The following is a 72,089-nucleotide window of genomic DNA, read 5'->3' on the forward strand; positions in this document are numbered from 1 at the left end:
ATGACCCATAGAGTAAGGAAGGGTAAAAGTGCCATTCAATGATTTATCGATGCAGATTCCGAGTGAATTGACTACATTGGCATGGATGGGTGACTACTATGACAACTTGAATCTAACGTAAACTTTGGTTGCTTACGAAGCATAGTTGCTGAGTTGTGTGCAAATGTTATTTTAGGGTGGTTTTGATGTAATTTTTCGTTATACGGCAAATACGATATCAACAGGAGGATATTACTTGTTGCAAATTTGTAGCAGCGTTTTACATCACTCACAAATCTGTTTTGAAAATACGGTGAAAAGAATTTACAAAATATATTTCGCTTTTCCATAATTTAATCAAACCCCGTCAAGCGCCTAGCGGGGCAAAAGTGCGATTCACGGACAAGGCAAAAAATGTATAGCTAATTATATACAACTTTAGGCACTATATTACAGATACTATCAATGCAAGATCTGCAGAAAATTGTGTGCTCTTCAGATGTTGATCGAAGGAAAACAATGTTTTTCCGCTGATGAAACAAAATAATAACGTTTGGAAAAGTTTCGATCGGACGCAGGCTGCAGTACATCAGCGCAAAATAGGAAAGGTGCAAATTGAGAATATTCCTTACCGAAACATACCGCAGATTGAAGGTAATATGGTTTTGTTAGCTACTGCTGTGCTAATTTCATGGATTCGAGTTTCGCACTTTTATTTCAGGTGATTTATAGTTCAATGTGAAGACATTGAGTTACTGCATCACTATAAAATATATTATGTTGTTGTCCTTCTTTATATCTCAAGAAAATTGCTGACAACCTCAAACATCGCACTTATGCCCCGCCCTATTCTATATAATATGTAAATATTTGCGATGTTAAATCGTTGTTGACCGCATGAGTTCTAAATCTTCGTGTCCGTCTTTCACTACCTTTGGGCGTCCGTCTTTCCCGACTTGGATACTATTTTTTCAAACTTCAATAACTTTTTATTGAATACCGTTCTAATTCAAACATAAAACAGTCTCAAACTTCGAACACTTAGAATAAAATGGTTGTTAGTTTCGCCAATATAATAAAATATTATGCTTATTGTATACCGCCGTGTTCGTTAGAAAGTCCTCTATCCGGTGGTATACAATAAACACAATATTTTATCATATTGGCAATACTAATCAGCATTTTATTTTAAGTGTTCGAAGTTTGAGACTGTTTTAAGTTTGAATCAGAACGGTATTCAAAAATTCACAAGGCTTCTAATGGATACTCAGTAAAGAATCAAACTAACGCAATGTCGTCGATATAGCTTCAATGTGTTGTTTTTTAACGATTTACCAGTTATTTTCTTCACACACAAAATTACATCGTTTAGCGTATCAACGCATTTTTTCTTTGGTTTATTTATAAATTTCACAGCGGCGCTGCTGTTCATTCAGTCTATAGAAACATTTCCCATCATTAGTTTGCTTCAAAAAATTATTGCTTATGAAATATGACAAGTATCCGTCTTAACCGCCCTTCCCCTACTGTTTTTTATTTGATTTTTTTGTTATTCTTTTACCCGTTTACCTTTTCTCTTCTTTTCCCATTTTTTCGTTCTTTATTTTTGGCACTTTTTATCTACTTTCCTTCTCGTTTTTCGTCTTCGTCTGTTTCCCATTTTCCGATTATGGGTGCCCCATTTATTCTGTTTTTGGCTTTACTTTTTCTTTTCCGCTGCGGTTTTCCTATTTATCTTCAGATTTTTGTCTTTTTCTTTTTTCTCGTTTTCCTTCTTTTGTTTTTCCATTTCAGTTTGCCCTTACCCAGCCCACTGTGGTTCAAAGGTTACCCAATATTTGCGATCCACAAGGGCTTGGGAGGAGAAGTGGGTTCAAATCTGGTTATAATTGGCTCCGATTACAGCTTGATTCGATCCGATTTTTACTTTCTGTTCCCGTTTCATACGCCCGTTATTTTTTGCTTTTCTTTTTCCCCTCTTCCGCATCGTTTTAACTTCTTTCTGGTTTTTCCTTCTTTCCGGTTCTTTCATTGTTCCTTTTCTCTTCCCGTCCCGTTTTCTCCCTTTTCCTGATCCCGGAAGTTCCTTTGCCCCGTTTTTCGTCTATTTTCTTTAGTTTTCCCTCGTTTTCGTCCTGTTCCTGTTCGCGTCTGTGTCCTGTTTTTGTAATTTTCTGTCCAGTTTTGACTTTTTTTGCTTTTTAACTTCTGTCTGTTCCGTCTACCTCTTCTGTTCTGCTTTTCCTCCCTTTCTGTCACGTTCCGATTTCTTCTCCGATCCGTTATTTTCTTGCTTTTTTTTCTTTTTCTGCCTAGTTTTTCCACTTTTTGTGTTCTCTTTGTTCATTTTTCCGTATATTTCCGTATTCTTTATCTCCTTTTCTATCCGTTTTTCTCCTTTTCCAACCAGTTTAGTCTCATTTTCTCCGTTTTCTTTTCCGTCATTTTTTTTCTTTTCTCATCCGTTCATCCTCATCCTGTCCGGTCTCGTCATGTTGCGTTCCCCCTCTTTTTGCTTCTCTCGTTTTCTTGCTTTCCACTTGTTTTATGTCCTAATTTCTTTCCCATTCTGTCACGTTTTTTCTTACTTTCGTGCCAGTTTTTGTTCTATTTCTCTCTCGAGTGTTTCCTTTTTCCTTCGTGCCCTGTTCCGTTTTTTCTCCTCCTGTCCTCGATATGAGAGATTTGAATGCTACAACTTAACACTTCGTTTTTTGTAGTATTTCAAACGTTTTGTTCTGCTATTTTTAATATCTGACCTTCTGGCATCTTTGCATCATCTCTTTCCAGTTATCATCTTTTTGGCGTTTTTGGTTTGATGGCGTCGTCATTTGACAGTTTTGTTTGACATTTCTTGTCGTTGTTTTGCTGTCTTTTTATTGTCTCTTCATTGCCCTTCCTCCATCTATCTATTGTCTTATTGTCTTCGTTTTGCCTTGGTTTTTGTGTTGGCATTCAGCACTGTTGTTGGCGTTTTTTCTGCGTTTTTTGTCATCTTTCGTCGTTTTGCGTGCCTGTCTATACTTACATCATATTTTTATCGTTTTCTCACTGTCTCTTCACTGCCTGTTCGTAATCTTTTTGTCGTTTCTAGGGTGTCTTTTCTTTGTTCTCTCGTCGTCTTTTCGTCATCTTATCGCTGCCTCTTCGCCGTCCATTCCCTTTGTCCACTCTCTGTCGTATTTTGGTTGTCTTTTTATGGGCTTCGTGCTATCTTTCCATAGTATTTTCGCCGTTTTGCTACATCCGTTTTTGGCATTTTTGTCGCGCCTTCTTGTCTGTTTTAACGTCGTTTCGTCATCATTTCTCCGGTTTTTGTCATCTTTTCGCCATATTTCGTCCTGTTTGTTGTCAAGAAAGACGTAAAAGACGTGCGGAAAACAGAAAAATTGTAAATTTTCGACATTATCGTAGTTTAGCAGAATTTCGCAAATTTAGCAGCCAATCATAAATCATCATTCCGTTAGGGACAGTTTCTGCAGGGTCACATGAGTCAAATTTTCCGTTAACTATTGAGCTGACTATCACAGCTTAATTTTCCCATAATCTTCTTATAAAGGCACACAAAAAAATGAATAAAAAAACGACATTCTTTTGTCCGCTTTATTTCCGAAGAACCAATATTTTGCAAACTAAGTGTTTGCAATCTCTAGCGAATCTCCCTTTTTTCGATCTCAATTGAATATTTATTCAAAATTAAGTGCTGACCATAAGCTGCCAATTAGCACCTCCGGTGGTGCTTGCTTGGACCCTAATTTCAATACCGTTTCCCTTCATCTCAAACGAGCAGAAGATGCAGTTTCCTAATGATACACATTTAACCTTCTTCCCAGAGTCCTGTTGCTGTTCGTGCGAATCGCACAAACGCACAAGAAATCATTTACCCTAATGATCTTTTCCTTTTGTCGTTGGTTGTCCCTTTAATTTCGGAGACGTTTTTTCTATCTTCTTTTTTATAAAAAAAAAAAAGCAATGACGTAAAAAGACCCGGATCGTATCGGATTTCCTAGCCAGAAGTTCAAGCGATGATAATAGTAATGAGTTATTTGCCGGTGGCCTTTAACAACTGCACACGACGTGCACGTAAAAAAGAGGGCTTTTTCCAAAAAAAAAAAAGAACCCAAAATAGCGAAACCAACCAACCCGAAGGTCATCGTGAGAAAGTTTTTTTTTTTAAATTACCCCAATTTGAAAATTGAACCCTGCAGGCAGCGCGCAGCGCTGCAGAGAAATGATAAATGCACACACTTCACCCCGTCGTCGACGGATCAGACGAGGGCTGAGGGTTGAGCAATTGGTAAGAAGGATTCGTCATACGGCTGTTTTTTTTTTCATCCCCGACCGGAAGGAAGGATGACGCGCAACCCAGTAAGCTGTGCAGTTGTGAAAATTTCGCATTTTTTAGAGTGAGAAAAGTAACCCAAAAAAAAGGAAGGAAGCGTTCCTCGTGACGATTTCCCCCTTTGAACAATTTTTTATATGTTTAGTTTAAAATTTCCGTTTTACGGTCCGGTTTGGGTGCGCTATCTTCCACAGGACTGCATTTTTATCGGCTTTTTCTTTTTTTTTCACTCCGAGGGGAGAAAAGAGAGGTGCCACGACGATGGCCCGCCGCTGCGGGGTATTTATTTTTTCACCAAAGTTTATTTGTGCGGGTTTTTTTATTTTCTCTGTCAGTTTAAAATCCGACGAAAATTTAAAGAACTATGAAGGGTTACCTACCTATGCCGGCTGCTGCCGGCAGTGTGAGAGAATCGATCGATTTTGCAAAATGCGATTTCAAGAGATTGATGATGATATTGGATAGAAGAACGGCGGTCGTCGCCAACAAATCGAACGACGGCGGATTTGAAAAATGATGTTGCAAATAATCCTTTTGCCGTAACGGTTTGCACAGCTGGAGCTCACGGCACAGCAGTTGGAGGGATGAACTGAAGAAAACTGAATCTTGAAAGAGTGGTGCTTTATACCTTCAACGGATTTTCAATAGTGGCCTCCTCCCAAGCCCTTGTGGATCGCAAGTACAGGTCGGACTCGATTATATACAATTTTAGACTCGATTATATATTTGCTCCGATTTTGTTAAAGCTCGCTCTATTTTTTCTTTTTTTGAAAATAATGAGACCCGTAATTTCTTATTTGGCGCCTAGGGTGGCCCTTTCTGAATTGGGGTGGCTCCAAAAAATGCGATTATTACCTACTTTCCTTCATAATTTTTGAACCACTGGACCGATTTAAAGCGGTGACGCAGCAAATTCAAAAATTTTAATGGGCTTTCTAGAAAAAAAAATATTGAGGTAGGAAGGTAGGTCAAAATCACGTTTTTTGAGACCACTCTAAACCAGAAAGGGCCACCCTAGGCGCCAAATAAAATAATTACGAGTCTTAGGGTGACGGATCCATATTTCGCCACTTTTATCCAAAAAATTTACATAAAACGAAACAGAACAAGGTTCTATAAGTTCAGATATTTGATAACATGAAAATGTTATACTTCGGACATTTCTTTTACTGATTCAATGATCATATTCATACTAAATTGTGTATTTTTCTCGTTATATTGATTATTTAAATGTGTATTCTGTGCCCAAATTTCGCCACTTTAGAAAAACCCGATTCAAATAGATTTTAATGTCAAATTTATAAATGAATTCTCTATATTTCTAATAAATCCAGTTGTTAAATAGATTTTGCTTCGTTTTCAAGTGATTGTTCATGAAACGTTTTTGAAAACCAATAAAATACCAATAAAACCACAAATAAATCAATGAAAAGCAACAAAATAGGAGAAATATTTTTACATCTATACCTATAAAGAAGGATTTCTGTCTGTCTGTCTGTATGTTCCTTATAGAATCGAAAACTACTGAACCAATCGGCATGAAAGTATGCATCTAGAGGTTTTTTGGGGCCAGGAAAGGTTTTAGTGATGGTTAGAAACCCCTCCCCCCACTAAGAGGGGGGGCTCCCATACAAATGAAACACAAATTTCTGCATAACTCGACAACTAATCAAGCAAATAGAACAAAATTTGGCATGTGGGTGTTTTCGGTGACAAGAATTTATTCTATGGTAAATTGAGTCCCCTCCCCTCTTTATAAGGGGAATTATAACTCCTCTCCTCTTTAAAAGAGGGGGCTTCCATACAAATTTCCTCACAACTCGAGAACTAATCAAGCAAATGAAACCAAATTTGGCATGTGAAAGTTTTCGAGGGCAAGAAAATTTTCTATGTTGAATTGGGACCCCTCCTCACTTTAAGAGGAGGGGCTCCTGTACAAATGAAATACCAATTTCCTTATAACTCGAGAACTAATCAAGCAAATAGAACCAAATTTGGCATGTGGGTGTTTTCGGTGACAAGAATTTATTCTATGGTAAATTGAGACCCCTCCCTCTTTATAAGGGGAATTGTAACTCCTCTCCCCTTTAAGAGGGACGGCTTCCATACAAATTTCCTCATAACTCGAGAACTAATCAAGCAAATGGAACCAAATTTGGCATGTGAAGGTTTTCGAGGGCAGGAAAATTTTCTACGGTGAATTAGGACCCCTCCCCACTCTAAGAGGGGGGGCTCCTGTACAAATGAAATACCAATTTCCTCATAACTCGAGAACTAATCAAGCAAATGGAACCAAATTTGGCATGTAGGTGTTTTTGGAGGCAAGAATTTTTTCTATGATGAATAAGAACCTCTCCCCACTTTAGGAGGGGGAGCTCCTATACAAATGAAATACAAATTTCCTCCTAACTCGAGAACTAATCAAGCAAATAGAACAACATTTGGCATGTGCGTGTTTTTTTTGGTGACAAGAATTTATTCTATGGTGAATTGAGACCCCTCCCCTCTTTATAAGAGGAATTATAACTCCTCTCCCCTTTAAGAGGGGGGCTTCCACACAAATTTCCTCATAACTCGAGAACTAATCAAGCAAATGCAACCAAATTTGGCATGTGAAGGTTTTCGAGAGCAAGAAAATTTTCTATGGTGAATTAGGACCCCTCCCCACTTTAAGAGGAGGGGCTCCTGTACAAATGAAATACAAATTTCCTCATAACTCGAGAACTAATCCAGCAAATGGAACCAAATTTGGCGTGTAGGTGTTTTTGGAGGCAAGAATTTTTTCTTGTGATGAATTAGGACCTCTTCCCACATTAGGAGGGGGGCTCCAATACAAATGAAATACAAATTTCCCCATAACTCGAGAACTAATCAAGCAAATAGAACCAAATTCGGCATGTGGAGGTTTTTGGAGGCAAAAATATTTTCTACGGTGAATTAGGATCCTTCCACACTTCAAGAGGGGGGGCTTCTACACAAATGAAATACAAATTTCCTCATAATTCGAGAACTAATCAAGCAAATGGAACCATATTTGGCATGTGGGTGTTTTTGGAGGCAACCATTTTTCCCATGATGAATTAGGTCTTTTTACCTTTTTAGGAGGGGGGGGGGCTCCCATTCAAACGAAATACAAATTTGCTCATAACTTTAGAACTAATCAAGCAAATGGAACCAAATTTAGCATGTAGGAGATTTTTGAGTCTTGAATTTATTTTATGATAGTTAGAGACCTCTCACCCCTGTGGTAGGGGGATATGGACTCTCATACAAATAAAACAGAAATTTTTGCGAAACTCAAAAACTAATCCAACTCGAGAAATTCGAGACTCTTCCATAAAACATTAATCAATAACAAGACCACAAAAACTATCTATAGTAACACTAGATCATTCAGGACGAGCCGGTCGCGAGTGTTGCCGGTGACCCGCCGTCGGAAGCGCCGCCCACTGGGGGGCTTGCAAAACTCGAGAAGTGACAAAGATCATCCGAGATTCATGATTTATGTACAACACAGGTTAATTTGTGGCAATACGAAGTTTGTCGGGTCAGCTAGTATTGAATAAAATTCACTCATAAAGCAACTTAATTTTCTCTGTCTTCAGTAAATATATGCGAATCGAAATTCCGGTCAAATAGCAATTGTATCATGTAGGCCTTAGGAAATTCTAAGTAAAGCGACGGCATTTTATTCAAGCAATTGAAAAGAATTCAAAATATTTTCTTCTGTATTAACCTCTCTAAGGTCTACATCATTTACAGCATCGCAAAATCCACTAAAAAGGTCGTAACTTTTATATCTTTCAATATTTTTTCACCAAATCTGGGGGATTTCCCGAATATCTTTTGCATTTTCATAAAATCTATAGATAATGGCCATATAGCTTATGACCCCGGCGTTAGTCCGGAGTTCCCTGGGGTGTCGTGACATGGGTTTTTTTAGATGCAGATGCCAAATATTTGAAATTTGTTTGAAATCTGTTTGAAAATATTTGAAATTTTTGTAACCATATCATCGACTGTGGACATATCAGTTACTTTGCCGTAGTTACGAGTAAAAGGGACATTTCAGCGTCAGTAAAATATGTCGTGTCGCATATCAAAAAACGTCACAAAATTTGACAAAATAGCTGGCGACCATCTCATGTCTCTCAGAAGCCATGTGACTGGTTCCGGCCCCGGGAGGGTTTCTTTTTTGATTCAAGCACGGAACGGATTTCGAAGGAACTTGTCCAAGACCTGGCTTCTGAGAGACATGAGTTGATTGGCAATCGCTATTTTGTCAAGTGGTGATGTTTTTGACGTAGAACTACGTCTTTGTTTACTATACTGGGACTGGGTAGCACTTTGTGTAAACGAAAATAGAATTGTAACGTTTGAATGAAAGATTTCAAATGCTAATAACTACTAGACTACTGAACGAAACTGAACAATTTATATGTCGTTGGATAGATAAAATGACCACCAGTTTTATAGGGGAGTGAGAGAGCAATTTTAAGGGGGGCGTAAGAGGAGGGGCTCCTATACAAATTAAACACAAATTTCCTCAATACTCGAAAACTAATCAAGCAAATGCAACCAAATTTGGAATGGGGTTTCAGAAGGCAAGATTTTTTTCTATAGCGAATTGAGACCCCTCCCCTCTTTCGGAGGGGGGGGCTCCCATACAAATGATATACAAATTTCCTCATAACACGAGAACTAACCAAGCAACAGGAATCAAAATTTGCATGTGGGGTTTTTTGGAGGTAAGATGTACTGAGACCCCTTCTTCTTCTAAGAAGGGGGGCTCCCATACAAATTAAATTCAAATTTTTTCATAACTCGAGAACTAAACAAGCAATTGGCTCCAAATCCAATGGCGTGTGGGGATTTTTGGAGGCATGAATTTATTTATTTTATGATAGTTTGAGACCCCTTACCCCTGTGGTAGGAGGATAAGGACTCTCATACAAATAAAACAGAAATTGGTCATTCATTACCATTTCAACCTTTATGATGCACACAAGTGATTTTTAAAAGAAATATCTATGTCTCAAAGGTTGCAGGCGTTGTATTTATGAACCCCCGTCCACGTATTTTCAAAGCCACTATTGCATTAAATCAGTGCACAGTGGTTTGATTGCTCGGATTCGTGAACTTTTTTAATAACTCTTTTCATAGTGCTTTTTTCAATATGGCGTCTTCGGTAGAATTTCGGTATATCAATAGACGCAACAACTGGTGCTTAGTATTAGTTCGGAACTCAAACACAGGTGGCGCTGCAAAATTTAACTTTCTAATTTGATGATATAGAGCTATAGTATGTTCTAGAAAGTTTTAGATAATCTTAATATGAAACTTTTTGCTGAAAACATTATTCCTCTAAGTATCACAGTTTTTGAGATATTAGGCATCTTTTCTGACGGACCCCCACAAATCGGGTTTTTCACTGTAGCTTCAAAACTATGTGATTTAGGGAAAAATAGTGTTCTACAAACATTTGCATCTATTAAAATCACACAAATCAGTGGGGAGGGGTCCTTATTCACCATAGAAAATATTTTTGTCTCCAAAAACACCAACGTGTCAAATTTGGTTCCATTTGCTTGATTAACTCTCGAGGTATGAGGAAATTTGTATTTCATTTGTATAGGAGCCCCCCCCTTCTGAAGTGAGGAGGGGTCCCAATTCATCATAGAAAAAAATTTTGTCTCTAAAAACACCCAAGTGCCAAATTTTGTTCCATTTGCTTGATTAGTTCTCGAGTTATGAGGAAATTTGTATTTCGTTTGTATAGGATCCCCCCCTCCTAAAACGGGGAGGGGTCCCAATTTATCATAGAAAAAATTTTTGTCTCCAAAAACACCCACATGCCAAATTTGGTTCCATTTGCTTAATTACTTCTCGAGTTATGAGGAAAATTGTGTTTTTTTGGTACAGGAGCCCCCCCTCTTAAAGTGGGGAGGGGTCCTAATTTACTATAGAAAATATTCTTGCCCTCGAAAACCTTTACATGCCAAATTTGGTTCCATTTGCTTAATTAGTTCTCGAGTTATGAGGAAATTTGTATTTCATTTGTATGGAAGCCCCCCCTCTTAAAGGGGAGACTAGTCATAATTCCCCTTCTGAAGAGAGGAGGGGTCTCAATTTACCATAGAATAAATTCTTGTCACCAAAAATACCCACATGCCAAATTTTGTTCCATTTGCTTGATTAGTTCTCGAGTTATGCAGAAATTTGTGTTTCATTTGTATGGGAGCCCCCCCCCTCCCTCTTAGTGGGGGGAGGGGTCTCTAACCATCACTAAAACCTTTCCTGGCCCCAAAAGCCTCTACATGCAAATTTTCACGCCGATTGGATCGTTAATTTTTGATTCTATAAGGAACATCCCGACAGACAGACAGACAGAAATCCATTTTTATATATAAGATTTAAAGGTTTGACTAGATTCATTAACTTCCAAGCTTGGACCTTATCAGTGGTAATCCGGATTAGATATCGTCGTTTGGAAATTTATTGTACAAGCTCACCCCACTGTCACAAATGTCATTCCCATACATTTTTCGTGTAGCCAACATCTCATCTAGCCCATAACAAATTTTGCCTCGGACTAAATGTATTTGTGAGTAGCCCGCTCTAACTTCAGCCTCGAATGAATGTGTATTGGTAAACGCTCGAACAAAGTTACTTTTTTGCTTTTTTCTTTTTGTGTCGGACGTATAGGAAGCGTAAAAAGATGTTAGCCGCTTCTTTACCCTTCAGTTTCATACACTCAAAAAAATCAGCACGTCAAGTTTACGTGAAAACATAGGTATTTCTCATCCATCACACTTTTCATGTAACATTCACGTGAATTGTTGATAACTCGCACTCATACTAACCAGTTTACGTGCAATCCTGGTAAATTTTATCAATTTTCCCATTAACTAGTACATGAAATTCACGTAAGTTGCTGTACAGAACTTTACATGATTTTTCACGTGGATGCGACTGTCGCGCTTTTCGTTCTTTTCTTTCGGGAGCAAATTTCAAGTGCGACTTACGTCGGCTAATATATCCAACAGACTCGATTTTTCTTTCGTTTCGCTCCGATTCAAATATCTCTCATTCTCTCACCGATCAATCGATCGCCTTTGCGATGTCGCTTTCGCTTTGTCTCAGTCTGACTCAGGGCGCATACATTCGAACCGTGCTGTCGACCTAATTTCAGATTTCGAGTAGTCTAATTGTACACTCTAATTTGTGGTTATCCATATTGCACTTTATTATACCGACTTTTTACCAATCCATGTCATATCTGCTACAGCGACGTGTCGATTTTTTTGAGTGTACGCCTGTACAAGCTTCACTCTCGATCGTGTTTTTGCTTACTACAAAGTAAAGCAAATCCTAGGTGTTGCATTCCGATTTGGAAAGTTGATCTTCTGTATGTATGTATATTGCTCAGCACAACTATTTGGATCTGAATACACCGTCTTTCGCACCGACCGTAGCCCGGCAAACAGTATTAAGGTGAAATTAGTGATCATTAAGATATCATCATTTTATATTTATCCAGCTTTTTACGAGCCATAATGGCGGACGTGTTCGTAATATTTGAGCAGCATTTTTGACATTTCCCCAATACATCGCTCGTTTTCTTTCCGTACATTCCTTTAGTTTCACCGTGAACGCGCGGAAAGAAAACGTGCGCTGTATTGGGGAAATGTCAAAAATGCTGTTCAAATATTACGAACACGTCCGCCATTATGGCTCGTAAAAAGCTGGATAGCATCAGCACAGCAATACGTTTTGTTCCGAGTGATGAGATTGTAGCTGAAGCGTTCAACGTTACTGGTGCTGAAGTTGCTGAAGCCAAATTTTGCCAACGGCAACAGTGCTATTGCCCGGGACCTGTTGGCATCCCTGCTGTGCTGTTGAAGAAATGCTGTGAGGTTTTGAAATCGCCAATAGCTTCATTATTCAATCTCTCCATGCAATGTTAGCATTTTCCTCATATTTGGAAGTCCTCCTTTATGTTTCCTGTGTTCAAGAAAGGTGACAAACGGAATGTGGCACACTACCGAGGAATTACTTCGCTGTGCGCTTGCTCAACAGTTTTCGGGCAACTGTTTCATGTTAAGAACTACATATCTATGCCACAGCATGGTTTTTTTCCTGGAAGATTTGTTTCAACTAACCTGCTGGATTTCACCTCTCTATGCTTGCGCGCAATGGACCAGCGTTTTCAAGTTGATGCAGTCTACACTGACTTGAAGGCTGCATTTGATCGCGTGCACCATGCAATTCTGCTGACTAAGCTTGATAAACTGAGTGTTTCTGCTGGTTTAAAGCCTGGCTCGATTCTTATCTACGAGACCTCAGGGTGGCAATAAAACTTGGTGCGCCTCTATCTTGTTGGTTCCAAAATAATTCGGGAGTACTTCAGGGTAGTACGTTAGAACCACTACTGTTTTCTTTGTTTATAAACGATATATCCCGACTATTACCGTCCGGCAGTAGATTGCTTTATGCGGATGATGCCAAAATCTATGATCGTTCGCAACTCCGACGAGTGTCTGAGACTTCAAGAACTGATTGACCGCTTTTCTGAATGGTGCGCTTGCAACTGCATGACTATAAGCATCCCAAAATGTACCGTCATCAGTTTCTCCCGGGAAAAACATACATTGGTATACGACTACCACATCAATGATCAAGTCTTGCAAAGTGGTGATAAAGTTACTGATCTGGGAGTTATTTTGGATGAGCAACTAACGTTTAGACAACACTACGAGATGATCATCAGCAAAGCAACTCGACAACTGCGATGGTACTGCGCTGTGTGGGACCCCCACTATGACTACTGGTCTCAACGAATTGAAAGAATTCAGAAACGCTTCGTCAGGAAAATTTGCCTTGGAGGAATCCCGAAAGTCTACCATCTTACGAAAACCTATGTAGTTTAATTGGCATTACCTCACTTAAACAACAGCGGAAAGATATCATCGCTAGTTACTTACTTAATTGGCCTAACGTCTTATGACAAGGCCTGCGCAGTATAATTTCTCCATCTGTTTCGGTCCATGGCAACTGATCTCCAGTTCCGCGGGCACCCAGTGCTCGCCAGATCTCGCTCCACCTGGTCTTGCCACCTCGCTCGCTGTGCCCCTCTTCGTCTTGTTCCTACCGGATTTGATGCGAAAACCATTTTTGCAGGATAGTTGTCCGGCATTCTAGCAACATGTCCTGCCCAACGTATCCGTCCAGCTTTAACCACTTTCTGAATACTTGGTTCGCCGTAGAGACGCGAGAGCTCGTGGTTCATTCTTCGCCTCCATACACCGTTCTCTTGCACTCCGCCAAAGATGGTTCTTAGCACCCGCCGTTCGAAAACTCCGAGTGCTCGTAGGTCTTCTTCTAGCAGTGTCCACGTTTCGTGCCCGTAGAGGACAACCGGTCTAATTAGCGTTTTGTACAATGTGCACTTTGTACGGGGGCTCAGATTGTTCGACCGCAAGTGTTTGTGGAGTCCGTAGTAGGTCCGACTTCCGCTGATAATACGTCTTTTAATCTCACGGCTGGTATTGTTGTCCTCTGTTGCCAGCGAGCCAAGGTATACGAACTCGTCGACTACCTCGAACTCATCCCCGTCGATTACCACGGTGCTGCCCAAGCGAGCCCTGTCGCGCTCGGTCCCGCCCGCCAGCATATACTTCGTTTTAGACGTATTTATCTGCAATCCAATCTTCTCTGCTTCGCGTTTCAGTCTGGTGTACTGATCTTCCACCGCCTCAAGTGTTCTGCCGACAGCATCCACGTCGTCAGCAAAGCAGATAAATTGACTGGATTTATTGAAAATCGTGCCCCGCATTTCGATCGCCGCTCGCCTTATAACACCTTCAAGCGCAATGTTGAATAGCAGGCAGGAAAGACCATCTCCTTGTCGAAGTCCCCCTTGTCGAATGTGATATATACAGGTGTGGCAAAGTTGGTTAAGTGGTGTTAGTGCAGTGAAGAAATTTCATCATGGTGTATGTGAAATCGTAAATCGACCAATCACGATGAAGCGTGACGTCAAACTCCAAAAACAAACCCCATTGTCCGACGCGGTTTGTTTTTGTAGTTTGACGTCGTTTTCTGATTTTTCGCTACTAATACCATCAAATGTTTTCATCTGCCACACCTTTTTAAACCTCATTGCTCAATTGTCACATACCATATTATTCACGCTCTTTTTTTCTATTATCTAAGGCTTTGTCACTAGCCGAAAGTTTTATTATTTTCTAACAAAACTGAAAACAAATTCTGAATTGACGGAACCTGTTCACCAGTAGCAGCAGCTGCAGCATAACTGATGAACTATCGTATTGCCAAGACACTGTTCCGGTTCTGGAAAGAGGAATTATGGGTTTGAAATTAACTGAAACCTCCAATGGTGAAAACGTAGTTCAATACTTTCAAGAGAAATTGTATGTTCATAATTAATTTTTCTTTATTAAAAACAACAGAAAAGACAGCTTTTTCAATAATTTTCGAAGATTTTCTCAGTGATTTAAGTGAAGCAACGATGTGTTTCAATGTTATTTGCTTTGACAACACTCTTCTGAGTCGGACCGTGCGTACTGCTATGTTTACCTCTTTTGTTCTCCCACCATCCTTATGAACAGCGAGTGAGACGTCAAACTCGCAGTTTCCCATAAGAACACCAGAGAATAAAAGAGACGACGAATACCGTTTGCCGAACGGGGCGGTGAGTGTATGCCCCGATAAACAATTTAGACAGATGGCATTTTACGCATCTATGCCGATTACGCATCAGATGCCGATTAGTAGGTCGCGGATAGGAACGCAAACTTACTGAATAGGGGGAAAAGTTCGAGGGATTTTTTAACGGGACGTAAAAAAATTCAGATTTCAGGATTGCTTAAAATAGCACCTTGCGGGTGAAAATGGGTTCGGTCTGTTCAAAATTAGTTCCGCCGTTCCAACTTTTAAAGCGAAAAATCAAAAGTTTAGCTCAACAATAGTGTCTTCCAATGGTAACAGCTTGAAGAACTAAAGATAGCAAGAAGATTGGTATGCTGATATTTCCCACTTAGTCAACCCATTGCTTGTAATAAGGTAAAACAATCAGTGACCCGCTTAGACTGCTCAAAACTGGTTCTTTACCCTATCAGCAAATGTGAAATGTTTAAAATGTTCTGTTGAAATTCGAGTAATTCGGGGTCAAAATTAGGGTACTTTTATAATCAAAGTTCTACAGTTCCTAAACAAGCAAACATAAACGTATACTATATTCAGCATAGTTGTGTATTTTTACTATTTGTACAACTTTGTAATACATGAAAAAGTCAAACAACAATTACAAAAAGAGCTACCCTAAAAAAACTGATTTTACAAATTCATATACAATAAATCAGATTTTTCTATGTTCGCTGAAGAGATAGAAGGTTACTGTCTTCAGCAAAATTCCTTGTAATAATATGCTCTAAAACTTTGCATAACACATCAATGTGTTTTACTGAAACTGAAGAAAAATAATTTTTTGACATAGGACTACGTCTTACGGCAAGGTTTGATATCTCGACCAACATGTCAAAAGGCCCAATGTGCAAATGAGAGATTTTCTTTGCGTCTCCTCTCTTGTGCTTATTACGGCAGCATAAATGCATTTCAACACAATTTTTCTCAAGGATTAGCTAGCCAATAACGCCAGCGACCGTTTCATGCCAAATAGACGCATTCAAGTGCATTTATGCCACCCTAATAATCGCAAGAAAGGAGACGCAAAGAGAATCTCTCATTTGTACATTGGACCTTTTGAAAGATTTTGAACGCTAATAGCTCTGCCAATTATGAATGGATTTTCATGGTTTAGATACCGATCGATTTATAAAAGGTGTAGCAATTATGTGATTTTTATTATAATTTTCTTTTTCAATCACTAATTAGTGAAAATTAACGAAAAGTTTCAAGGTCAAAAATGCCCATACATTTTCTTCGTGATTGCCTTGCTCCACAGGCAGGGACGACAGTTAAATACACCAACTGTTTACTGTGATTTCGATAACTTTAGTTGTAGAAACAAAAGCAACAAAACCACCTCGTTCCAACAGGTCGTAGATTCTTTACGACGTTCAGACTTAAACTAATTTCATACCTGTGCTTGGGAAGTACGCCAGAAAGAGTGATAAAGTCCTCTCGTCTTAACAAAATTCCATAGGACCGCGATAAACCTAGTCCAATTTGATGTCCTGACAGTGAACAGTTATAAAAAAGTGAGCAACCAACCATATCCTTCACCCGATTGTATCCACATAGCATATACTGCAAGAATTTATTCCAATCGGATGTCTTGTATGTAAAAGGGGTTGACGGAATATTCATACATGTGACGTGATGCAGCAATTTCAAAGTGAGGAAGAATTAGCGACTGTCTGATCCGAAAACAGATTTTGGGTGTTTAATTTGGTGCTTTACCATTGCATGCAGTTCTTTAGATATTTTCAAATGTATTGCTCTCAAGTAGGGTTGGGAGTACCGACAGGATTTTTGAGAACCGGTATTTCGGTACTGGAAGGATCAGTACTTGTTCTTTGAAAAATCTGCTAATACTTTTATTTGAGGTCCAATTCTTAACCCTCTAACGGGTAAGACCGTCTGTAGACGACCTTCGCTTTTGAGGCTCCAGAGCCACATACGTAATTTGTCTTGAATTGACAATATGAGAAATATGTTCAGAACAGATTTCCTGACATGTTGATACAATTATTACATCATTCTGACCATGCGTTCAAAAGTTATCACCTTTCAAAAACAAGAATTTCGAAAAATTCCGAAAAAAATTATGGTGCGAATATTCCCTTTTTTACTTTTGAAGAAAAAGGACATCTAGAACAAATGGTTCGATCTCAAATTTTTCCTATGAGTAATTTACATGCTTTTTTTTAATTTTGTGATATATTTGAACTGAAAAAATATTTGGGTAAAGCGTTAGGCATGAAAAACTAAAAAGAGAAATTGGACTATTTCATACCCAGCGGTCCTCCAGATAAATATTTTCCCGTGAAAATCAACACTCGAGCTTCTTTTGAGTGTACTTTCATGATAAAGTAATCATTTGCTTGATCGTATCGTTCTTACGATGTTGCCCGTTAGAGGGTAAACGATGCTCGCGGAGGACATGGAAACGAAGACACACTTGCGAACGATATTTGACGAAGCAAAAGCTGGAAGCGAAGAGCGGCGGAGGTACACTAGAATCTCTTTTTACGACCATTCATTTTAAGTGATTTCTTTTGTAAAAAATCACGAGAAATCGTTTGAAGATGGTCTCAACGCGCGGAAATGACGGGAAGTAGCCTATTTTGCCCCATTCACCCCTATTCTTTAATAGTTTTGAAAGAATCATGTACAAACTCTCTCTCTAAAGAGATTCTCTGTGAGATTCTATGGTAAGGAAAAGAAGAAGAATGTTAGGAAAAAGGTATATGAACAATTTTATTTTAATACAACCTACCCTAAAAGTCCGTTTTACCCCATTTTACTCAAAGTTTTTGTACTACAGGCAAAATGCCAATTCGATAGTTTTACCAGAGATTTTCAAGGAGGCATGCCTGTTGGGAAGGTTAAAAAGTCAAAAGTCGAACGACGATTAAGCTTTTCACAAAAATGTTCTAAGGGAATGTTTTGCCTTGTTTTACCCTACAACTTGTACTGAAATCTGAGAAAGTATTGATAGGAAAACGAGCAACGGTAACAGTGCTCCGATTTCGTTCAAATTTGGTGTGTTTGTTCCTAGTCGAAAAATCTTAGACCCATACTTGTTTATTGGACGCTTAGGGTGCCCTTTTCAGAATTAAGGTGGCTACAAAAATCAACATATTTGCCATTCCTTGTTTCTTCAAAGTTTGAACGTTTTTGTGGTCCGGAATGCTTTAAGCTACAGTCGAATATATTTTTCAACTACGAACAAACATAGTAAATTTGAACGAAATCGGAGCACTTTTGCAGTTGCTCGTTTTCCTATCAATACTTTCTCAGATTTCAGTTTCGGTCGGTTCTGCCGCCCACTGTGCGATGATTCTTGCTTCACGTTCAGTTTGCGAAGCGCCTTTTTTTTCCATGATGTTGACACCGCAGTTTGATCGTCGATTATATTCCCGTACATCACCCCAGCTCGCAAGCCACCATGGAGAAACGCTCATCTCCATTAATTGAAATATGCAAACTGTAATGCTCTACGCGCTTTTTAAAGATCGCGTCGCCATGCTATGCTCCAAGTTGTAGTAATTTTTGAGCCTAGCCAATCCAACTTATTGAGCCCAGCCACAGCGGACGGCGAATCACAGGGCCCGGGGCAAACGATGGGTTCGATCTGGGTTATAATTGGGTTGGGTCATTCCGGGAAACCCCCCGCTTGGGTAAAGAGGAACGTTTTACAAACTATAATAGGCGTTGCTTCAATGACTGTAAAAACGTGCTTTCTGAGACTTCACCGTTCTTCCGATCGGCAGACTTCGCATGTCAAGAAGCTCCGTAGGACGGTACGGATTATAGAAGCTCCGTACGACGGTACGGATTAGAAAATGAACCTCGAGCTTAGACAAATTTTCTGACAACGGAGTTAATGGACGAGAATGTAGGCACTTTTAACTTGTTTATCTTTGAAGACCAGACCGCGGTCTCCCAGAGGCCACCGAAATGCGACCCTCTAGGTGAAACAAACCTCCACCGGATCTCTTTCGCAGTACGTTAAATCGCAGATTTGATTTTTGGTCTACTTCTTGTAGCTTCAGTAAATGATAAATGTTGCTAGAAACGTCGGAAGTGGCACGTTGTCCGAGAGCGATGAAATGCGAGTAGAACACTAGTGTTCGTGCGAAAAGGATTTTGCTAAACTTATTTTCCCACAATTCAGGAGAACTTCTGATGCAGAATGGTGTCAGCAGGAATTACGGACTTCCATGGTTCAGTGGTAACCGATGGGACAGCAGCCAGACAGTTGGTAGACAAAATGGTTACATGTCTTTTATCGTTAGAAATGGTGATATGGCTAAGATCGCTGTCAACGCTGTCCGGAACATTATATGGGTTCAAAAGGGTGTAAGATCACCGCGATTAGGCTTAATTAATCGTCTTTTGTGATAGTTAGAGAGCATAACTTTACAACATGCTCAACAGCAGTGTGATCAAAAAACTTCTCAGCGGACTAAATAAATTTTTAATGACAGTAGCTAGCATATAGAGACGGAAATAATAGGTTTCCCATGGGTGCTCCTTTGATTTGGTCATAGAAGTTGCATGTAAGAGAATTTTCAAGTACTTACCAATTCAGTTATTCCAATCGTCCTTTTAGCGTTGCTTGAGAATAAATTTTTCCGATTGTCCTTATTTTTATTGGAATGTTCTGTGCTCTTCACTAATCAACTCTCTAGTCAACCTTGTGTGAACTCATCACTGCGACTAGTATTGTTGATCTACTGTGGTACGCTCGAACCTTTTCTTTGGCATAGCTTAAAGTTCCTTCCTTCGTAAGACAGTTTGGTAATGTTTTCCGATAGTGCTTCTAAGTACTGCCGTCATCCTTTATAATATTATCAACACGTTTCCTCATGTCCGCAAGAGTCTGTCATCTTCAAACACCAATCTAAATTTTAGATTCTAAAAAAGAGAAAGCTGGGTCAATGTGAATCATCACTGTGTCAGTCCAGTTGTTTTGTTTTTTTTTGTTTGAATGATTTTTATTCCCATTTTTCTGTATTTCTGCTGTATCATTTTACTCGTCAATATGTACGTACGTAAATGGTAAGTTTCGGTTCACTCTTGCTTGCTTACTTAACCCAACAATATGGGACAACACCACAATGCGGCGAATGTCGTCAGTTTTCTTTTGTTTTTCTTTCGTTCTTCTTCTTCCGGTTTTGTTTTGCTAAAACTAACTCTGTTTGTTTGTGTTGTGAGTGTGTGGGTGTGGATTTTTTTTACGAAAGTTGTGTTTTGCACCACCGTCCGTCGTTTGGTTTTTCGTTTTTAATAACTTCTCTTTTTCAGTGTCATTCTTGTTCCTTTCTTTTTTTGGTTTGGTTTGGTTTTTCTCTAAACATTGCTCATCCATTGCTTTGTGTTGTGTTGTAATATGTATGTACGTGTCAGTATGTGAGTGTGAGTGTGTGTGTTTCAACTTTTTTTTCGGGATGCAAAACAAGGGTGAAACATACTTTGTTTAGAATTGTTCTTTTAGGAATCTGCTTTGGTTTTTTGCTTGCGATTGTGTCCCGTCCCGTCCTGTGTGCCTTCCGTTCTGATGGGATTGCTTCGGGAAGGAGCAACACAACACAACACTGTTTTTGATTGGAGGGAGGCTTGGAGCTGTAAGGTTAGAGTTGTCTTAGTTATTGTTAGTTAGGTTAGCTAGTTAGGAATTCTGCTGCTGGATGAAATTGGTTTCTTCTTACTTCGAACTTGGCTGCAACAACAACATGCTCTTAATTAATTAGATCGGATTATTCGATAAAATTTACCGCTTTTTAGTAGAGTTTATGAATGTGTGTGTGTGTTTGTTTGTTGTAATCGTAATATTATAATTTTTTTTGTTCAAATTGACTTTTATGCATAAGTGAAAGTGTAGTTGCAAGATAGATATTTCAAACTCAATTTTATGGTTAAAATTAGTTTTTCTTTGTGTGTGGAAAACATCACCTTAATATGAGCGTTTTTTTTTTGTTGGTCGCTAAACTTCCTACTGGTTCAAACTATTAAAATTGCGCAACTTTTTTACCGTTTTTTTTCTTCTTCTGTATCTATCAAACTTTTAGAACAAATCTAGGTTGCTTTGATCACAAATGTTTGCCAATTTGAGTCCAATAAAGTTCTTGATAAAAGACTGCCATTTAATTACTGAACAGTCAGTCAGAGACAGTGTTGCCTACCGTTTTTTTTTTTTTGAATGCATTTTTTCCTACACAACACTTTGAATACGTTTAGATGATATTGGTTTTTTTTTGTTTTGATTTCGAAAAGTGATAAAGAGAAAAACTACTAGAAAAGTCGAAACTTATGCGTAAGGGCTCTTACTAGAAAAACGTTAATTTTTTTACCTTCTCCCACGGCTTTTCTTCCTCCTTATTTTCTTTTTTGTTTTCGTCGGAATATACAATTGATATATACTTTTTTTTGTTTTGCACTAGTCTACTTCAAATTGGTATTTGGATTTTTTTTTTCATTAATGTAATTACGCACAGATAAGTGTCACGGTCACACGAACGAGAGCATTACCTGGAAGTCTTCTTTTATGTAAAGTTTGTTGTCTACTACCCTAACAAAACAAAGAAACACACTTTTTCTTTCGGTTTCACGCCGTGAAAACCGGCCGTGAAAATGCTGGCGAAAAAATCCTGCCTGCTTCGATCGATTGCGTGCGTGTCGGTTGTCAACCGACGTGACAGCCACTGACAGTGACAGTGCAGTGCGATCAACTGTGGGGGCACCCGTTTTCGTTCTACCAACATTCTCACAACTTTCCGGTAAAAATTTATAACTCTCTTCTCATCTTCTCCGTTTCGTCTATAATGCAAAATTGAATCACCATTTTAAGTAAGCCACTTCGAATTTTTCTTTTCCTAATTTCCACCAGTCGGAAACCGACCGTCACCACTGGTAACGCTTCGAACGGCCCTCTGCAGGCCGCCAGTGGGGCCACCTGTCCGTCCGTCGGAAGTGTTGCCAGAGCTCTATTTCGTTGTTTTTTGTTTTCGAGGTTCCGTCGTCTCTCACTGTGTCACACACACACACAGACCCGAATGTTAGAAACCAGAAAAGAAAAATCAAAAGCACCTTCTAGTTTTTCGTTTCAGTTAGTTTAGTTAGGTTTTTTTTTCTTAGGTTTTGTCATTTAATCGCGTTGTTTTTTTGTTTTTTCTTTAACTATTCTCTGGCTATTGATAATTGCGTTGATAGGGTAAATTGTAGATGAATTTTAATCGTAAGTAAACAACTTTTTATGTTTTGCTTGTTTGTTAGAGTTAATATTTTTTTCGAATTACGACCTGTGCGAACGAAGAAGCTGTCTGTCCGCGCTGCGTGGGAAGAAAGGAAAAAAAAACACGAGAAAGTCAATTTGGAACAAGTGACTTTCTCCATTTTGGTCACGTCACGGGACAGCCAACTTCCGGGTGCATTTTAAGTGACTTGCAGCGTATGGGTAGAGTGTGTTTTATGTGTGGTGGATAATATTATAACTTTTTTTTAATAATAACTTCAACGATCAGCTTGCTTCTTATTTCAAAAATATGCATTCGACTTTGAACTGCTACAGTATTTTAAGAAACTGGACTAATGAACGTTTTTTTATTTATTTTATAAGTGGATGTCTGAGTGAGTGTGTGTGTGGTTGCTTATTTTACTTGTTTTTTTTCACCTTAATGTCAATGTTTATTTCGATACGAATGTCAATATTTGAAGTAAAGATTAATATCACAGTAAATATTTCAATTTATTATCGACATTTACACATACACAAACACATGGTTCCAATCGCGTCAATCAAACTCTCACACACACGCCATTTTCATTCGTTCTGATGGTGTGTTTGTTGCCTGTCAGTGGTAGACGAAAAAAGGACATTTTTCCTTAGTCTTTTTTTAAAATTCAACTAATTCTACTAAAACTCCGCACAACTAACTGTTTTATCTTCACTACACTGTCTGTCTACTAAAAAGTATACTCTTTTTTTTGCTACCTCCTTCGGTTTGGTGTTGTATCGGTTACTGTTTCTGTCTTTCTGCTAAATACTATGAAATCCTAAACAAAATGTCTGACCTAAAATGGAATCTGCACAAACGCCTTCGGCGTTTGTTTAAATACAAAACAAAACGAAAGCCGTAAAGTTTTCTACTGTGCTAACACTAACACTCGTCCTACTGCAACTGCTTTGAAATCCGCAAACATAACCAAAAACCTGTTGTAAACACTATTTCCTACTTCTACTGATACCGAAACTTTCCTGGCTGGCAGCGCTGCTGCTGCTGCTGCTACTGCAGCTGCAGCTGCTACCATGGCAACGATCATCAACCTGTCACTCACTCAACTTTCACACACACATCCGTCGTCGTCGTCGTATCACCGAAAACGAAAAACAAAAAAACAACACCAAAACGGTGAATCAAATTGATTGCTTCACCATCTTGTTCTTCTACTAATTACTACTACTACTACTACTACCACCTACTAAGTAAAGTACTACTACTGGTAAGGTACGATATAATTTGCTGTTGTGGTTGTTGTTGTTGTTGTCTATGTGTTTCAGTCGAGTTGTTTCGTTTTTTTTTTTTTGCTTCTTTCATTTAATCTACCGGTCCCGGGTCCCGGGTGGGGGGATAACCGGACCGGCCATTTCGCATTTTTAAATTTGAATAATTACTGAAATATTATCTTTACTTGAAATATGTTACACACACACCACTTGCTTTGCTCGGCTCGGCTCGGCTCGGCTCTTAACTGCCTTAAGTGTATGAACAATGATCGTGTGAAAAAATGTGTGTGATGCGATGCCTTGGACTAAACTTGGTTTCTCGTTTTTTTCTCGATTAGGCGAAATTGTATAGGTTATGTTCGTATGTGAATTATGTATATGTTTGTAATAGTTGATAACGCTGCTGTTTTTTTGTTTCTTGTGATTGAATAGAACGAACTTTTTTGAGTAAATTATTTTTCTTTTCTTTTCTCAAGCCTGCAGGATTAGGATTTGGATTGCACCATACAACAAGTAGGCTGTGTTGCTGCCGCTTGTGGATGTCACCTTCGGTGACGTTTTGAGCACGTTTTTCACTATCAGTAGGGTTACAGTTTTGCGTTCTGCAGATTTTGGGATAAGCAAAAACCTCAAAGTCTTAATAAAGTGTTTAATTTCACGACGTCAAAGATTTTGTAAATTGAAAAAACGGACATTGATACAATTTCGTAGATAATTTTGGGGCTTTTTAACGCGCCATAAAAAAATCAAAAGAAATTTAAAAACATGAAAAGAAGTGGACCAAGGAGGCCACCCAGCGGTACGCCAGATTTTCTTTTATAGATTCGATTCATCCGTTTCTAGCTTAACCTTCATACAACCCAGCTGCCATCGGCCAGGAAGTAGGAATCCTTCTTGAGATGGAAGATACAACGCTTGGATTTTTCGTCATCCAGGAATTCAGAGACCCAGAAATCTGTAAATTCGGAAATCTAGCAATGAAATAATCCAAAAATATAAGATAAGAAAATCAGAAACTCAGAAATTTAGGAATTCAGAGACCGCGGATCTAGAATTCTAGGGTTCCAAAAATCTAGAAATCCAAAAGTCCACGGATTAGAATTCTAGAAATTCAGGAATCCAGTCATGTAGAAATTCAAAAATTCAGAAATCTAGAGATCTAGAAGCCTTGCCATGGAGTAATATAGAAATTAAGAGATCCGGAATTCCAAGAATCCTGAGAACTAGAAACCCAGAAATCAAGAATTCCGATAATAAAGAAATCCAGGAATTTTGGGATTCAGAAATCCAGGAATCCAGAAATCTAGAAATCCAGAAATTTGAAAAACCAGTCATGCAGCAATGTAGAAATTCAGAGAAATAAAATTCTGAAAACCAGAAAGCAAGCAATCAAGAGATCCAGTCAGAAAGAAAACCAAATATTTTGGAATGTGGTAATCCAGAAAATCCGAAATACTGCCATGCAAACATTTAGAAATTCAGGAATCCAGAGAACCAGGGATCTAGAATTTCGGAAGTCCCAAAATTCATAAAACCACGGAATCTAGTCATACAGAAATACAGAAATCTAGAGTTCTAGAAATCCAACCGTGAAGTAATCCAAAAATTAAGGAATTTGGAACTCTCTGTTTCATGGAAATCAACATGCATTCTAACACGGTAAATCTCCAGAAACCGCATTGCACTGCGTAGTAACGTTAAGCGAGAAATCGTTCAAATATCAAGAGACGGTCTTTTGTGCTTTCCTTGATATTAAGGGCGCTTTCGATAACACGCCCTTCGCTTTAATTATTGCGGCTGCAGTATAATCATGTGTGGCTGACCACACTATTAATGAGCTAGATTCAAGGAATGCTTTTGAACAGGAAGAGCAAGAGACGTCGCTCACGATTTTGGCGATGAATGGAAGTCAAGAAGTAGTTCTCTGCTTCTTGCTTTGGTCACTGCTGGCCGACGCATTGCTTCACAAATTATCGCAGCTTGGTTATAGGACTATTGCTTACGCCACTAAAGAAAAGTTTGACGCAGTGCAGCTAGGAGCGATAACCACCACGATGCTATGATGTTTACAAGAGTGGCTTAATGTAAACCCCTCAAAAATATTCACAATTAAACAATGAACTACGCACAATCAGGGGACTTCTAACTGGACACAATCCTGCTCTTTATAATTTGAAGAATATTGGATGCTACCGACAGCTGCCGCTTTTGTAAATCTGAACTTCCGACGGATCTCATTTTGAACCAATTGTTTATGTTACTGGCCGAAAGGAGAATACCATCCACTTTCGTTCGAGAAATCGATCCTTCGGAATACAGGGTGCAAATTTTCTGGGAAAATCGCTGCACGAAAGAAGTAGAACTTGCAGATTTGGAGCAGCTGCGTCGTTCTCAGGAATCACGAAAGTATTTTGATTAAAGCAGAGGAGAGTTTGGTGCGAAAAATGTTAGACTGAATACTGGGTAGTTTGTGGCAGTGGGACTCCAACGCACAATTTCTCGGTTGGAACCCGTGTGCTTTACGTATTCAAACTATACCACGTCCATGTATTAATTAGTCTCAGATCTAGTTTTATCCCTACCAGTCCAAGCATTCCATCTTTCGCACACATACGCTCCCCCGGTGACGGTTATTATTTGTAATATGACTGCCCTTTGCTTCTACCACCGAGAAGACGATTATCGACTGCATTGTTGTAGGAGCTAACAGTCTGGTGCCTACCGTCGGGACACACTGGTGTTAAACCACACCGGGTGTGTTTTTCGTGTTACTGTTACTGACTTTTTCGCGATTTTGATTAAAGCAAAGAAATTGTGGGTTGGAGTCCCACTGCCACAAACTACCCAATATTTTTAGCCGCAGATCGAAATTTTCCCAGTATTCAGTCTAACCATTTTTGCACCAAACGCTCCTCTGCTTTAATCAAAATAGAGTTTACCTTTGACCGCGAAAAAGTCAGTAACAGTAAAAACGAAAAATCATGAAAGTAGTACCTTGACGGACGATCGTTAAGGTAACCGGAAGCTGTACTTTCACCAAAACCTGAACAGCGCCTCAGGCAATTTTGTCGGCGCAAAAAACACGATAAGGGCGCTTACCCTAACACGGAACGACCACCGGATGAATGATAGAATGGAGTTATCTGCTCTATTTTGTATATCTTGTATATACAAGATATACAAGAAAGATGACAAGCTGAGAGGTGAGAAATATTGACCGATTACTCTCCTGAACAGGGTTTTACCGATCCTTTTTTTCTATCGCAGTTACACCACCGCACATTCAAATACATTCCGTCCGTTTAGTGGTGGAATACGAATGCTATGCATAATACAACCAGCGGTAGGCGCAGTCATACCTCCGATTGTACAGCAGAACGAATGCATTCTGATCATGTTTTTTTACATTTTTGTTTCGGTGAAGTTTCCTATACCGTTTGTAGACGGCAAGCTTCGCAAGCGGCAGATTTACTGGATTCAAAAAACGTACGTATTCGCGCAGTCACAGTCAACTTGCGATCCCGTTTCAAGTCCTACTCCTGAATGTCACCTACAAACAGTTTTCTCAAGCCACCTTCCATGGGCTGTTACTACTAGTCGATAGGTTTACGAAATGCTATCAAACCGACTGTGTGAAAAGTCGGTCTACAACCGTCAAGCAAACCTTCCAGCAGTGCCACGAAGTCCTAAATCCCACGCATCACCAACCAATCGACTTTAAAAGGCCGCACATGATAGTGTAAACCGACAAAAGGTTTAGAAGATTATGGACGAACAATGGTTTTCCGGGGAAACTAATCGGACTAATTTTGGGCGCAATGGATGGGATTCAATTCTGTGTGAAACATAGGGGAGACTGTCGGATTCATTCGAATCACGCAGGAGACGGCGATAAGAAAATAGTCTTTCCTGCATGTTTTTCAATATTGCGCTAGAAGATGTTACAAGGATGTACGGCGATCCGGATGCACGGCACAATTTTAAAAACATTCAGTTAAAATATTTGTTTTACCAATGACGATTTAGATCAGGAAGGATTGAAGATAAATACGTCTAAAACTAGAAACTTCTTCACTTTACGAATAAAGTAATAAAGGCACTACTGAAAAAGTTTACCGCCCATAGTAAGGCCAGAGGTTTGTTTAAAGAAATGTTTGATGTTGATTCGTTCGAAGTTTCTGGCTACATTAATGCTAACTAAGCAAGCTAAACCTACTAAGCATGCTTCCAATGGTTATTACTAGCAGCAGGCTTGCCAAGTATCTCCAAATATAGTACAGATCTGACCAAAATCTATCATAATATGCATAAAGCTACCGACGAGCTCCCAATTGGGGATGCGTACATTTGCCGTCTTCTTGCATCGGCTAATGTCTTATACGGGGTAAAATTTCTCATACCAAACTCCGAATTTTCAACTCAAACGTTAAATTCGTATTGTTGAACGCCTGCGAAACGTGGTGCGTCTCAGCAGAGACAACGAAAAAGTTACAGGTATTGATTAATCGCTGCCTGCGTTATATCATTCGTGTCTATTAGCCTGACAACTGCCAATCCAACGAGGAACTCCATCGTCGATGTCATCGACGGCCGATAGCAATACAAGTTAGAAGCAATGAGAACGCAGATGGAAGTAAACTTGAGGAAAGGAACGAACGAGATCCTAGAATATTCAGAAACTCTTTAAAACGACCGTTACAACACTTCGGTGACTGCTTCAGACCATGAAGTGACCGATTCAGTAAGCACACTTTATCGGAACGCAGCTGTACCCTATTCTGGGCACTGCAAACATACTTTCTCTCTAGGTTTACAATTTTAGGACGCTATTGACATCTGATAGGCGAATGGTAATTCCATTAAAGCACAAATGGGAAATGCTTCCACCAAATATGTCGTAAAGGTTCTCAATAAACACTGCTTCAATAAAAAATTGACTCAGAAAAGAATATCTTGTATTTTCATTTTTTAAACACATTTTTAAAATGCAATCGCACTTATTGAACACCCTGTAGATAACGATGTTTACGATGAATTCTCCGGCATTATGGAGGCTAATGTGCGACTATATTTAATGGTGGTTTGCGTGCATCGGGAAAAGATTTCAGTACGGGATTTTCTTCCCAGATGAAAACATATCGCGTATTCACCTTTTTAGGAGCCATAATGGCGAACAGCATAATCCGTGTTCGTAATATTTGAACAGCATTTCTGATTTTTTGACATTTTCTGCATGCATCGTACATTTCCTTTTCCCACGTTTTCACGACAAAACTAAAGGAAAGTGCAGGAAAACCCCGTTCCATGTATTACAGAGATGTCAAAAATGCTGTTCAATATTATTTTATCGAATCGATTTGCGGTACACCACAGAAGATTCTGGAAATTTCGATATGCCGCATAATTGCTTAATTGTTGGAATCGGAAATTCAGGCACGCACATTTTCAGAACTCTGACTACTTAGCAGGGCCCTAAAAGGGCAAGGCTGACAATCAGATCTCTCATGTCTGGATCTGTATTCATAGAGTTATAGTTTGTGTCAAACCTCAAAAACATGTCAAAGCAGAAGATCTAGCAAACCCACTGCAATTGCTATTTAGTTAATAGGTATAAAAAACGTTACAATTATCTGTTAACTATTGAGGTAGTGGCGCGTACAACCAAAAGCAGTTTAGTGTAGTTTGAATAGTTTTCAAAAAGGTAGTTGAGTTTGAGTTTATTTGAAGTCGTCTCGAATCTAACGGGATTCCGCATTTCGGTAAGATATCTCATCTTTAAACACGGTTGCACAGCTGTTTTACTGCTTGTGTTGTGAAGATTAAAGACATTGTAAAGTTACTCAGTTTCATGGTCACGAATAACTGCTCATACAGCTGAAATGAACTCAGCATTGCCAACCTGAAAACAACAATTCGAGCGAATCACTTGCATTCATGTTTCGTGTTGTTCTCTACATTCATTCATTTATGACAAGAATCAAATGTGAATTATTCATTCGTTTTGGACTGCCAACAACGGCAAACGAAATTACAATTACCATGCTCCGAAGTTTTAATTAATTTTCTTCGGCCAGATTTGGTTGGTTGATTTTAAAAAGCAGGCAGTTTAAAAAACTAAATTTTCAGATCTAAAATATCAATCAAGAGCAAGAAAATTGACTTACATATTAATCGAGTAATCATTCAGCACTGCAATTCATGAGTGAATTCTATTGAAGGGTAGAAAAGTGAGAAAGACAAACACTGTCAGCAGTTTAGTAGTCATGCCCATGGGCGGATAGATAAAACAATACTACCAGAAGTAAAACTGTATGCGCTGAATGCGTTTTATATTCACCTTCAAGCAGGGCTATCAATTTTTTCGAGTACTGATACAGCCACTGGCTTGTTAGATTTAATCCGGCGTCATATCTCAAGGCCATAGTTTTCAATGGCGGTGTATCTTGGATTCACCTCTACTAGGGCAATATAGGTCATTTTTAAAGGGCCATTAACGGTCATTTGACAGCTTATGTTTTGCTCAATTGAGTTTTGCTTCTGACGACAGGAGACAAAACTTGCTGTAGTTGATTGGATGAATGGCCTCCACAAAAGGCACATACAGAAATTACTAAAACTTTCAGTAGATCGATGGCGAAGAAGTTTTTTGGAATATTGGAACAAATTTACTCTGAGACGATATTTCTTCCGCATATTTAGCCTTGAGTCGACGTATTCTTGTCATACTGATTTTTTCTCGAGTCCGAATGAAAGATGATCTTAAAATGGGAGCCCCGGCAGGGACACATTTTAGAGCAAATTCCAGCGAGTGGGTGCAGACCGATTTTTTCGTGGATTGATTCAGGCATTTTCTGGTCCACACAAAGTCCACAGAAGACGACAACTTTATAAGTAGCCCTGGAAACCAAGGAAACCAGGTGCTGTCACCAGTCAAAATGAAGACGATTCGACAATGTAGTGCTGACATTGCCAAATTAACTCATTAGCTTTCACTTAGTGGACCGTTCGTAGAATTTCTCCTAGAGCTAGGTCCATCCTTCTTGAATTCCGAGCCCTGAATTTTCCCGCGAGCTGATTACCACCAGCTTTTCTTTCTTCATTATCAGAAGTCTTTCAACTCGGTTTCATGGAATTGTGCTCGCTCACAGAGCAACTCAATTGTCTTATCGAATAGAATGAGTCCACGCAGATTATCAAGTCTAAAAGTGGAAATTGCCAAATACGATCGAGGCCACTAGCAGCTCAGGCTGATCAAAGTGTTGTTGAACAAGCCTCTGCACTAGCACACGAAGCATGCCCACAGATCTAGTAGGCGTTGTCCTTTGATCTTCCGTGGAAGTTACGTATTCTAGGAAAAATAAATCCTACGTTTCTAAGCGACTACCAAATTTTGAAAAATCATAATTGTTGACGTAGAACAGGGGCGGACTGGGAGCCAAAGGGCCCACTGGGCCTTTGAGATTAGGGGCCCCAGTCTGCAATATTCTCATTACAGTAAAGTAACACAAAAAATGACATCTACTCAAGAGACATCAGCGTTACAAGGACAGTACATCGAATAATTATGGGATCTATTTTGTAAGTGATGTCGTGCAACTTGACTCGATCCAGTCATTGTCGAGTGTCGAGTACCGGGAGAACGGGCAGCATAGCGGCTCTATGCACGATCGAAGCAAAACAAACTCACTTGTCGTTAGGACCGAGTCAGATTGGATTGAAGAAAAATGCGTCCATTTTTCTTCAATCCAATCTTCGCTACTTTGAGTTTAGTTTGTTCAGCCACCACCACAGATGTTGTTCGATCAACAATATCCGAAACTTTGAAATCAATGAAATAATTGTGCGTTGAATTCTATATTCATGGACTTTTTGGAGGATCTGTCGCAGCGTGAATATTTGATTCTTTACTGACCGTCCTTCAACGAACCCGGAAGAGTACTTTCCACATTCTGATGAGTGCCACTGTGCATCTTTGTCGCTAATGCAGCGGTTTCCTCATATACCACCTATTTTTAATTCTGCAGATAGTTATTTCTGCAGTTAAGTTAAAGGGTTAATTACAAACAAAATTGCAAGTATCAAATAAGCTGATATAAATGATAGGATCTCAACAGTTCAATATATATGAGTAAAATACTGCGCCTACTCGTCAGAACAGAGAAAAGAATCGAGAGACCAGGATTTTAGAATCCATAGGATTCTTATTTCATAGTACAGGCGATTCCCGTGCCGAGTTATAGCTATCCCTGGGATTCAACTCTTGGATTCTCCTATAAGAATCCTGCTTCTATAAGCAAGGTATTCTGTGCACATCCTCTGCAGAATTTTTTCATACGATTCCAATACGAGGAATGCCAGAGACTCTGTGCGAATATTTTTGTTTCGTCTTGGTAGAGCTGCGGAAAAAAGAACCCACCGTCTAAAAACGCCAGTACGAAGAGCACGTGCTCGCCAGTCCGGAGGAGAGGTTCGCCAGCAACGACACACGGAGTTTCTCCAAACTGGTCAGGTGCAAGAATTTTGCCATGCCTGTGATGTGCAATGATAGTGCTGGTAACCTGCTTACTGACAAAACGACGGTAGCATCCAGATGGAAGAGTATTTACAGACGCTGTTGAATACAGAAGTAAACACGAAGATCAGCAGGTACAGGATAAGAATTTTGAGCGACGGCCAAACTGTGGAGCCACCAACACAGGAGGAGGTCAAAAGAGCAATCAGTGAGGTGAAAAACGGTAAGGTTGCTGTAAAGGATGGTATCCTGGCTGAAGTTTTAAAAGCGAGCAGCTGTACGAAACAATTCGCGGTTGATTGGCCTCATTTCCCATATTTTTAAAAACGGACATCGACTTGCGAGTAAAAACTATCGAGGCATTACGTTGCTCAATTTTGCCTATAAGGTACTCTCCCTATCCTGTGTTTTAGACTGAGTCCGTTAGCTGAGCTCTTCGTCGGCGAGTATCAAGCTGGTTTTCATGAGGGTCGCTTCACGATGGATCAGATATTAACCCTGCGTCTAGTAACTGACGAGTTTCGGGGGAACAACTTGCAGACTCATCATATTTTTATGGATTTCATGGCGGCATACGATTCAGTCAAATGAAATGAGCTGTGACGAAATGAGCATGGTTTTCCCACAGAACTCGTTACGTTGATTCGTATGACGCTGGATGAGTAAAAATTATGAGTCAGAATAGCAGATGAGACCTCACGTACTTTTTGATTTTGCGGATGACGTCGATATCACCGAAATCAAAAGTAGAGCAGGGAAAGAAGCCTTTAGGTCATTTATTGAGAAATTTTGACTTACCATTAGCACCGTCAAAACGAAGTACATGGCGTGGAAATCCAAATGGTGTTGGTGTCGAAGAGGAACTGAATATATTTTGGTATGCTCGTGACATGTGACAACGAGGTAAGTCGAATTGGCCTTTACGCAGGCATTACAGTTTGTAGCTGAAGTCCCGTAGCTTGCAAATTCGCATAAAACTGACGCTCTAGAGAACACTAATCCTCCAGTGGCCCTTTACGGACATGAAGCATGGACGCTAAAAGAAGCTTTTAGCGTAAAATTTGGCAAAATCCAAAATGGAGTGTAGCGCAGACGTATGAACCACGAGCTGTATTAAGAATGCTATTGTTATAATGAAGATAGTACAGTGTGGTAGTCTGCGCTGGACTGGTCACGTGTCTAGAATGCCTGACGAAAGAGTGGCCAAAATTATTTTAAGCAGAGAATCAAGAAGAGGCCGTAGACTTCGGAGTAGACATCGCACTGATAGATGTGCACTATCGAGGATAATGCACGTTCAGCTGGTGTTCGAGAGGTTTGAAGAAAGGTAGGACCATAATTCATTCGGCGCAGGATCGATAACGGACCGTCGCCACTGAAGTAAACTGAGTATGGAGCTTAAGCCGACAGTTCAATATTTATAAGTAGTCAAATAACTGCGGATGAAATACTAATTCTACTTTTAAATACTCAGATTCGGATCTTGGAGCCCAACAGCTCAACTTAAATGATTTCATGAATTATGGGGCCCCAGCAATCTAACATTCGTGAGTCATAGAAGAAGTTTAATTGAAAAAGAAATTTTGGTTTAAAGTTCGGAGCCCCAACAGCCCCATTAAAGGCTGAATTTTCAATCATCAAATCTGTTGATTTCATGAATCATGGGGCCCCAGCAATTGAACATTCGTGAGTCGTAGAAAGAGTTTAACTGAAATAAAAATTTTGGAAAATTTCATTTTGTGTAACAACGAAATTTTTACTGTGTTACTTTTTTCGGTGGGCCAGTCCGCCCCTGCAGTTAGCTGGCGACAACAGTGAAGCTATTCCGTTCAGAAGTGTGCGCGTTCAAAGAACGGTATCCCGTCGCGTCGAAAACGGACATCGTGCGGCACTTTGTGGGCACCGAATGCGCCCGTTACGACATCTATTGGACACTATTGGACAACAATCAGAGCATCGAAAGACAGTCCGGTTCCGAGCGGCCAACGCGCCCTGAGCGACAAGAAGCTCCAAAGGATGCTGAAGAGGAAGGCCGGTGCAACCGGCCAAACAGTGCAAAGTACCTGGCGAACATGGACATACATGTCAGGAAGCGGCAGTCCCGTGTCCCGTCTACTGGTCTCAGAGCTGCAGGCATTGACGCAGCGACAGAGACTGAATAAGATGGTCAAGAGGATTTTCCCTGGATGGCTACGACTGGCAGGGCACTTCGTATTTTACTTCCCCCGCGAAGGAAGTGAGTTCCGACGTGAGGTTCATTTCACACACCAAGTTCCCCAAGAAGGTGCTGCTGTGGCTGAGACTCAGAGAGAAGGGGATGAGGAAAGCCGCTCTTCTTTTGCTTTGGACTGGCCGTAAAAGGGGGAATTTATAGTACGAAGTGCCCGTCGGAAGGTGCGTCGTTCTGTCAAGAAATACAATAAGCGCGAAGACGGATCTGGCGTCGGCCGACTACTCGAAGCGATCGTTGGAGGAGGTGGACCGGCTGAATATCGATTTGGTACCCAAGTCGTCCTCCAGCTGCGTCCAATCGGGAATTTCTGGACAAACATGAAGCGTAAGAACTACTCCAGCAATTTTGTCGCGAAAACTGAGGGTGAAAATGATAAATAAAACGCAAAAAGAACTCAAAAACATATCTACACGCTGCCGGAAGGCCGCTCGCAAGGGCGTAGAATTTTTTTTGCTTGGAAACTGCTTTAGATGACGTTAAAATCGATAAAATCAATAAACATAACCAATGTACCTCTCTATTAGTGTATTTATTAGAGCAGTATACGTTTTTCAAGGATTACTGTGATCGCTGCATTCGTTGCATCTGTCAAAAGTACGTGTTTTCGAAAAAATCAGATGACCGTTTGCTGTAGCCGTCTGAAACGTTTTACCGGTTAATGTTTATACGATCAGACAGCTAAAAAAGCCCAAAGGAATGTGTTTTCAGTGAGAAAGAAAAGGCAATAATTGAAGCCTCTATCAGAATGAAGACGCATCCGGTCGAGAAATCGGACGAAACTACACAACGAATGTCAAAAAAGATTGAACTTGGCACAGTGTGTGTTGAACGGTTCATTATGGCTGAAGTAGGGCTTAAATACCAACATTTCACTGCCGAAGATCAAGATTACAATGTATCTAACAGTTTGCAAGCTCCAACAAAGCTTGGAATTTGTCAGATTGAACGTGTTTGTGTCTTGTCCATCAATATTCGTATGCATAGCATTATTTTTCGTTAATTTTAGCTCCGATTTCACGATGATTGTGACTGGTTTTACATAACCTCTTGCTCCTACGGTCCTGCAAGTGCACTTACGATCGTTTTGATTCGCTTTTTGGCGCTGTTCCAGCCCGAAAAAGTTGCATTTTTTTGATTTATTTAATTTCAATTTCCGTTATTCCACACCACACGCTATGTCCGAAGGTACTTATTATTTAACTTACATGCACCTCAGATTTCTCTTCACTGGATGTTAGTATTAATCAAAACAATTAATTTAGAAAAGGTCTTAAAATATTCTATCTTGGGTTTTTTGAAAAATTCAATTTTCAAGGTTATTTAGGGGTCATCCCCTCTCAAGTGATCATATCCGTTGTATTCGACCACCTCCGATTTTAACCAAATTTGGTATAATTGCTTATTCCGACCCCATATTTAATTTCTCAAAGTTTTGTATGGATTGAACAATCCCCCTTGCAGTGACATGCATTGAAAAATTAGTATTTTCGAAAATCTGAGAAAAATGGAAAAGTGTCACTGCAAGGGGGATTGATTAATCCGTATAAAACTTTGGGAAAATGAATGTGGGGTCGGAATGAGCAATTATATCAAATTTGGTTGAAATCGGAGGTGGTCGAATACAACGAATATGATCACTTGAGAGGGGATGACCCCTAAATAACCTTGAAAATTGAATTTTTCAAAAAACCCAAGATAGAATATTTTAAGACCTTCTCTAAATTAATTGTTTCGATTAATACTAACACTCTGTGAAGAGAAATCTGAGGTGCATGTAAGTTTAATAATAAGTGCCTTTGGACATAGCGTGCACCACCTCTTTCGACAGAATTGGATTTTCCGTCTCCCAATTTTGGTTCCCATTAAGTCACGTTGCGTCGCTTTTCTCCATAGTGGGTGACTGTCAAAAGTTTTTCTTTTACATGGCTGCGACCATAAGTTTTTCCATGGCTTACTGTGTGTGATTGCACCCGCTCGTTGCATCTGTCAAAAGCACGTGTTTTTAACAAATCGTGCGTCCACTTGCTGCACAGCAGCAGACGTAGCGTTTTGCCACGTTTTTCTTCAGTTCAACTAAAGCTAAAAGAAAGTGTTTTGAGCGAGTGAGAATGAAAATTAAATCATTCAAGCCTATTAGAAGGAAAGTGGGAAATGTGGGACATTTGAGAAATCTACATCTACACGATAGGGTTCAGAGTAGTTCTCTACTCACAATTTCTGAGGAAGCTCTTTATAGGTTTGGATTGGATTGGACATCTTGCCAAATGAACTCAGAAAGATTTTGAAATGGAAATTTTAAAGAAACGTTATTGAGTGGATACCCTGAACCATTTCCCAGGTTATCGTCTTTTGTTAATGTTTGGAAAACACCTCTTGTTACTTCGATTTTTTATCGATTTTGTAAGAAAGTTAGAATATCTGAGGGAACCACGCAATTCTGTATCCACCTACTCAACGAAAAACGTGCTCTTTTCTTGAATGGAAGCCTACGCGTAAATGTTCTCTTGTTATATCCTCTTATTTCGCGAAAGTATAAATCTTTCACTTGTCTTTAGATGGCTAAAACTTACTCACTAAAGCTATTATCTCTTATGTTATAAACCGGTTCTATAATGTCTAAATGTTATGCAAAGCACAAATACTGAACTAACAAAGAAAAAATTGAAACAAATTAAAACAAACTTTTTCTTCTCTCTCATCAAACGATGCGTGTGGAAATTAAAAGCGCACACTTTGGTGTGCGCACCAAAAAAACGTTTGCAAATGCATAAAACAAATAGAAAAACGAAACGAAATCCTCTCCTGGATGGAACAACCTACTCCCCTTGTACGCTAGCTAGCGAGCGTAAGCAATAAGTAACAGTCTAAAAAACCTTACAACACTACAACAGAATCAACTGCCGCTTCTTAATCCTACACGCGTTTTTTCGTCACCGCGGAACGGGTCCTCTTAGATACTCTAAATGCCCGTCCGTTGCCTTTCTCAGAACAATCTAGCATTGGCCTGACTGGATTGGCTGTTGCTGCTGTTGATGCTACCCCCCGCATGCTTACCACCAGAGCCAGCGGAGCCGTGTTTACCCTGATGTCATTTACCTCCTCCGGTACTACCATTGTTGTTGTTTGTCATTGCGTTGGCCGTGGGAGCAGCGGCAGCTGCTGCTGCCGCTGCCGGTGCAATCGCCGCCGCCGCTGCGGCCAACAGCTCTTCCGGCCGGGGGGCAATCAACGTGAACTGGTCCTGTTCGATCGGTTTCTTCAACCAATCGCCCAGATCCTCTTTGGCAAAGGCGGCAAACAGTTCCTTCTTCGCCTGCTGGTACTCCGGAACGGACATCTTGGTTTCGAAGTAGCTCGGCTTAACTTCGCGGAACGGTGCCAACGGCAGCTTGCCGATGGCAGCCGCGTACCGCCGGTAGAAAGATTGCTTCGACAGGCGGGACATTTTGTTCGTGTTAGTGTTGTTGTTGATCAGTTTGCCGGTGAAGGAGTTGACGATCTCCACCTCCTGGCAGCCGATCACCCAGTTGATGCTAAAGTTGGGCGGTTTGGTTTGGTTGCGCGACTCCGCCGACGTCATCAGGGCCAGCCGGGGCTTGTTCAGCCGGTACGGTGGCGGTAGGCCTTGGATTGAGTTTTCCACCCGACCGCAGATGGCGCTGTTTTTTTTGTTTATCATAAGGAAGGGGATTAAAAAGGTTTTTTTTAGTTTTAGTGGCTTTTTAGATTGTTTTGATGAAAGCGATCACACTCTACTACAAATGTTAAAGTTAGTAATTGATTACGAAATCCTACAACCCAACCAACCAACAGAGGCAAAACACATGCAGTTTGATGCACACAGACACGTTACCGGACACGGACTGTTCATGAACCAACGGTCACCAGACCGTGTTGTTTCGCGCTACACGTCGGGGTTCATGAAAAATCCGGCCCGTCACACTGGCTACGGTACGGTTCTTCTCTCTTCGGTTCGGTTCTTACCGGTACATGTGCGCCGGATGCAGCAAGCTGCCCAGCACAATCGAGTGCAGATAGATCGGCTCGATCACGGACGCGAGCAGCGATCCCTGCAAGCCGAGTACGTTCCAGCGTGATATTTTGTCCGAGCAGGACATCGTCAGCAGACGCTGCCCCTGCAGGACACCATCCCACGTCTGAATGCCCTCGCTGCTCTTGACCGGTATCGTCCCTTCGCCCGATTCCACCTTGGTGCGCAGCTGGCCGCGGGCTTTCCTGTATACGCATCACATATTAGTGTAGTTCGTGTGTGATTGGGTTTCCCGATTCGGATCAGATCAGAGAGGAAGTGGGGAAATTATTTCGATAGGAAGGAAAAAAACGAGTAATGAAAGCATGAGAAAAAATGCATCAGTTTTTGTTCGGGGAATTGTTGCACTGAACTCCTGCAAAAGAATAAAGCGAAAGCAAACACAATCCTACCGGTTCGGATGTTTGTCCACATCCATGTTGTCGTTCTCGTGCGGACTGAACACCCGAGCATCACCGCAGGGAGCCGTATTGATGTACAGATGGAAGTTGATTCCATCCCGCAGCTTGTACAATCTCGAACCATCCGATGGCTTCACGAAGATACTTTCCTGCGGTTCCTCCGGCACCGGTCCAAGTTCACCATTGCTGGTGCTACTGCTATTAGTATTGTTGCTTTTGTTCTTACTATTGTTATTCGTGTTATTATTATTGCCATTCTTTCCATTGTATTGAGCCACCGTTGTACTATTATTGGAAGTCGTACTATTATTAGTATTACTGAGCAGATCCAGCTGGCTGTAGAAAAAGTCCAGCAAACCGCGGCGGGCGATAATTTCCGCGTGCGAATCGTTGATAACCGAACCGGTGACACTCATGTGTTCACCACTGACGCACTTGGTGCCGGTGGCCAGTGAGATGACCTAAAAATAGTTTAAACAAATTGTCTGATTAAATTTACTACATTTTTCGAAAGAAAAACGAAATAATTCCCACCTTCTAAACGTTGAAAATTTAAAAAATAATGGTACGAATTTCTTAAAAAAAATTTTTTTCTGTATTATCACAATAATTGTTGGTACAATTCTGGCTTTTGCTTTTAGAAGGTCGCATATAATCAGCCCTTTTGCACGCATTATGCGTCTTTCTGAAAACGAAAGCCAGAATTTCACAAGGGCGCAATTATCATCATAGTATGCGACGCCCTATGCAAAAGCTCACTTCGCTGTCACTTTTGGTTATAGTGCTTTTTTAACAGGTATGATCTAGAATTTGTTTCCTTTAATTCTCGGGTAATTTTTCCGTAAAAAGCGGAAGAGAGGAGACACGAAGAGAATCTCTCGTTGTCACATTGGTCTATTTGAAAAGAATTGGCTTTTGCTGTAATATAAAACAATCAGGAATGCACAAAAATTACATGAGAGGAATTAGCTATAGACTCAAATATAGCATTTGATTTGAACACTTAACGTATGTATTGAAAAAATGGACTAATTTCGCACGGCGATGAAAAAAAATACAAAACATAACGTAATGAAACAAATTATTCTCAAATCCTATTTATTTAGCCTTCTATAAAAATGCTTTGACGCCCTGCCAGGTGGCTTTAAAACGGTTCATCGAAACCTTCGCGATGGCCCATCAAAAGATAGACGTCGGCATTTTATTCAATTCTTTCGTGACTTTGGCAATCAGCTCTTTCTCCGTTTGGCCACAAAGTTATTGAAGTAAATGCTCCGTTTGAGCTTCGCCCAAACAATTTTTATTTGTAGCAGTTGCGGAACGTTGGGAAAATTGGTGACCGTCGGTACAACGTTTATCTTCAGCTGGTTAACCTCCCCTAGTGATCTCTCGGCATGATGGGCCTGGGCCAGCCAAAAGATTTGCGCGTCCTTTGCGCGATACTACTTCGTACTGTATCTTCATATCTTCTCGTTTACCGTAAACCCCGAACGAAACCACAGCGTCTAGAACATTCTCTTCTCGCTGATAGTCAGCTACAGAAGGCTCTTCTTTGGGGAGATATACTTGACATCATCGCTTATCTTGTTGCTTGGTGATGTAAAGTACTCGGTCCTCTGCCAGTCGTTGCCGCCGGGCAATCCGTATGCAATCCGACATTTGGCAGCAGCATTTTGGCCCAGTACTTCTTCCCCGTTTAGCCGGTTGCTCCGACCTCCCGGTTCAAGGCACGGAACGATGAGACCACCCTGCTCTCGGTTTTCATCTTCAGCTTCTGCTGTACGTTACGGTCGCGCAGCATTGTCGGATGTCCGAAACCAAGTTTTTCAACGCGTTCGCCTTTCACGCGGGGGAGGATGTTGTAATTGCCAGGTTGGCTCTATTTAGCGGATAAGGCTTGTTCGCGACAAAATCTGGACACCTCAATTTTGCAATAAAACAAATTTGCTAGAAGTTTAATCCATGAAACTATTTTATATCATTTATGTGTGTATCGTTAATAATTATCAAACAAATTAACATCACTTATTTGGTCTGCATGAAAAATTGGCGAACTTTGGAGTTTACCCTTGCCATGAGGGTCAGTGCAGACTTGTTGGCAACCAATTTACTGCGTTTGTCCAAGATTTTCGAAATTTATCTAAAGTTGTTGCTTGTTGTTTGTGCTGGGACAGCTCTCTCTTCACCAAAGCCCAATACCGCTCGATACAATATGGACTCCATTAGCATCATACCATTCCAAAAAAACACCTTTGGCGTAGTGACAGGATGCCAAATCAGGCCAAAACAGCAAGGGTACATCATGGCTGTGTAGGAACGGTAACAATCGTTTCTGCAGGCATTCTTCACGGTATATTATCTTGTTAACCGTTCCCGTAGTGATGTAACCTTTGCTTGCTCGACCACAGCTGCATATGGCCTGCCATACTAAATATTTTTTGGGGAACTTGGCTTTCTTCTTTGTTCTAAAATTCTCTGCAACGCCATTCCGTTTCATGGCATTGTAAAAAGACATACCAGGAAGTTGTTTAAAGTCTTCTAGGGCATACGTTTTATCGTCCATTATAACACATGGAAACTTCGTTTAATATTCACGATAAAGCTTACGAGCGCGTGTTTTGGGCGTCGAATTTTGCTTATCATTACGGTTTTGCACAGTCCTCACCTTGAAAGACTTCATGTCTTGTCGTTGCTTTTAGAAGTGTGCACGAATGCTGGCGACACTTTTATTTTACGAGTAATGGTACGTACGTACAGAAAGATATGGTCTCCTCCATAATATTTGTTTTACCTTCGCATTCTTGTGGTGGTTCGTCAGATCCGTTTTTGCTCCACTTTCCTTTTTAAAAACTGCTCACCGGTAGGATATCTACGCGGTAAACCTCTGGAGTTACTAAAGAGCCTGTGCCTGTAGATCGTGCTTCGTATTAGGGCATAGAGCAACTTGTGCTTTGAAACGTCTGAAACCAGCACTTTTTTACTCTCTCAGACAGATGTTATAACAGATGTTATAGGACCCGCAGAAAAGAGCCCCCATTTTCTAGTAAGTTTTAGGATTAACTGCCTATGTATTTGCCATTTCCAGGTTTCTGGGCCATCATTTGTTTATTGAAAATTCATCTGACTCACAGTCTTAATGAAAAAGTAGCTCTATCTTTTACTAAAAACATTAACTAGATGCTCACGGAAAACGTGGATTGGCACATTGAAGACAAACATATCACACACTTCAATTAAAACGATCGCACATAATTCTAATTGGCTTATGAGCTCCAGATAGGCGGTTCCGCGGTTCCAAGTGCAAGAAATTTCATTGACGTAACGGTCTGACAGGAGCATATATGTTATCCTGTTGTATGTAATAGCGACGGGTAATCGACGTGGTTGAATAATAACTTCGCGGCAAAGATCACTTGGCTTGGGCAACGCGTCGTCTCGATTTTAAAGGCAGCATACCAAGAAGTTGGCAGTGATCTTCATACGGAGGCAGGTTTTTCTGCACCATTTCGATTCTACTGGACCAATTAGCATGAAATAGGCATCACACAATGGAACTCGTTTTGAGAATTGATCTGACAAGAAGTAATAAAGCGATTTGAGGCCCAGAGAATCGCGAATTTTAAAAATGAATCCCAGTAGGCGGTTAGTGCTGGATATGATACTGTCATTCTTGAGTCCTGAGTGGTTCCTGAATGTCAGTTCGTTATCTAAGGCTGTGAACCATTTCGCGAAATTTTTAACTTTTTAGTTAAAATTTGACAGTTCGATGGTTATCTCTCCTCGAGTGGTTAAAATCAGTTCAGAATGCAAACCATTTCATAGATTGATAGTTGTTTTACTCAATGAGTGCATATGGTGTCGCCAGCTCTTAATTGGGCTTCCGAAAAAACGGCAAACGATTTTTCTTTCTTACCGTACATTAAACCTAGTGTCGGAAGTAGTGCGCTGTATAGCAAATGAGACGTACTATACAGCGCACTACTTCCGAAACTAGGTTCAATGTACGGTAAGAAAGAAAAATCGTTTGCCGTTTTTTCGGAAGTCTAATTTAGTGCTGGATACGCAATATATAAGGTGAGGATGAAGATATGTTTCTATAACAGCGAATTGGATGAATTTTTGGTGTTCATTTGCTCCTATTTGATAGATAAAATTTATCTCATTTCATTTCGGGTTGAATAATCAAGTGTATTATATGTTAAACATCCATACATTGGTGAAAAAAAAAATTCACGGAAAAATCAGTGAAACCCATCGAAGCTCTTTCCTCACCTGTGGCATATCTCATTGGCTCTCAGAAGCGAACCATCGAACTGTCAAAACTAACCATGCTCCCGAGTAGGGTTATTTTTCGAAAAACCATTGAACTGTCAAATTTTAAGCAAAAAGTTAAAAATTTCGCGAAATGGTTCACACTTCACAGCTTAAACTGATTTTAACCACTCGAGGAGAAATATCCATCGAACTGTCAAATTTTAACCAAAAAGTTAAAAACTTCGCGAAATGGTTCACAGCCTTAGAAAATCAATCATTCTGTGGGTGTACCACTTGGATGGCGGTCTGTCAGCTTGTCGAGTAATCGCACGACAACGACAGATGGAGAGAGAGCGAAAGGATTCATTATTCCCGTGGCACTGACAGTCAAGTTAAATATGTACACGCGTTTTTTTTCTTGTCGTAAAATAAAGCCAATATTATTCGACATAAATCCTCGATTTTCCATATCATCCGTTTCGATTTTCTACAGTAAGGGCCAAACAGACAGGCAGGCAGGCGATTTTCATTACCGACCGTTTCCATCCACCACATCTTCTAATGGCACTGGGTTCCGTTAGATCTTATCGTGTCAAAAGAGCGATATTTTTATAAGGACTCTAATGATGATTCATCAAGAAACTTGGCGGCTGGATTCTACAAGACAATAGTCGTCTTTCTATGGTAATCCAGAAGCAGCTTTAAGGTCTTAGAAATAGGGTTTACTAACAAAACATTCACAGGACCAGTTCGTCCGCCTCACGAAAAAAAATTCATCAGTGGCACGCAAGAGCTCTATCGCTGAGCAAGCCGACAAAAGGTTGACCGATCGGACAGCTTAATGCCAGAGAAAAAAATCCCCGCGAACAAGCTGATGGGTTGTGCCAAACAATCTAAACACATGAAGGTTCACCAGTTCCGATAGCATATTTAACATCGAACATCCGTTCAGCTGCTGATTGCGAAGATCTGCAAAAGCTCATTAATATTTTTTCGAGTTGGTGCTTCAACAACAGGCTTAACATTAGTGTCGCAAAGTGTTCAGTAGTAAGTTTCACCAGACGGAAATCTCCAATTGAGCATCGTTACCTGATAAACAGTCAACCAATTCAACGGGAGTATCTTGTGAAGGATCTGGGAGTTTTTTTGGATGCCAAGCTAACGTTCCAGGTGCACTATAGCCACGTAATCAGTAAAGCGTATCGAAATCTTGGCTTCATCATGCGAGTTGCCAAAGAGTTTCGAGACCCTTATTGCCTGAGAGCACTATACTATGCGTTAGTGCGCTCGATACTGGAAACAGCTGCAGTAGTTTGGAGCCCCTACACCGCAATCTGGTCCAATAGAATTGAGGCCATACAACGAAAATTTAAGGCGTTTACCGTGGGTCAATCCACTCGAACTTCCCCCATACGAAGACCGTTGCAAGCTTCTGGACATGGAAACTTTGGCGAAAAGGAGAAGAGACTTGCGAGCAATGTTTATTGCGAAGCTGCTTTGTGGTGAAATTGATGCTCCGAACATCTTGGCGAAATCAAGCATCACTGCTACATCAAGATTTCTGCGTTCAACAGATTTTCTACGCCTGCCCTATCATCGGACAATGTATGGACAAAACGAACCTATTCGTGCAATGTGTGTTTGTTTTAACAATGTGTATCATCTGTTTGATTTTTCGATTAGTTGTGAAGTTTTTAAGTGTCGTTTGCGTAATTTAATGTAAAGTGAATTTATCATGTAGACCAAGTAGTCCGATGATGTTAGGGAATAAATAAATAAATAAACACTCATTTGCCATCTGTAGCAAAATTATTCAACCGATGCTGGGAATTTGGCGACTTCACTTCAATGTGGAAGTAAACCAAAGTTATCTTTCTGCTGAAACCTGGTAAAGACCCTTCTGTTTTCAACAGTGATCGATCCAGCAGCTACAGCTTGCTCCAAGCCGAACCATTTTTCTCGCCGATGAGAACCAATACCTTTCAATATCCAAACCGAGAGCAACAGCCAACTCTTGGGTAGCGAAAAAGCATTCGCCAATGCGTGTTACGACGTTCAAGCTTCATCAACAAAATTTTTCGATGTATCCCATCACCCAACAGTAGCTAGATATCTGTCTGGCAGAGTATTTATTTCAGGTGATGTCTGACACATTCGACATCCCGGCAGATGTACCCCAAAGAAGCATACTGGGGCCCATTCTGTATAACTTATTTTGTTACTTTGTTTTGTCTACAATGTAAGCTCACAAGGTCACTGATCAATTATCAAGAATATCAACACTGAACCAGAGGAATTCGCTAGCTGTCTATAAACAAGTAACCTATCCAGTGCTAGAGTATGTAATCCCGATTTGGTCTGACTGTGCTCGGATACACAGACTGAGGCACCAGCGCACCAGAAGAAAAAATGCTTAGACTTGTTCTTGAACCTGCCCTGGATTGTTTTGCCCAGATAATAAAAGATCGTAATAGAAAGTTCACATTAAATCGTATGCATGTCAATTTCACATTGTAATTGTATAATGATTAGAGTATGTCAAATCGAAGTGAACAATAAGTTGTTTTGCAATCGTGCGTGTTTTCATATACAATTCATGTCTGTGAATTATAAAGCAGTATAGACGGTTGCAATATTTGATTATATCTTAATCATATATTCAGGAGTATTTAGTTACGTGTTATAAAAACTACGCAAAATAGAATTACAAATAATTGTCAAAATTTTCGCACGTATATTACCTCCATTTTGGTACTTATATGTTCTTATCTGGCGTGTAATATAACTTTTTTGTTCAGATATGATGTCATATTTCTCAGTTACAATCGAGATATACAAACCAAATAGCGTACTGGGTGGTGGATCGTTACGAAAACATGCGACTGTTCCAATCGACCTAACAAAATGTGTTGCAATTGAACGAAATAGCTTCTACATCGGATCCCCGCGTACCTGTAAATATAAAATAGATCCCACAGTGGTCCTTGGCCTTTTATCCAGTAACCTCCTCGTGATTCTAGCCGGAATACGAGCAACCTCAATGGAGATCGGGTAACCAACCCCGGTGGAAACTAAAATGTATGAGCGAATGCTGAGCGTCTGCTCCCATGTCAAGCTCTACATTTCTTAATCTAGTGAGCACTTGCACTCCAGATTAGGAGCGGCTCACAACAACGTCTGAGTCGGGGCGGGCGGGTGAATTGAGAAAAGCGGTATTTCAACACTGAAGCCATAGCTGGCAGCCACATAACGAGACTCAAAATAACAGAACTAGTAAGGCAAGCTTAGAGCCAGAGTAAGGCAAGCTTAGACTCATCTTCACTATGCTCGGTCCTATTATCGCTGACCGAATGCAAATGGCTTTAAATTTGATTTCATCATGGTGTGATAGGCAGGGTCTCAGCATAAATGCCAATAAAACTACTATCATACCATTTACGAGAAGGAAAAAATTTACATTAAATAACATCAGATTGAAAGGAACACTTTTAAAACTTTCAGACACTGTTAAATATCTTGGAGTATTTCTTGACAGAAAACTCAATTGGAACACACATCTAGAGCAAGTAGTAAACAAAGCAACAAATGCTCTATGGATATGTAAAAGAACGTTTGGTAAGAAATGGGGACTGAAACCGAAGATGATCCATTGGATCTATTCGGCCATTGTCAGACACAGGATTACCTATGCTTCGTTGGTCTGGTGGCCAAAAACGAAAGAGAAAACTACCCAAATAAAGCTGGAAAAACTTCAAAGGCTAGCCACTCTCTCAATAACAGGTGCAATGAGAAGTACACCTTCGAAGGCATTGGATGCTTTACTCTATATACTTCCATTGCATCAGTTTATACAATTAGAAGCTGAAAAAAGTGCTCTGAGGATCAAAAGATCAAAGAACCTTTTTGAAGGGGACTTAACAGGTCATCTCAGTATTCTAAAAACTATTAGTATAAATCCTCTTGTAACCAGTAGTGAAGATTGGATGGAGAAAAAATACAACTTCAACCGAATATTTCGTGTATTTGAGCCTAGACGTGATTCCTGGGAAGATGGTGGTCCCGATATTCGTCCAGGCTCGACAGTTTTCTATACAGATGGTTCAAAAATGGACAATCGAGTGGGAGCAGGAGTCACTGGCCCAGGAATAGACATGTCAATTTCTATGGGCAGATGGCCAACTGTATTCCAAGCTGAAATACAAGCAATTCTAGAATGTACGACTGTGTGCTTGCGCAGGAACTATAAACATTCAAATATATGCATCATGTCCGACAGCCAAGCAGCTCTAAACGCTCTAAAGTCGGCGACATGCACATCAAAACTTGTCTGGGAATGTATTCAATCACTCCAAAAATTGTCTCGTCGTAACCAAGTCAACTTGTACTGGGTCCCAGGTCACTGTGGAATTGATGGAAATGAGAGAGCTGATGCACTAGCAAGACTCGGATCATCTCATCAATTTGTAGGACCTGAGCCCTTCTGTTGCTTATCTGCTTCTGCTTTAAAAATGGAGCTAAAAGCATGGGAATGTACGAAAGTGGAATCAAATTGGAATAACACTTTCAATGCTAGGCAGTCGAAACGTTTCATCTCTCCAAACGTTTCAATTACTCGCAAAATACTGGAGCTTTCGAAGAAAGATCTAAGCATTTATACTGGTCTTATAACAGGACATTGTCCGAGCCGCTATCATCTGAAGCTAATGGGAAAACTTCATGATGATATATGTCGCTTCTGCGGCATAGAAAAAGAAGACTCGGAACACCTGTTATGCCGATGTCCGGCAATTCTCAATAAAAGATTAAGGTTCTTCGAAAGAGGGCTGTTAGAACCCTCTGATATTTGGAGAACAACTCCCAGCGCCGTAGTGCACTTCATCCGAAGTGCATCACCGGGCTGGACAAATGCTATTAGTCAAACAATGACAATCACTTCTGCTAGTGGTGCGTCATCTTGACAACATAGCTATAATAAAACGGGGAATATATCACAATAGATCAAACAAATGGTCGCAGTGATAAAAATACCCAACATGGAAAAAAAAAATGCTCGGTCCTGGGCCGCCAGTAAGATAACCCACCTAAACAATACGCACTGTACGCAACAAAAGCAACCCTAATCATGTCACACTGCCCAATGGGTAAAAACGAGCTCGTAATCCCAACAATTAGAAGCCGCTGGTTTGGAATGTTACAAGTGACCTACTCTTATGTAAAAAAAAATGCAGCAAACCGATTGGTGATGGTTTCATCCTACGCAGACTTCGGGAAATGGTCCATTTTGCCCTATTATTCCCAAAAATCACGATAAAAGCTAATAAAACAGTATAAAAACTTATTTGCCGCCAGTAAAATGAGCTACATAGTAAAACCTAATTAATGCAACGGCTTGTGCAAGTTGTACGGAAACATGAATCAAACTCGAAAGGGACTGGTGAAAGTAGTTCATCGATGAAGATCTTAATGGCATTCTACCAGATACTGTAATACCGACTGTCACCACAGTAGGACAAGGTTTCGTAGGGAATTATCAGGCGCGCTTCATGGGAGCTCGCGTAAGTATGGACCATGTTTTTGCCATCCGGCAGATCTTGTAGAAATCTCGGGAATATAACGTAAGAACGCATCAACTTCCTTATTATCTTTATACGATACAGTCGCTCGAGACCACGAAAACGGTTTCCCAGACAAATGATGTGTCTCGTACGCATCTCAGGGACACACACTCGAGTCCTTTCAAGAAGCGGTTCTTTCATAACGACGGCTATCCTGCACGAACGGGTATTGAAACGAGAGGCCAGATCTTCAGCAAGAGTTGTCAATTTACAGACTCCGCAGATGACTTTGATATCAGAGCCAGAAATTTTACAAACTAAAAGCGTAGTCTAGGAGAGGTGCAATGCGGTCAAAAGCGATTTACGACTTCTAAGACGCCTAGCAAATTGACGACCAGCCATCCATTGACGAGGTGGCCAGCGATCGAGTTGAATGGAAATGGCTGTTTCAAACGGCGCTAGCCACCCGAGCTCTATGCTGACGACAATGACGACGATCTCCGACCATCTCAGTTGCAGCGCAAAACCTCGAATCTAAGCCCTGAGTACGTACGAGAATCCACTTACGTTTTGGTAATACATCTGATTAGGATAATAGTTCAGAGAGGTTTTACAGCTGCACTGCATGACTTGTAGAACTTGCATGACAAAAGATTGTACTACAGTCGTCTACCGCACCCTCAAGCAGGCTCAAGAGTATCAAGGCAGTAGTATCAAGCAGGAATCAGTTAGTAAAGGGTTCAGAGTGGTGAACCGGTAGTAAAAAAACAGAAGACTGCAAGCCTTAGTTGCAATCATCAGGACGACACAAGATCAGGATTTCAGGTGACTGAGTGACAGATCGAACAAAACTTTTTGGGAAAAACTCGTGAAAAAACACTCAAATCCTATTAAATTAGAGTTATTAGAGACTGACTCGATCCAAAAAGCTGTTTTAAATATTGCTTTTACTTTTGCTAACCTGATTTTTGTGAGAACAAAATAACCCTAAATGTGGTGCTCAGTTTAAAAACTTACCTTAGCCGTCTTAACATCATATCCATGGGTCATCACGATACCCGCCAGCACTTTTCGTCGTGAATAAACGTCATTACCCTTCATAACCTCGTTGAACTTCTCGATGACCAACCTAAAAGAAAAATACAATCAATAAATGCTTCCCAAAAATGACGCCCAAACCACTATCCACTTACTTCCCAATCGAATCGGCAAACGTCTGGGGTAATTCGACATTCTTCTGATCATAGCACCCGGCGGCATCGCCGTTCAGCCCGGTCCCTGCGGGACCTCCACCGGCCGCTCCTCCTAAACCGCCGACTCCTCCTCCTCCTGCTCCTGCTCCACCGGACGCATTCATCAACGCCCCAAACTTAGCCTGCTGCAGCGGGCTGAACGAGATGTTGCACATCGACGCCAGGGCGGCCTTGGCCGCCGCATTCTTCGCCATCTTCTTCGAGGGCCCAGTGCCCTCGAACCGCTGCCCGTCGACGCTGACGACGACGGTGAACTTCGAGTGCTGCAGCCCGTCCGTCGAGACGCACTCGAACGTCGCATCGGTGAACAGTTCGTGCAGCAGCATCACCGGACCCTTCTCCGGCTGGGGTTTCGGTGGCTGACCGGGCGACACGTTCCGCGAAGCGTTCGCTGCCGATGCCTTGAGCTCTGTTGTTGTCGGGCCGGGTCGGGTCGGGCGGGGGAGAAAGATAACAACAAGAAGGCGGGAAGGTGGTTTTCGAGAGTTGTTTTGAGATTTTTTTTGGTTTTGGTTTTGGTTATGGCGATAAGATTAATTGTTGTTGGATGAAAGTTATTGTTTGTTGTTGTTGTTGTTGTGGTCGATTGGTTGGTTCGGGGTGAGAGGTGAAAAGATGAAAATGTTATTATTATTATTAAATAGTTGCATCAAAATCATTTGCTTTTTCGAGTTGGTCTGGTTTACGAGAAAAACGAAAACAAAACACATTCCGATTAAAACTCAACAACCAAAAAAAAAAAGAACTAGAAGGTGTTCTCAATCAACAACCGGTTCAAACTGAGAGAGGTGTTAGTTGCAGTGGAGCTTTAGTTGGTTCAATTATTCTAACTCAGGGAACACACTCTAAAAGTTGATTTTAATTCGTAGAAACAGTTGCCAGTTTGTTTTTTCTTCCGGTAGGTAATAAAATCGTGCGACCCTAGATGACTTCCTTGCGTTCCCACAATGGATAGTCGGTCGGTTGCTTGTTATTCGATCAATTTCGGCAAACCTTGCTGTTATGGAATCAAAAATTATTAACACGTGAAGCACTTCATTGCACTGTGAAGTGAAACCAAACAAACGCTTGTAAAAAGTTGTTTGGAACGGTGAAACTTTTTAGTATTTGCATTTTGCGGGGAAAGTAGGGAAACCTGTGCAGTCCCTAGTGGACCGCTTTCATTCTGGCATTTTGGGAGCAAAAGCACAAATGGGAAACGGTAAAACTAGAATAGAATCAGGAAATATTTACAGTTCATTACAGACCTCAGAGTCTGTGTCGCATCTACGGATCAAAGGATATGCAAACGGATAGTTATCACGCAAACGATGTTTGCGTTGCACCACACTTAATTTGGCTACGGTAATATTTACACTGGAGAAGGGTGAAACACAGTCACAGCTCAAGCGGACGCGGGCGACGTTCATAATATTTGTTGGTGGAGATGGTCAGTATAAACGATATGTAAATATATAATATATACAGAAGAGTAGGGAAGTAGGAAGCAAATTGCCGACAGTCAGTTGCCGCTACATAGTTTCTACTCCTTTTTGATTGTGTGCAGTTTAAATATATTTGAAAAGATCAATGAAAATATTGTTGCTTGATTTTGGTTAAGCGGAACGGGGGAAAAAACAAAGAAAATTGATCAAAAAACAAATCAGGAAAAACACAACTGCTCGCAAAAAGAAAAGCTGAATCGCGATCGATTGACCGCCGCCCGGCGGCGGGATGACCGATCCGAGCTGAGGGGAAAAGGCATTCAAAACACAAAAGCGCTGACGACAAAAAAAACCGAGAAAAAAAACAACGGGAAAAAGAGGGGAAACAGTGTATGTGGAGTCAGTAGTTGTGTAAATTTACAGACAGATAAATCGCGAAATTCGGTAGTAAACTAGAAACATCTTTGATAATCAGTAGAAGGAATCTTTTTTGTTTTTTTAAGTATTTATAAAGTTGAAAAGTTTTCAAATACGTGCGAAAGACAATGTTAAAATAGTGATAGAATTGCTAAGCCCATTAATTAATTAAAGATTCGAGTTCTCTTGCTTACACAGAAAGCTTCAATGCTTTTTTTTTAAATGGCGCCCATTCAGAGTCAATTGATTCCTTTTTGGAGTTGATTCGTAAGAAAAATTCCGACCGATTGGTGTAAAAATATTGAAAATCGATCACCAAATTACAAAGTTATTAGCACTTAAAATCTAACCATTTTTCGTGACGCTCACATTTTCTCTCGCAAGTGAATAAAACTATCAGGCAGTAACATTTCATGCAGATTTTCCCGATTGAATCAAAATCACCATTTTAATTCACAGAATAATTGCCAAATTCTGACCACTGAATTGTAGGTACTACTCGAACTCACCGCTTTGTCTGGGTTGATTGCGTTCCAGTAGTTCTGCGCACACTTTATCAAATTCCTCAAAAGATCGTTGGATAGTACGAATTCTTACACTCAAACAGCGAATGGTGTTCTCTGTTTCCGTTTTAATAAACTCGCGTAGGAGGAACAATTGCCCTAAGACGGAATCTCTTGGATCAACCATAATTTTTTATGTAAGATGATCGATTTCTTGGAAATAAGCGTTCACAAACTCACTTTTTCGCTTTCGTTTGAGATGTTTAACTCGCGATGATTTGTTTAAGAATGAATCTTCGATAAAAATGTGGCCCATTCAGGGGTCTGTTGCTTTTAGGCTGAACGTGACCGTTATGCTGCCATCAGCATAAACAACTATCGATTGTATTCATCGATCACATCGATAATGTTTATGCTAACTTCATCAGTCAGCAGGCAGAATCACTTTCCTATGTGGACATTTTCAAAATTATCGTGCAGCTTTAGGCCTGTGCGATAATTATAATGATACGCGCCCATTGTTACTGGACTTATGAACGAAAACAAGATTGAAAAATTTCTATTCTATTTACCCTATTTTAAGGTGAAATTAGTCGTCATCAGTTCTGGTAATTTCAAAAGCCGTTTTTTTTTTTGGTTTGAAATAAGAATTTTATCCATGAAAATCTATTTATATAAGAGGCTTATGTCTGTACCGAAAACCAGGTCTCTGACAGGACATCATAAAAAGCTTATCGGTAATTAAAAACAGGCCCCTGACAGGACATCATGTTTTCGTAGCAATGAGTTCTATTCTCAGTCACCTCACTGGTCGACTGCTGGACTGCTCGATTGCTCAACTGGTTAACTAGACTGCTCGACTGAACTATTCGATTCGACTGCTCGACTTAATTACTTGATTGGACAGATCGACTTGATTGATTGACTGAACAGCTCGATTTAACTGCTCGGGTGGACTACCCGACTTAACTACGATTCGACTGCTTGACACATTTGCTTGACTTACTACTCGACCCGACTGCTCGACTTAACTGCATGATTAAACTGCTCGACTGGACTGTTCGATTCGACTGCTTGACTGGACACTAGATTCATCTGCTCGACTCAACTGTTCGATTCGACTAGCCTACTCGATTTGATTGCTCGGCTCAACTGACAGCTTGATTCAACAGCACGACTAGACTGTTCGACTTAGCCACTCAACCCAACTGCTCGACTCAACTGCTTGACTTAACTGTTTGATTCGACAGGTCAACTTAACTACTCGACTGGACTACTTGACAGAACTGTTCGACTCAACTGTTCGACTTAACTGCTCGACTGAACCGCTTGACCCGATTGCTCGACTTAGCTGCTCGATTAGACTACTCGATTCAACTGCTCGACTGGACTACTCGACTTAACTGCACGATTGAACTGCTCGACAGGACTGTTCGATTCGACTGCTCGACTAGACTGCTTGACTGAACAGCTTGATTCATATGCTCGACTAGGCTGCTTGGCTCAACTGCTTGACTCAACTGTTTGATTCGACAGCTCGATTCAACTGCTCGACTGGACTACTCGACTCAACTGCTCGACTTAACTGCTTGACTGGATTACTCGACTCAACTGTTCGGCTGGACTACTCGACTGAACTGCTCGACTGGACCGCTCGACTCAACTGTTCGACTGGACTACTCGACTCAACTGCTCGACTGGACTACTCGACTCAACTGTTCGACTGGACTGTTTGACTGAACAGCTTGATTCATCTGCTCGACCAGACGCTACTTAACTGTTTGACTTAACTGCTCGACTGAACCGCTTGACCCAACTGCTTGCAGATTTGTCTGCCAGACCAACCAGACTTGCAGATTTGTCTGCAAATTGCAGATTTTTGGAACGGTCTTGCAGATCATTATAAATTTGCAGATATTTGCAGTTTTTCTGACTTTTATTGTTTTGGTGCAGATTTTTGTTCGAAGCTCTTTAAACTTTCACAGACTTCCTAAAAAAGTGTGCAGATTTTCGCAGATTATTTTTAAACCAGAAAATTCGAGTAGCCGGAAAACTGCTCGATTTTTTCGGTTTTCGAGCAGTTGCAGACATTTTTTTTAGAAAATATGGCATCTCTGATGTACAACATCTTAGAGCTATATTATGCAATATAGAAACTCAAAGATTAAACCTCTTCGCAATGACTGGCCAATGGAATGTATCCGCAGTTTTCTGAATTCTGAACAGAGATTTAAATTTTCCGGATCGTAAGATTCGGGCTCAAAATTTCTTTGATTGTTGAGCTGTTAATTTTTTTTACAAAAAGGTATCATCTATCATTGATTTTTTCCAGTGTTTTAATTCCATTCTAATAGTACATTGAAAGACCCCACCGAATGGTCCTGGTCCAATGAAAGACTCATTCGATCCAGCTTTTGCCCAGGGACCCAAAAAAGATTTACTGTGCCTTTTCTAGCCACCTGTTGTAGCAACTGAATGCATTCCCAAATCAGTTTAGATCAACACGAAACTGATTTCAGTGCGTTTAAAGCTGCCTGGCTGTCAGAAAATATTCATATACATTATTATTTGCATGTCTATAATTTCGACGCAGACAAATTGTAGCACATTCAATAATTGTCAGTATTTCTGCTTGAAATACATTTTTTCTCAGCTTTCCGATGGTGGTCTTGAAATTAAAATTGGTTGGGAGCTTCATGGTGAAAACGGCGATTTTTTGATAAAATCCAACATGGCGGCCAAATCCAAGATGGCCGCCAATTTTTTTTTCACTTCGTTTATATGCCTTATCTCTCTCTACAAAACCGTGACGTTTGTAGTTTGTTTCATAGCAAATTTTGGAAATATCACAATAATTATATAAAAATTGTGAACCTTGCTACAAATAACTTATTGTTTTATTCAGTTAATGTCATTGCACACCCAATTTTATGAATGTTTCTTATAGCTTTTTTTCTCAGCTTTCCAATGGTCAAATGAAAATCGGTTGGGGGGCTCATGGTGAAAACGGTCATCTTCTTATATATAAAAATGGATTTCTGTCGGGATGTTCCTTATAGAATCAAAAACTACTGAACCAATCGGCGTGAAAATTTGCAAGTAGAGGTTTTTGGGGCCAGGAAAGGTTTTAGTAATGGTTAGAGACCCAACCCCCCACTAAGAGGGGGGGCTCCCATACAAATGAAACACAAATTTCTGCATAACTCGAGAACTAATCAAGCAAATAGAACAAAATTTGGTATGTGGGTGTTTTTGGTGACAAGAACTTATTCTATGGTAAATTGAGACCCCTCCCCTCTTCAGAAGGAGAATTATGACTCCTCTCCCCTTTAAGAGGGAGGAGGGGCTTCTATACAAATGAAATGCAAATTTCCTCATAATTCGAGAACTAATCAATCAATTGGAACCATAATTGGTATGTTGGTGTTTTTGGAGGGAAGAATTTTTTCTATGATGAATTAGGACCCCTTACCTTTTTAGGAGGGGGGGGGGCTCCCATACAAATAAAATACAAATTCCCTCATAACTGCAGAACTAATCAAGCAAATGGAACCAAATTTGGAATGGGGTGGGGGGTTTTGGAGGCAGGATTTTTTTATGATGGTTTGAGACCTCTCACTCCTGTGAGGGGGGGGGGAATAAGGAGGGGCGAGACGAACACAGGCCGCGAGTGTTGCCGGAAGCGCCGGCCACTGCGGGGAGGGGGGGGGGGGGGGTCAGGCCGCCGTAGAGATCACCTCTATCTAGGTTTATTTATTTTCCTAGATCTACTGACTTCTATTATTACTTTCCTTCAGTTGGGTCACCCCTGAGAAATGGTACTTTCTACGAAAAGATTTTCCGTGAAATAGTACATCCCACGTAAGGTTTTTCGCGAAATGGTATTCTGCGAAACACCATATTCCGCGTTATGGTCAACCGAGAATTAGTGTTCCGCAAAATGATATTCGGCGAAATGGGTTGTAATGATGGCGAATATTTAAATGCTATCCGCTTTATTTTATCAGGATAAGCAATGGGGGAGTTGTTTTCTATTTTACTGTGAGGAAAATTTGTGAATTTTACTCTTTTACTGTGAGGAAACCCATGAACTCCTTAGAAACTTGCAAAACTCAAGATTGTGATAAAGGTCATCCGAGATTCAGGATTTTTGTCGGATCAGCTAGTATATCTCTATAAAGGACTTTTTTCGAAAAAAATTCCACTCAACAGTGGCACCCGCCCACATCTAAGATGGCAGACCATCAGCGAGATAGGAACCTACAACCCAACTGTACACGAAAACAACAAAAGTCACTGAAAATGGAAGAAGAAATCGATTATTTAAATTATTGGCAACGGCTTTTAACGAAGCAAGTCGCCTGAAGCTTGAGATCCTGCGGCTGAGCGAGGTCTGTGAGGCCGCATACTGGCGAACACAGGGACATCGTTGGGGTAAGTCTTGCTCTACTCTGGCAAACGAGGTGAAAATACTACTCGAGAATGAGGAGTTGGATTCATGCTGAGCCAAGGGAAACATACGACCCTGATGAAATTGGAACTAATAAACGAAAGAATAATCTTGGCCAGACGCTCCGCAAAGTGGGCAGCGGGTGGAGGGAGTGGACTTCGGATGAAATCCGAAGGACGATCAATGAGCGGAGAGAGGTGAAAGCTGGCATTGAGCGAGCGCAAATCATAACGGCCAAGGCAGCTGCCCGTCAATGGTACTCTGAATTGAAGAGGTCTACATATTACAAGCTTGTAGGCGAGACAAGGGAGCTTGAACTAACTCATTACCCGAGGAAGGAGAAACTGTCGCCGGCAATGTACGATGTTTCTCGCCGCCTCAGAAAAAGTAATGCAAATTTTGTAGCCCGATGCGCATCAGCCTCACGGGCAGCCGATACCTCACGAATTTTTTGACTTAGCAATAAGCTATGCACGAAGACATTGTGAGGATGTGCGTGCGCGAGTGTGTGGGTAGCAGAATGTCTGCACTCGGCACCGGCCACTGTTTCTTTTACGCCTGCGTGTGCGACGAAAACGTTGAATGCTATGTTTTTCATACTCTTTCGCGTGTGAGTAGGCATGGTTGACTTCTCGCTCGATTCGCCAGTACATTGCCAGTAAAACCAGCAGCGCATTAATCGCGTCAACTCTGAGGCACCATCGCTGGATATAATTCAGATAGCAATCCGACAGAGCGACGGGCACTGTATTTCAGCGGAGATTTTCAAATCTGACTGAAAAAAGGAGACTCTGCTGAATGCGGTAACTGGTGTGGCAGCATGTTGCTCTGTATTACTTTCAAAATACTCTGTAAAGTTATATAGGGCTGCGCGTTGGCGTCATTCGCGTTTATTTTGTTTATTATTTTGACATTTGACGATTCATGGTAGGCTCGATATGTCTTAAAATATCTGAAATAATGAATACTAACATATTCAGTGTTTAATATCACAATTAACTAATGCTTTCTAGTATTAAAGTCTAGGGGTGCCGGTCTTATCCGCGCTACCTCTACAGATGTTGTAAATTGACATTCGAAAGTTCTATTCGAATTCTTGTCAACATAGCAGTAAAGAAGCCGTATATTTCGTCAGCGTAGCTTTTAAGAAGCATTCAAGGGGACAATTCTGAGTATTCCCAAGAAAATGCGTACAAAACTGTCCTTCTAGTGGCTGCTTGTCAGACTGCAACAAAACTTAAAAGCTACAATATTTATATGCACACAAAGACGAACAACTCATAGTTTCAAAATGCTTTTGGAATGGTAATATCCAATCAAGCAGATTATCGCAGTTCAGTTGTTGTGAAGCGTTGCAAGATTTATCAACGAAAACCAAATTTTATATTAGACCATATTGATATTCTAGCAATTAAAAATTAAACAAAAAGCCTAGATTTACCTTCGAAAAAAGTACGAGTTGTATAGACGAAGTTACCATCGATGTGTTCGCAAATTATAGAATACAACTAGAGCAATAATGTTCTAGCAAATTGAGCTTGACTACTCGTAGGTACTTATTGATTTTCTTTAAGGGGGGACCCTACTCTGGAAGGTCGAAAAATAATGGACTTTCGTGAATTTTTCTGGCATGTTGAAATTATAGTTAAGTGTTGGAGTATTTTGGTTATAGGTTAAGCTATATTTGAACATGTATTTTCTGTATTTTGAATGCCAAAACAATGAATATTATGCAGGTGGCAGCTGGGCGCATGAATGCTCTCTAGAAAATAGTTCCTTGCTGGCGATACGTACCGGGAACCAACGGAGTATCGGAAAACGGATTTCAAGGATGATTTTGAAGCTTTAGATCAATACCTAAATTGTTACGTACGGGTTTTTGGAAATTCGAAAAATTACCAAAATGGTGGCAATTTTTCCAAAAGAAGAAAGTGTTTTTTCATCAAAAATCGCCGATTGCGAAAATAAAAAAATAAAAAAATAAAAAAATAAAAATAAAAAAAAATGAGATACCAAAAAACGGCTACGTAACAATTTAGGTAATTCATTTTTACATGCTGAAAAAAAAATCAGCCATATCGGACCACTAGATTCTGAGAAACACATACCGCCCAGTTGAAAAAGTATGGTTTCGAGAAAAACGCATTTAAAGTTTCGTTCAGCGATGCACTGCCCTTGGTGATTCCACAGTCTTTGCCATAACTTTCTAACGAGATCAGATATCAAAAAATCCTTTTGGCGTGACATTTCTGAAGGTATAAACCTCTAGAAAAAATGCAAAAAAAAATTAAATTCGAATTTTTCGACCTTCCAGAGTAGGGTCCCCTCTTAATGACAGCAAACGATCAATAATTTTCTAAGCAACATTTTACTCTAATCAGACTACATAAATGTTGCAAACAGCCAGAGTTAGAAGATGACTTCGAATGCAGCAAACATTGAATGCGTTTTTCCTGAAGTCAGAGTTTTGTCACTTGGTTCTGTCTGACTTAACACCGAAATTTCCGAAAATCGGCAGAAAAAATTAAATTAAAAAAAAAATTAAAACATCTCTGTGTTTTTTTTTCGCTCCCCCCTTCGGTGGCACAACATCGGAAGGACAAAAACTTTATAAAATATTTGTAATGACCTTATTCATATAAATAAAATCCAATGGGAGCATAAAAACTATTTGTTTCTGTTTCCGGCTTACTCTTATGTACAACATCTTAGAGATTATGCAATATAAGAACTCAAAGAAATAATGCAAAGATTAAACATCTTGGCAAACACTGGCCAATGGAATGTATCCGCAGTTTTCTGAATTCTGAATTCATTCAAAGCTTGCTCTACTTTACCCGCTCGTTCCTCGCTGCCAGTACTATTCCATATTATAGCCGTCTCTGGCGAGGACGTTCATTGCGTTCCTCTGACCAGTACGCTTAACTATAAGTGGGACTTTTGCACTGTCATGAGGTTTCATCGGGTAATGGAGTATTTTGCAGGATAAAATTTTGGCATAAGCTGGGGCCCTCGCTGAAGCTGTTTGCAGTAGGAATAATATCAACAATATCAAATTCCAAACTCCCGGATCCTCTCTTCCAGCCGTTGCTCCCCTCTGAACCCTACGCATACAAGTCCCAGCTAATGTCAGTCACGTTTAGTGACGAAACCGCAAATTACTTCATGTAGAATCCGGGAAGAAGGAAAGGAAAAATTAGGGGCTTGAGAATAAACCCATGCTAAAGTAACTTGACATCGAATGGGCTGATTCTACCAAGCAGACTCGATAACCTTGCGCCTTTGGAGCCCCCCATTTTTATACTTAAGTTCTGTTTGTTGCCTTTCAGAAGGACGCATTGTTTTAGGCCAGTGGTGGCCACGGTATAAGCATAATTCGGGCTGAATTAAATTTCCTCAATAAATCCACCGAGGAACCAACGGCGACCAGTTTATTGGTGGAACGAGCAACTCATCAATCCACGCAGTAGTTCATTCAAAGCCAGAAGACGAGTTTAGAGACTGAGAAGAGCGCAAGTTTGTGTTCCAAGCAGCAAGAGCCACGCTAAAAAGGGAGTTAAAAGTCAATTAAAAGCGAACAGCTCAAGCGCTAAGCCCCGATGGATTCCTATTGTAGCTAGAAAACATGTAATTCAAGCATTTCCAAACATATTCAGGACAATTATGCAGAATTTTCTGCAGGAAGGTCACTTTCCAAACATGTGAAAGATACAGTGGCTAGTTTTACTTCCGAATCTTGAAAAGACCCCTGGAGATCCAACCTCGTATAGACCAATCTGTCTGGTGGATACACTCGGGAAACTGTTGAAACGGATTATTCTCAACAGGCTGACAACCACAATATTGACGAAAAGCATTTGGGAAAGGCAAGTCAACGGTTGATCCTTCCGGACCGCTCATGAGAAGGCCGAAAATCGACCAAAATGGAAACGAAAGAGCGTTCGATATTGAGCGGTGATAACGATCTGGTCTACGAGACGGTTAAAGAGCAGCGATCGGTAAAGATTACGGCGAGAGTTCCTCAAGGCTCCATTCTTGGACCAACGCTCTATTCTCTGTTTGTTTTTTTTTTTGTACAAAGCACAAAAGTGATAAAAATCTTCTCCAAACTTCTACAAAACAAAACAAACAAAAAAAAATTTGTACCAATACAATACGTTGATTAGTTTTAGTTTGATTACTGGATTACTTATTCCAAATAACAGTTCCAAGCTTTCTTACGTTCCTCTAGTTCTAGTTTTCATGAAAAAAAAAACTTCCTGATGACCGCTATAAAATTTGCTTTCGATCAGTAATCATGTAGTCTTATCACACTCTGCAGAAAGCAGCAATAAAACCGATAACGCTTCCCGCTACTCTGGTGAAAAGTCAAATCAGTCCGCCAGCTTTGTTAGCTCGAAAATACATCCGTGAGCAGAAAAGTTTAAATTTTAATATAATAAAATATCACATAGAATAAATTAATAAATTTTCAGCAGTATCCATTGGTCTGCAGCATATGCGCATTCAATTTTATCTTGCATATTGGTATGGTAGGTTTTGCAATTTTCGAAAACTGGTTGTTTTAACAAAATAAATATAAATCAGTAAGTCAATCTCAATTTCTACTAGGGTATGTTGCTGCTTCGTCGTAATTGCCTATTCCCGTCCTATCCAACACAAATTATTAAAAATATCAGCATTTTTATGACACACAATGCAAAACTAGTTATCCCCTAATATTTTAATTTTAATTAACCAGCCAAATTTCCTACGTTTTTTCGTGCGACGAAGAAGAAAATGTCGACTAATCGTTTTAATTTCCGTCATTCATAAATGAAAATAACTCACGCAAGTCATTGTCGTTATTCTACAGCCAGGAAAACTTGCCTGACCTGCAGAAATTTTACAGAATAACATTTGTCATGCCGTCCTACGAAAATACAGGCGCGTTAGTTTCGCGAACATTGTTGTTTTTTTAGTTCGGACGATGAAATATTTTAATGGACAGATTTTAAAATGGTACGACGAATTTAAGAAATAAAACCAGTTGCGTAATTTCAATAATATGCTTTAATAATCGCTTTTCAGTGATTTCAAAGTTCACGGATCGGAAGGCAAGTGTGTTTTAGTCAAATCAGCGCAAGAACTTTTGGAGTATTCATTAAATTGTTGTAGCAATTGAATGCATTCCCAAATCCGTTTAGATGAACACGAAACTGATTTCAGTGCTTTTAAAGCTGCCTGGTTGTCAGAAAATGTACATATATTTGCATGCCTATAACTTCGTCGCAGACAAATTGTAACACATTCAATAATTGTCTGTAATTCTGCTTGAAATACAGTCGGTTATTGGCCCATGGATATTGATATGTCGACCCCAAGCCCCATTACCAACTCTGTTGTTTAATTTAGAACCGTCAGTGTAGAAGATTATCGATCGGTTGAATATTAGGCCCACCTGATTGCCACTCCGTGCGACTTGTTTCTGTCACATGGAATAGTCGTTCAAAGCTATCATATTGTCTATCCAACTATAGTCCTCATGAGTTAATGTGGAATTAATTTTAAAATCCTTTAAAATACTGAAATGGTCTCCATCAAAGAACTTTTTTGTTCTCTTTAACCTTAGTGCATTTTTCTTAGCTTCTAGTCGAACAAGTATCTAACGCTTCTTCTTCAAAGCCTTGGGGGAGGTGGAGGTGCATATCCGGGTCTGACGAGTTTCAAAAAATCGTTGTTTCCTTAGCATTTCCTTGTAGTACCAGAAAAAATGCAAGTTATGCGATAAGTCAGTGTAAGTTAAAGAAATAAAAATTATAGACCAATTTCATGTTAAGTTGTCTTGGCCTTCATAATGGGATCAGGCATTAGTTGTTCGATGAACACCTCAATGGTGAAGTTGCAGCAGGAGGCGGAACGGAAGTTAGCCTAGGACTGTTAATGGAAGATAGTAATGTCCCAGCACATGATCACCAAGAAGACAAAGGAGAAATCGGGTTGCGAAAGACTAACAAAGCCGGTGCAGCTTTATAAAAATAACCGAGAAACACTTGTAACGGCTCTGGTTTATTTCCAAGCTTTAGATGGGAGAGAAGCTACCGGAGAAATCAGTGCAAGGCGTGCTTGTCCCATTTAGGGGAATGTAGGGCAAGATGATACCATTAAAAAACTACAAAGTATACAGCCCTAAGGGTTGTACGAAAGGCTGATGTAGGACTATTTCAGACCATCAGATCAAAGACTAATGTAAACCGCATTTCTGGCATAAGTATGTTTATAAGAATCTGTGAGTGCCATTGTTTAAGTAAATGTTTAAAATAGAAGAGCGAAATTTTCAGATTCAATTCTTCATTGAATGCAATGCACTGTGGTCCAGCAGCGAAAATTAAGTGGAAAATTTTTTGTGGTTCAAAATAGCTGCCTACAATGTTCAACAAAGTTGTTCAACTGTGAAAGACAATTAACGTGAAACCAACGGCTAAGTTCCAGTTTTGCTTGTAAACACATAACACATAATAACTTTTTGTTGAAAAAAGATAGAAGGATAATTTCTTCGACAAAGTTGTAACTAAAGAGTATATAAGTAACTTTGCCAAAGACATAGTAGGTGTATTTTTTATAGTTTCTATCTCACAGGGCGTTTTATGTAAAGACCTCTCAAAAATCACTTTTTCGCTAATTACTTCAAATTTAATGGTTTTATTGCATCATAATGTTTTACAAAGTTGTTTCTCTTATCAAGAGACATATTTTTGTAGAACATTGCATGTTGAAAACTCATACGTATAACGAGTTCTAACGTTTTTCCTGTTTTTTTAGTCTTTTTCAGAACAGAATATCTCAACAAGGGGCAACCGGAAAAAATCAAACTTGGCCGTTTCTGAAAGCTTGAAAGTTTATTTCAAACATATGTGAAAATAAAAAACTGGTCTTTTCTCTAACTCGAGTAATTTCAGTTTATTTATTCCATATTTCGCCATTTTCCACTAGGCAACATTTTCTAATATCTTCTTGAAGACGATTAGAGCCAAGTCAATGGTAAAAATGAAATTTGTCATACCATGACATAATTTCTTCTGATTGACATGTAAAATAGTCTTCGAATTTCAGATATAACATCCATTTTCTATCTGCACCAGCTGTTTTGGATAAATATCAATCTTTCAATTTTCATTACTTTGCAAATGTGGTTAATCTCTACCATCAAGTTTTTGGCCGTAAAAGCTGGACCAAAAGTAGCTTGACCGCAACTATCGAAGCAGTTAACATTGGAACCTAAGGTAAAAGGTAGACTCATGTCGCAACGTCAGAGGGAAAAGGCTACGACGAAGTTGACTGGTTGAAAATATTGCCGGGCACTGAAATCGGCACAAGCAAGCAGGGATATCTTACGGGTAAACCGAGGTCTTAACCCAAGCAATAATGTGAGTTTTATTGTACTCTTAAGATGGCTTTCATGACCAATTTTTGTCTTAAATGCCATCATAAGAGTGTATAAAAGCCAAATTGCTACTTGGGAAATGAGCTCATAAAATTCCTTTCAAGCTTCCCAAAACGAGAAACTCGAAACGACAAGCTGATAAGGAAATATAGCGGAATCACTTTGCGTTGTATGTGGTCCCCGGTTCAGTTCCTCTGAATGAGGGCAAGGCTGGTCGAAGTGCCTCCTTTGCGTTTCTTGGTTTCATCAGTGCTCCGGAAACCGACGTCCATCATGCCATGACTGACTCTGTCTCAACATTTCGTTGTCCCGTTAAGCTTGTCAAAGGTAACTGAAAATCCGAATCCAAAGTATGGTTTTTTGTTATGAAATTATGTAATTCTTATTTTTTAACCATTTTCAACCAATTAAGCGCAAAAGTTCCAATATTTGAAGACCTCGTGTCAGTAGTGGCCCCGTTTCAGCGAGAATTACTCAGTAGAGAAATATAGTAGAGATGCCATTTTCAACTGTTCCTAGCCCAAGATAGGAGACAGCAGGAGACAAATCTTCTAAAATTCACTAGCACGAGATTTGAAAAAAAAATGTTAAATATTTGTGTTTTTCGATAAAATAAAGCGACAAAACCTAATTTCCCTTTATTTTGTTTGGATTTCAGGAAGTAATGCACTACAAAACTCTCATAAGATGGTGATATTGACAATAACAGGGCCATCACTACTTTTTAGAAGTAGTTTAGTCCAATGCTGCAAATTATTTTATCCATGAAGCGAATTTAAAGCTTCTAAAATAAACAGCGTTCAGATTATAACAGATGTTTTGAAGCATGTTAAGTTTTGCAATAAAAGTTATAGGCGAATCTGGATCATAATCCCTCGAAATCAAATTAGGAATAACAATTGTAAAGAAGAAATCAAAATAATCGCAAACCGTTTGTTCTTGCATCGTTTTGAGCGTATTATTCTTGAGTGACTAATAATATGTACCAAATTGTTACAGTGCGAGTTTTGACCCATAATTGTGGTTTTAGTTAGACCCGCACTTTTTTCTTAATTTATGCAATTTTACGGTAGAAGACTAGCTAAAATATGTTTGAAATAATAAATCAAATATATGATAATATCAGAATATATGAATATTGTGGTAAACGGTTTGCTTTAAACTGGATAATAATTTAGTTTTTAGTGCGACGATTCGTTACGTGATCTATAATTGTGAAACGACTGTATTTGGGAAAAAATATCCAAGCTTTTCTGCAGTCAACCATATATGACACGAAGACTTTCTCCTTTTACGGAAATGCTTGTACCGTCGCAGAATAACGACTTAGTGCAGCCAACCGATAATTCAGGAAGATCAGATGTGTATATGTTACACAGGATTGGGCCCAAGATCGAGCCTTGAGGCACACCTGCTTTAACAGGAAATTTATCAGATTTAGAATTCTGATAGACAGCCTGTAAAAATCGATCAGTTAAATAATTTTGCAAAATTTTTACAATGTAAATTGAAAAGTTAAAATTTAGCAATTTCGTGATTAAACCTTTATTATGCCAAACACTGTCGAATGCCTTTTCCATGTCTAGAAGAGCAACTCCAGCAGAATAACCGTGGGCTTTATTAGCTCGTATCATATTAGTAACTCTGAGCAATTGATGAGTAGTGGAATGGCCAAGTCGAAAACCAAATTGTTCATCTGCAAAAATGGAATGTTCTGTAATGTGTGACATCATTCTGTTAAAAACTATTCTCTCAAATAATTTACTTATGGAAGGAAGTACACTTATTGGCCTATAGCTTGATGCCTCCGCTGTATTTTTATCTGACTTCAAAATAGGTGTAATCTTAGCAGTTTTCCATAAGTTAGCAAAATATGCTAATTTGAAACTGTTGTTAAATATTTTCACCCAAAATTGATAAGTGATTTCAGGGAGTTTTTTAAATAAAATGTAAAATATCCCATCATCACCAGGTGCTTTCATGTTCTTGAATTTTTTGATAGCTGTACGAATCTAATTCAAGTCAGTTTCAAATACTTCATTAGGTGAAGGTGAGACGTTATGAGTAGAAACTTGATCATATTTTTGGGAGACATCGTTTTCAACTGAGCTCATCACATTCAGATTAAAATTATGAACATTTTCAAACTGCTGAGCAAGTCTTTGTATCTTTTGTTGATTTGTTAAAAGAATATGATCTCCATCTTTTATTGCTGGAACAGGTTTTGATGGTTTCTCCAGAGTTTTTGACAATGTCCAGAAAGGGTTTGAATAAGGTTTCAACTTTTAAGGTTTTTCAAAAAGCTCCCAAAGCTGAATCAATATTGGTTTTACTTTGCAAACTTAAATGATTCTCAATATGAGATTAGTATCTTTCCCAATTGGGCTTGTGATAATTAAACACAGATTTAATTGGGTTTAAAATTGTCTCATGCGATAAAGAAAAAGTGATTGGGAGATGATTCGAAACAAAATCAGCATGAGTAATGAAATCGCTGCACGCATAACTTTGGTCAGTTACAACCAAATCAATTGCAGATGGATTTCTTGCAGAAAACAAAAATGTGTAGGGCCATTTGGGCATAAAATCGAATAGTATTCAAATGAGCAATCATCAAAAATAAATTTTCCATTAGAATTACATTGAGCATTATTCCATGAGCGGTGTTTAGCATTAAAGTCACCGATAATTGAAAATTTTGAGCGACTCAAAAACTCATCTTCGCTCGCTTTTAATGAGTGAGCGTTCCAATTTAGAAATTTAATTGAATGATTTAAAGTCATTGTTGAACTTCAACTTCATTACAATTTCGTATGTATAATTTGTTCCAACTCGAATGGCTTCGGTCATGGAACTTGCTAGCAACAAAGCAGTCATTAAAGTAGACATTGCTTGTTGCAAAAATAAAAGTTTATCCTGGGTAATCATACCTAGGTTGTCATTAATGGAATCGTCCCTAGCTAGCCCAGGATTAATGGTCTTTTTTGAACTGCCTGGAATAACAGGTATGTTCGATTTTCCGGCTAAGACCGAGGCATATGTTTTACCTGACCTAGCTTGTACGGATAAAGAATTTACAGGTTCTGCTCTAACTACCGATGCAATTGGCTCACGTTTAGTAAATTTAGGATTCTGTGACACTTTTCTGGTCTATAGACACGTATTTTGGTCATTTCAACTCAATTGTGCTGATTGCCCGTTCTTACTCGGGCCTCGGTCCGTTTGACTCTCAGCATCTGTTATTGCAACGAAAATTCTAATAATGCAAAAAACAAAACCCTTTTTCCTCATTAGAACATGTCTACCCTTTGTCATCTCCCTCCTCTTGTTGTTACCCAGCCACTTGTAAATCTGTATGCTTTTCGGTAATCCCTATAAAGCGAGACAAAGCCCTTTTTACGTTTTTGAGCCTCCCCCTTGTCAATGACCACCCTATTCCCCACTTTCAAAAATCCCCTCTTGTCATACAGCCAATTGTACAACTGATATCATTCCAAATACAGTAATGTTCCGATTTTGTCAGCCCCATGTTGAATTTTGGGCTGACAGAATGGGGAAACTGACAAAATCGAATTGGAATTTTTTTTCAAAATATCGAAGACTTCTACTAAAAATTAAATTTGAACCCTCAATTGGTCAACCGAAAGCTCAGTGAACCGGGCCCAGCACACTGGTCCAGAACCTTTTTTCTTCAGTTTTACAGCATAGTATTACAAGAAATTTTACTGAAGACAGTAGCCTTCTATCTCTTCAGTAAAGATAGAAAGATCCTATTTCTCATAAATGAAAAATCGTTAAAATCAGTTATTCTATTTTAGCTATTTTTGTAGTAGTTGTATGACTTTTTTCTGTTTTACAAAGTTGTACAAATAGTAAAAATACACAACATTGCTGAATATAGTATACCTCTATCTCTGATTGTTTAGGAACTATAGAACTTTTACTATAAAAATACCCTAATTTTTTTTATTTTTTCAAATATCATTTTTTTCAAAAACTCTCCCCGGAGAATCAGAATAGTTTCAAGCAGGCTTAAAAGTTTTATAAATCAAGTTTAGAAGCACAAAAGTTAAACAAAATTTATAGGCTGACCAAATCGGAATAAAAAGCTGATAAAATCGGGGGTAGACAAAATCGGGAGCAGACCAAATCGGAACATTACTATACAAAAGAAACGTACCCTTTCACCCATTTAAACCTTCCTCTCTCCTTGTAAGAAACAAAACTTTTTTTCATATATCTTTCCTCGGTGCCCCCCCCCCCCCCCCTCTTCTCGCTTCTTATCTCCTAGCCACTTGCGGAACTGCAATCGGTCTAAATGCAAGAGAAACGCAATCCCTTTTACTTACAGCAGTCCCCCGAATGAGACGGTTCCGAATAAGAACGTTTCCAATAAGGACGATCTCAAGTGATTCCATTAAGGCGGTCGAACGTCTATGATGTAGCATATGGGAATTGACTGACTTAATTTGTTTTCAACATGGAATAACTTGTGATCCTAATCGTATAGAATGTTGATGCCTTCGACAAAGTTGTTCAGTAGTTCAACGGGTTTTCATTGGGTTATAGTATTTCGGAATTGTCTCACTTCGTGGCGCTAGTATATATGTAATATTCTTATATAGGCTCTATCTTTCACTGCTCACTATCTAGAAAGTTGCAGCCCTCGGGAAGGTTACTCAAATAACTGCCACCTTCAAGACGGTATGGAAAATAGTACTCATGATCTTGATAATACTCGCAATTGCTTGCTTCGGAAAGATTGTTCAAGTGACTGTGGTTATCTAACTATGTAGTTGGGAAATTAGTTAATATTTTCCTCGTTATTCAACACAATGCTGGGCACTGACAAAAATTCTCTGCAAACTGCGACGTTGGCAGTCGATTAAATTATTTAGAATATTTGCTGATTCTATAGGTGGCCAAAATGGTTTTTTTTGTGTGAGTGGCTCTGAACTGAACCGTCCCGTTTCTGCAGCCGAATTTGAACCGATTCAAATGAGCGGCACGTTGATATCGCGATGAGCAATCAAGTCGAGCAGTCGAATTAAATTCGAAGTCAAGCAGTTGAGCCGCGCAGCCAATTCGAATAGTCGAATCGAGAAGTTGAGTCGAGTGGTTAATTCGAGCAGTGAAATCGGGTAGTCAAGTCGAGCAGTAAGTCGAACAGTCGAATTGAGCAGCAGATTCGAATAGTCGAAACGAGCAGTTCAGTCGAGTAGTTAAGTCGAGCAGTTGAGTCCAGTAGTTCAGTTGAGCATTTGCGTCGGGCAGTTAAATCGAGCAGTTGGGTCGAGTAGAAAGTCAAGCAGTTGAGTCGAACAGCCAATTCGAATAGTCGAATCGAGAAGTAGAGTCGAGTGGTTAAGTCGAGTAGTGAAATCGAGTAGTCTCGCAGTAATCTAGCAACCGATTCGAATGGTCAAATCGAGTATTTGAATCGTGCGGTTTGATCAAGTAGTTCAGTCGAGTAGCTGAATCGAGCAGTTGGGTCGAGTGGTTAAGTCGAGCAGTGAAATCGAGCAGTCTAGGCGTGCAGACGAATCGAACAGTTCAGTCAAGCGGTCGTGTGGTTGAGTCAAGTAGTTCAGTCGAGCAGTTGAGTAGAACAGTTCAATCAAATAGTCTAGTCGAGCACTTGAATCCAACAGTTTAGTCGACCAGTTGAGCAGTCGAGCAGTCCAACAGTCGACCAGTGAGGTGACTAAGAATAAAAGCCATTGTTACGAAAGCATGACGTCCTGTCAGGGGCCTGTCTTTAGATTGAAATGTTTCTGTTCATTCAAGAACTTAAAATTCGGATTTCATCCAATATGTTAGTACCCCTATGAAGCACTTCTATTCCGTTGATATTGAGACCTTTTCATTGGATACAGGCTAACATTTAAAGAAAGCCCCAGACTGGAACAATGGTTCATGAAATATATAAAACCTCTAGTTCTAAGAACTCACGGGAGCATACCGCGTCTGTTCTTGCACTGCCCAGCCGATAAGAGTGAAATGCAGAGGGGATTTTGTAATTAAAAAATTCCACTTTTCCGCCAAACTCACGTCGTCAAATGATCAGGTTTGTAATTTCAAAAAAGCTCTCAAATAACCTTCAAAATCATAACTTATATTTAAAATTCAATTTTTGTTATTTTAAAATAAAAACAATTTATAAAAAATATGATACATTTAAAAAAATCAATCTACAATATTTTTTGTATTTCAACAAACTGAGCTGTCTTCGATTCAGTTGCTTTAAAAATTTAACTATTACCAGTGCTAACGCTGAATGCAAGAATGGACGCGACATGTCCCCGTGAGTTCCGAGAACTACAGATCCTGCAAAACTAATATTAAAACGGTCGGTTTTCCTATGTAAATGGAATGTGGTTGCCGCTCTGTGTTCGGTGGGATAACAAACAAGGGAACGATCCATTATGAGCTGATGAAATTCGATCAAACCGACGCGATGTTTTGTTCTGTAGCAGTGAGCATTGACAGAAAAACATCCGCAGAAATTGCAACTAGACACGAGTTTGCAGTTTTTCATCATGACAATATTCAGTCAGATATTGCTACCGTGTAAAAGAATACTTGGAGAACAGCTTGGTGTTCGGTCAGCTTTACCACGCCCGCGTTCATGGATTTTAAGGCGACATATAATAATGTAGACCGACCGAAGAGCTTTGAAAAAATTTGAGCAAAAACGGATTTTTGGGAAAGCTGGCCAAACTTATCATGGCTACACTGCTGTACGCAGATTTCGTGTGAACCGGACGGACCCATTTCAATCTCGCAGAAGACTTCGACAAGTGTCGCCTTTCCTGCCTATTATTCAACATTGCGCTTGAAGTCATTATAAGTTTAGCAGCGATCAACAGGTGGTACATAATTTTCAATTTATGTTTTACCGACGATTTGGATACGCTCGGCAGAGCATCTGAAGATTTAAAAGAAAGAAAAAAACACTCCCGGTTGTGGTTTAATAACGAGACTTGCCGGAGAGACTGTCGGCAACAAGACTGCCTGTTTCTACCGCACTGACCGAACAGATAACAGTCTATCTTCTCGGCGACAGAAACAAAGAGTAGTCATACAAAAATGATATCGTCTCCGAGGCGAGTGTGTGGTGCGAATAGACTAGCTAATATATAAGGGCGCGGCAGTAGTTTAGTCAGGAAAACATTCGGCTGGCAACCGAAAGAGCACGGATGCGAGTTCCACCTGCCATTGAACAACCTAATATATTTTTGGGCTCCTTTTTGAAATGTGTGTGTGAGTGTGTGTGTGTGTGTGTGTGTGTGTGTGTGTGTGTGCAAGTTTCTGGGACGAGTGCAAGTTTACGATTTCTGTCAGTCTGTGATTGGAAAAGATGTTTTTTGGCGGCTGAATTATCGCTCCGACAGGTTAATAGAAAACCGCGTTTCTTCAGTTTAAGCAATCCAGGAAGTGACGATGATTGCAAGGGAGCTTTTCGCTTCCCCGTTAGGTAGTCGTACGTTAGTCGTGAAGAATCCAAATGTGGTCTCATTTTTCCCTTCTTATGTCTATATATTGCTGAGCGCACAGTCTTGTAACGTCTTCCTGCACAATCCGCTCACGAGCCAAGCTAATGCCAACAGTTGGTGAGTGCGAGAGACACACCAGCGTCAACTTGGTGCTACCAGAATGGTCGAGCTCAAACTACCAGAGCAGAAGAATAGTACGTAGGATCCAGTATTTCATCATTGTATTGTAGCAGGAAGAGTAGAGTTTTAATATCGGAGTTTTACACCGGTCTGAGGAGCATTACCAGCCAGCGAATAATTGGTTCCCTCTTTTGAAGACTGCAACGACATCTTAGGTAGATGTTTAAGCAACCACCAAGGAGCGGCAATTTAGGAAATCGCTCAGGTTTGACCACTATTATTATCAGACTGACAATTCAGATGTCAAGATTACTGAAATTAGTGTAAAGTTTTATTCGCGCAATTCTTAAAGTGAAACTAATGAGCAACTTGCTATGTATTATTAAAACATAGCAAAAACAGAAGAGGACCCATATTGCTACCTTGCGGAACACGGTGACATTAGTTATAACTAAACCTT

At 40.0% G+C, this 72,089-nt stretch overlaps 1 protein-coding gene across 1 annotated transcript; it reads right to left on the reverse strand.

Moving 5' to 3' along the window:
• Positions 1-36,035: 36,035 nt before the first annotated feature.
• On the reverse strand, positions 36,036-50,259 carry LOC128737455 (double-stranded RNA-specific editase Adar-like). The gene is made up of 5 exons (XM_053832096.1): positions 49,737-50,259; positions 49,561-49,672; positions 38,726-39,195; positions 38,267-38,518; positions 36,036-37,941 (listed from the first exon to the last, which is right to left on the reverse strand). The coding sequence occupies exons 1-5, from the start codon at positions 50,120-50,122 to the stop codon at positions 37,371-37,373; spliced, it is 1,791 nt and encodes a 596-aa protein (XP_053688071.1). The 5' UTR covers positions 50,123-50,259; the 3' UTR covers positions 36,036-37,370.
• Positions 50,260-72,089: the final 21,830 nt, after the last annotated feature.

Source organism: Sabethes cyaneus, chromosome 1 (assembly GCF_943734655.1).
Source record: "Sabethes cyaneus chromosome 1, idSabCyanKW18_F2, whole genome shotgun sequence".
NCBI lineage: Eukaryota > Metazoa > Arthropoda > Insecta > Diptera > Culicidae > Sabethes > Sabethes cyaneus.

Bases quoted from the DNA above. Each gene is read 5' to 3' on its own strand.
- LOC128737455 (XM_053832096.1), bottom strand. From the start codon at position 50,122: ATGCTGCTGCACGAACTGTTCACCGATGCGACGTTCGAGTGCGTCTCG. The intron at 49,673-49,736 runs GTAAGTGGATAG...TTTTTCTTTTAG, and splicing joins TTTGCCGATTCGATTGGGAA to GTTGGTCATCGAGAAGTTCA. The intron at 39,196-49,560 runs GTAAGTTTTTAA...AACTATTTTTAG, and splicing joins ATGATGTTAAGACGGCTAAG to GTCATCTCACTGGCCACCGG.